Here is a 69736-nt window from a genome sequence, read left to right as displayed (position 1 = left end):
AGCTGCCAGCAAACAGCTGCCACTGCTTCTCCCTCCGACCGCTGCAGCAAGGGCAGCTTCCCTGCAATTCCACACTCAGTATCTCTTCCAAGCTCAACAGGCCACCAAAAGGCACTCCAAGATTTACTTCTGACTTTTTTTAGTGCTGCTTTTGCCACGATCCTTTGGGCACAAGGAACCTTCCAGATTGTCCCACACGTTCGCATCCCACTGGCTCGTTTTGGCACAGCTGGAAAAGTTCACTGTCCCTTCCAAAAGGATCTGAAGCCAGAACATCCCCAGCTTTGCTTTCCCCTTAAATGTTCTGTTCCCTGCACAGCCAAGGCCCTTCCAGTGCTTGGCAAGTGCCAGCCGAAGAATCCAAGCCCAGAGCCTGCCTGGGAGGGAGGGACGTGTGTGCCCCAGGAAGAGCATCCCAAACCTGTCACTGCCAGCCCTCCCTTCTCACCAGGGCTCCAATGGCACCACAACTATCCCTGCAGGCAGAAATCCCCCTTGGGAACAGCATGAGCTGTCTCCACTGTACCACTGGGCTGGGAGAACAGACCAGCAGCTCCCAGGGACACCGGGACACTGCTGAGCCAACAGCAGCTCTGAGAAAGGCACGGAGGCAGCACCTCACCAAAACTACATTAAAACAAATGCCAACACCTCCGGAGTCACTCCAGAGTTGAAATCCTAAAGCAAAACCAAAAGGATTTTTATTTTTAGATGCTTGGGGGAAGTCCATCCCATTATAACCCATTTCTGCGGCTTGTTTCCAGCCCGCTGATGTTCATTTCCCAGCTCTCACCCGGCTGCCAGCGCTGTGGCTGGCTCCACAGAGCCACACGAGGCTGCTGCCAGCTGTCATTTCAGCAGCTCCCGGGGACATGAACACCCCCCACACCTGCCAGCTCCCCAGCCCGAGTCCGCCCAGCATTCCCAGGGAGCAGCTGGCAGCGGGAATTCTCCCTGCTGGCCCTTCCTGGCAATCCCTTCCTGGCAATCCCTGCCTGGCAATCCCTGCCTCCAGCTCCGGCCGCCGCCTCGCACCTGCTGCGAGAGAGGAGCTGCGTCCTGCTGCCTGCTCCCGGCGCCGCTGGGCCACGGCCCGTGTCCCCTCAGCCCGTGTCCCCTCGGCCCGTGTCCCCACAGAGCCCGTGTCCCACAGCCCGTGTTCCCACAGAGCCCGTGTCCCACAGCCCGTGTCCCCGCAGCCCGTGTCCCCACAGAGCCCGTGTCCCCTCAGCGCCCGTGTCCCCACAGAGCCCGTGTCCCCACAGCCCGTGTCCCCGCAGCCCGTGTCCCCACAGAGCCCGTGTCCCCTCAGCGCCCGTGTCCCCACAGAGCCCGTGTCCCCACAGCCCGTGTCCCCGCAGCCCGTGTCCCCACAGAGCCCGTGTCCCCTCAGCGCCCGTGTCCCCACAGAGCCCGTGTCCCACAGCCCGTGTCCCCGCAGCCCGTGTTCCCACAGAGCCCGTGTCCCTGCACGCCGCTGGCCCCGCAGCCCGTGTCCCCGCAGCCCGTATCCCCACCGCCCGTGTCCCCACAGAGCCCGTGTCCCTGCAGTCCGTGTCCCCGCATGCCGCTGGCCCACAGCCCGTGTTCTCACACCGGGAAACGCCGTGGAAAATCGCGCTGGAAGCGCGGGGTGGAGTTCAGGCAATCGAACATACATTTTTGAGAGGCGCGCGCTACTTCTAGGACGCGATCTCCTCCCCTACCCAAAGCGCATGCGCAACACACCGCCATCTTTGGAAGGTCAAATAAGCCTAGTGCCGACAGTCATCTTCTGTGTGACGTCACGTGACTTCCTGTGCAGTCCGCTACCTTGGGCGCCGGCAGAAGTCACTTCCTGTTAAGACCCCCTCTTTGGTGTGGTATCACGTGACTTCCTGCTCGTGCCACCACATTGGATACTGGCAGAAGTCGCTTCCGGATGAGGCACCATCTTTAGTGCGGCATCACGTGATCACCGGTTGTTCCGCCATCTTTGGCACTGGCGGAAGTAACTGCTAAGTGAGACGCCATCTTTGGTGTGGCATCACGTGCCCGCTTCCCTTCGTCGCCATCTTGGGTGCTGGCAGAAGCCGCATCCGGCTGGGCCGCCATCTTTGGTGTGGTACCACTAAGGCCCTCGCTCCTTACAAAGGAGGCTGCTCGGCTGCCTGATGCCGACCGCTATGCCGACCCGGCCCCAGTGTCCATCCTGGCCCTGCCCCTTCCTGCCGTCTCGCCTCCCGAAGTGACGCACACCCCGTCACTTTGGAAAGGATTGCACAGCCCGGCAATGGCTTCAGAAAGAACCATTAAATTCAAGGGAAAGGCCATTTCCAAGAGAGGTGCTGGAGGGGCGAAGGCAGCGTGTGCGGTTCTGGGCTGAGCTGCTCACGCCAAGCCCCTGCCTGGCTCTGACGTGCAGCTGCCCAGCGCCCACCGAGGCTCCCCGCGGATCTGTGGTGGCTGCTCGCAGCTCGCCTCGTCTGCCCTGAGCCAGCAGGGAGGTGAGGGGGCTCTGCCAGTCTCCGTGTTTGTTCTGCAGGGCAGGCGCACCTTCAGTGCTCCTCTGTGTGTGGTCTCTGTGCTGTCCGAGTCGTTGGTAAAGATGTGGCTTGTGGTCAGTGTAAGAGGCTGCGGAAGGGATTTCTGAGCTGAAATTTAGGTACTACACTTGTTTGTGACTGTCCCCTAAATTACCACTTGCAAAGCCCTTTGCAAACACATTCATCCCGTTCCTTTGCCTCCTCACAGAGCCAGCGGCTGGCTGGCATCCAGTCTCTTTAGAATGGTAAATAAACAAAGGTCCGGGAGCAAGCCAGTGTGATTCTCACCACGCAATTCAGCGCTCAGGAGAGCTAATTGTCCTCATCATGTCCTTCCAACTATAGCTCGCAGTCTGCTAGAACAACCTCCTGTGCACTTGCCTTATGCCACCTTAACCCCTCAGATGACACCAGCGGCCTTGGCAGGAGCAGGGGCACAGAGCAGCAGGCAGGGAACAGGATCGTCGTCCTCATCATCATCATCATCATCATCATCATCATCTTTCTTTTCCAATTTCATATTTCAGCTCTGGCCTGGAATCAGGTTTTTCATATATCACAGCCAGCCAGCTACTCAGCATTAATTTACTCAGTGGCTTTTCCTGTGTTTTGCACAAATCCTTGTGGCAGTCCTTTAAATTCTTCCATCTGGAAGGATCCAAAATTGTTTATGAACAATAATTCTTGGGTACCTCAAGTTTGAAACACATCCTCTGTGTCTAGAGTGAATTCAATCCAACAATTCCCAGGTCAATGCCACACTCTGGGTTATTTTGGGATGAATTGTTCTTCATTTCCCACAATGGAGCAGATGTATGTAGACCACCATATACACCCACTTAACACATCCAAATGGATCCTTTGAAAAATTTTGAAGTATTTTGTTAATTTATTTCACTTCAAATGCTCGAGTAGTGTGATCTCATTTCACAAACTTCTCTCACAAATTGTCCACTGGAAGTTTTATTTCCCAGGCTCGCCTTGGTATTTCTCAGAGAGGGCTGGGAGGTGCTTGCAGAACACCACAGAAATCTGTCAGCTCCTCTGCCAGTAACTTTGTTACCTTGTCCCACATCACCTCCCACGGCTTTCATGGGAAATGGTTTTTATCCTTTACCTACGCCTTATGTCTTACTCTGAAGCATTCAGCTTGGTGGAGCAGCATTTTGCATTTGACTGCTGGACCCTGCAGATACTTAATCTAGAAACCATTTTGATTCTTTTTAGATTAAAGAATTCACAATAATTCCCAATAAAGTCAGCGTCAGGTTTGGGGTTTTCCCCCTTCATGAAAGTCTTCAAAAAAACCCCAACCTTTAAACAGTTCAGTAGATTTTGTAAAACTGCCTCCATTCCAATATTTAAGATGTTCTTTGAGAAGCAGCTCTTGACAATATAAAATTAATATGTATTATACACTAGACTGTAAAGAAAAAGAATTCAGCATTTGAAAAAAAATCGGTACATGAAATTATTTGGAAATGCTGTGCTAAATGTCAGTTTTTGCAATTGTTGAAACAGAACCTTTCTTCTTTATTGGAAGGGTTTTTTTTTTTAGTTAGTTTGTTTCCCCGAAGAAATACAATTACAGAAATTTATTTGTATCTGCAAAATGTTTATGTTTTGATCAGCATTACATTTTGTAATTGTAGAATCTGGTAGTTCAATCTGTCTTTCCATTGCCTTATGGGATCAGTGTGTCCTGCTCCAGACCTGCAGGCACCTTGCATATTCCCTACCATGTAAAACCTTCATAATCCTGTTTTGCTCCTCAGATTTCTCAGCTGAGCCTGAGGCTCCTGAAGAGACACCTTATAAATAGAAAAAAGTTATTCGTATCCATAAATCACCAAATAAACTGTACCTACAGGATCCAGAAATCTTATGGGATGCTTTTGCCAGTTCTCAGCACTCCAAATTCACTGGGGTTGGTTTAATCCCCACAGGATTCTGGAGAAAGAAGGGAATGAATAATTGTGCATCCAGTCCGAGGGCTGCATGATGTGTTGAATAATTACACACCAAGTGAGGAGGCAAACCAGCTCATTGTGATCATCTAATTAAGAAATATGTAATTATCCCTACACTTGAGGGGTCTGAGCTTCCAGTTTACTTAGGAAGGAAGTCAGCCTCACCTAGATCCATGGGGAGCAACTAATCCTGGATTTCCAGACACATGAAGGACAAACCAATCTTGACCAATCTGTGATTCTGTACTGCTCTAAGTTCTATGAAACAGTAATTTACAACAAGTTGATGGGAAATACTCAGAGAATGTAGAGAGGCAGAAATTACTTAGCCCATGCAAAAGTTTTTGTTACCTAAATTGGTGGATTGATTGCTTCCAATATAATTCTTGAAACGACTTTGAATACTGAAGCAGAGGAAATGTATTATAAATTGGAAGCTAGAAAAGGAAAAATAAGATTACCCTATTTTTTTTCCATATTAAAATAACAAACCCAGGGGAAAACATTGCCAATTTTCTGTCACAGTATATTTCACAGCTTGTATACTGTAGGTTTTTTTTGTTGAATGGGTTTTTCATTAAACTCTAAAATTAACTTGAGGAAGAAAAAATCAACTAACAACTTCACTGAAAATAAATTTGATGTATCAAGTGCACATCAGTGTCTTGATTACACATTTTCCATAACATAATTAAACTATCCTCTTGAAATTGATTCCTATGAGCACCTTCTTAGAAATTTTCATCCTGAAAAATGAAAAAGGAAATAGAGTGACATATTCTTCAAGTAATGTAATGATCACAGCATTGGGATAAAAAATGTTTTTTGTCTCTTATGCGTACAGAGGGATGCAGTGAGAAGTGTAATAGCAGCTGGCTTTGCTGTCTCAGGCATGTTCAGCAAAGGATGCTCTCCAAAGATCTTCTCTTTAGCTGCAAGAACTGTGAAGGAATTATTAAGAAGTGGAGATCAGGAGGGCAGATAAAGGAAAAAACAAACAGGACCGTGCCCTTGAGTGTTCAGGTATACAGAGAAGTAAGGAAAAGCTTTGTGTACAGAAACACGTTATTTCCTTGCCTGTGGAGTAAATGGAGAAGGCCATGTCCCCGATGCTCCAGTTCAGGCATCCATCTGGGGAAAAATGATGGACTAAATGGGGAGAATGTGGAATAAAGTTGGGGTGCTGGTGAGTGCAAACTGCAAAAGAGAGAAGAAACATCGCCAAAGCTACACTCGTGGAGGCTGTACAAACAGTGGGAGAAGGACAGGGAAAAGGAAGAAGACACAGGCAACAAACCGAGAGAGAGATACGGGCAGTGGCAGCGAAATGAGGCAGCGGCGGGACAGCAGCGGTGAAAACGAAACGCCCTGGGAGGGTGGGACTGGAGGACACCCGCGGGAATGAAAGTGCCGACGGGAGAAAAGTGGGAAGAAACAGGGGTGACCGCGCCAATGCACAAACCCCGCAGCCCCCAGCGACACCCCGCGGCCCTCAGCGAGCCCCGCAGCTGCTCAGCGACACCCCGCAGCCCCCAGCGACACCCCGCAGCCCCTCAGCGACACCCCGCAGCTGCTCAGCGACACCCCGCAGCCCCTCAGCGACACCCCGCAGCCCCTCAGCGACACCCCGCAGCCCCTCAGCGAGCCCCGCAGCCCCTCAGCGACACGCCGCAGCCCCTCAGCGACACGCCGCAGCCCCTCAGCGACACGCCGCAGCCCCTCAGCGACACGCCGCAGCCCCTCAGCGACACCCCGCAGCCCCTCAGCGAGCCCCGCAGCCCCTCAGCGACACGCCGCAGCCCCTCAGCGAGCCCCGCAGCCCCTCAGCAGCGCGCTCCTACCTCGCACAGAGCGCCCGCGCCCCAAACCCGCGCTATCTCCCTCCAGCGCCGCGCCCGCGCAGCGCCCCCAGCGGGGCGGCCTCAGGGACCGCGCACACGGACACACGGACACACAGACACACACACACCTGTGTGCGCGTGTGGCCACGGACAGGCACGGACAAGCGGCCGGAGAGCGCCCACCCACGCCGTGCAATGCCATGTCCCCGAATCACGGAATACGCCCTGCGCTGGAAGCGACCCACAAGGATCACCGAGTCCAGCTCCCGGCGCTGCTCGAGACCGCTCCCAAAAGTCCCACCCTGTGCATCCCTGAGAGCGCTGTCCAAACGCTCCTGGAGCTGTGGCAGCCTTGGCGCCGTGACCATCCCTGGGGAGCCTGTTCAGTGCCCCAGCACGCTCTGGGGAAGAACCTTTCCCTGATATCCACCCTGACCCTCCCCTGACACAGCTCCAGCCGTTCCTGGGTCCTGTCCCTGGTCACCAGAGAGCGGAGATCACAGCCTGCCCCTCCACTTCCCCTCACGAAGAAGTTGTAGATTGCAGGCGATGAGTTGTATATTGTAGATTCTCTCCTCGTGCCGTGCCGTGCCGTGCCGTGCCGTGCCGTGCCGTGCCGTGCCGTGCCGTGCCGTGCCGTGCCGTGCCGTGCCGCCACAGGATGCGCACCCGACGCCGCCCGCTGGCTGCCGGCGCGGCCCCTTTAAATGCTAATGAGGCAGCGCGCGTGCCGCTCCGGCCCCCGCTGACTGTGTTAAAACTTCGGCGGGGCCATTTTGGGGGCAGTAAGACCGAGCGCGGCCGAGCACCCAACACCTCCGCCCGGCACCATGAGCGAGGCGCCGGAGACCAGCGCCGCCAGCCCCGCGCCCGCCGCGCCGCCCGTCCCGGCCGCGGCTGCCGCGCCGCCCGCGCCCGCCGTCCCGGACGCGGCTCCCAAGAGCCCCGCCAGCGCCGCCGCGCCGAGTGCGGCTGTTGCTGAGGCGGCCCCCGGCGCCGCCGCCGCAGCCACAACCACAACCGCGGCGGCCGCGTCGGCGAAGAAAGTGCTGGGTGAGTACCGGGCCCTGCTCGCAACTTGGCGGCGCACCTGCAGCGGGGCGCGGGGGCCGCCGGCGGCCGCCGCCCGCAGCCCGGCCCGGCGCGCTCCCCCCCGGCCCACGCCGTGAGTCAGGCCGGGCCGCCTCCTCCTCGCGGGCCGGGGGAGCCGCGCGGCGCCGGCCGTGACGCGCTCGGGAGCTGGGCGGGAGCCCGGGTGTGCCTCATCGGCCCGGAGCGTGCGGGACAGCGAGCGCGGCACGGCCGGCTCAGCCCGTCCCGGCACCTGCCGGCGGCGGCCCCCCGGGGAAGGGCTGCTCGAAACCCTGTGTGCCTCTCCTTAATGTTAAAGTCCTGGAACAACTTTTCTATCCATAAAGAATCTTGCTTTAGTAATGCTTCCAGGTTTAGTGGGGTTTGTTTGTTTTGAGGATTCTTTTGGAGGGGCGGGGTTTGGTTTCTACTTTACTATCAGTAAGAAGGCAAACGAAGTGTCATGTTGCCATCTCTCTGCTCAAGCCCAGTGCGTAGCAAGTGTGGCTCGTTTTCATTGCGATTAAATAGGATCAACCTGTTGAAAAGGACAGGACTTCAAATCTGCAGGCTGCTGCCGATAGGGGTGTACTGTTTGTAACTGTGTAACTTCTGAGGGTTTGGTAAAGGCAAAGTTGAAGCTGACTTACAGTGTAGGGTCTCAGATTTCCTTAAGGATACACAGGACCTTCTCTTCTGAAGGGGAGAACTGAGGTTTTGCTGCAAGAAAGAGAGTCCAGGTAAAGGATTTCTCTGGAGAGGAGTTAGAAAGAATTCTAGCAAAGCAGAGCTTGGAGGCACAGCTTGTGTGAGTCATTTTTGTTTTTCTCTGTTACCTCATTTGTCAGTAATTAGTACACAGGAATCAGCACATCCATATCTGCTGGTATATCTGGCTGCTTCTTGCCTTAATGTGGCTTATTTCATTCCTGGTAATGCTTTTACCTTGTTCACCTATTCCCATTGCTTGGAGAGAAGGGGTCGGGGGAAGTGAAGGTAGAAGTACCTTTCCTGAACGAGCAGGAAAATGAAAACCACCGTGGTGATGGTTTTGGAAAATGCCCTTATTGCTAGGCAAGCTTTTTATTAGGAATGATGAGGAAAAGGATCACTGTAAATGCTAATTGAAAATTGACTTAAAGTCCACCTCATATGTCCCTGTTAATGGTCACCTGTGTAGTTATGTTCCCTTAAGCCTTCTTTTACAAAGCTCCCATTAGAAGCAAAATCTTATGCTTGCTTGAGGCATCCAGATGTCTGGCTTCTAGGAATATGGGTAAAGGTTACTCAACTTTCTCTTTTTGCCTGGTCACAGGAAGCTTTGGCTCTCCTTGTTAAAAGGCTATTTTGTCATGGGTAGGAGTGGCTGGTGATTGTTTCCTCTGATAGTGTCAGAGGACAGCATCTTGTACAAGTATGTGGGCTTCCACTTGCTGGTGGGATGTATGTCAGCACACCAACTGCCTTCTATGACTCATCAGTTCAGCTGGTTACTGTGCTCTCCTCTGGGCTTGTCCTCCTCCTTGCCAGACTTCCCTGCTCAGGCTTACCAGTGACTGTGCCATGGATGTTCAGTGTCATGCTTTTGTCTGAAGTTTTTTTTGGCCCACAATTATACTTAGGGGAGACTGTAGATGTCTAATTTTGCAAGCACGCTGCTTTAGGGGGAATATATTGGAGTCTCCCCCATGGAACAATGTTGTTTTTAAACTGTGTGCATACTCCTCCACTTAGCAGCAGCTAGCTGGCCACAGAGTGAGTTTTGACAGCCTCTCCTTCCCCAGCCTCTTGACCCCTCTGAGGGTTTTTGTCCTGCTTCCTAGGCTTCTTCCTAATCTGGTTCAAGTAGGCTGACAGATTCCAGAGCTGTTTTGCAGAGGAGGGAAGGGATGATATTGAGGGAAGCAGTGGTACTGACATTGTTTCTCAAAGCAGGCTGAAACCTGCAGGTACTGTTGGCACTATTTCTGTGTTCCCCTGTCCCCTCCTGTTGATTTGTGTGAGTGCAGGGAGCTCTTGTAGCCAATGCCATTGTGGTAGCAGGAGGTGTCTGTATGTGGTGATGTCCCTATGAAACTAAACCTAAAAGCACAGCTATAAATACTGGTGCTGAACACTGTTTACTGAACAAGTTTGGCACTGAAGGAATGTTTTTCTGTTCCAGTAAACAAGAATTCTTAGGAATGCATGTTGCACTAGGCAGACTCTTTTTTGCTAGGTGGTATCTCAGTCATGTTAAGACTTCACTGCTTCTGAATAAGAACATTTTCTACTAAAAAGCATATTAAAGAAGACCAAAAACTTCACTTCTCAAAGGGCAATGGGAAAGGGCCTGTTATTGGCAGTAATAACAGCAGCAGTGCTACAATGCACTGCTGTTGTCAGACACTCTTACTTGAGGGGCCGTGAGCCCAGAGGTCTGGCTGGCTCCGTCATCTCTTTGTGAATATTTGGAAAGAATACAGGTGTAGAGTAGATGGAGGTAACAATTTACAGTGTGTTCTTGCCTCTAGCAGAGTGATGTGGACTTCTAAACTGGAGATTCTCTTTTCTGTTTTCCTTTACTGCCTCTTGAGTTCCTGGCACTCCCAAAACATGTATGTGAGGTTTTTAGCAAGCAGTTGTCTGTAGGTGACTGGACCCTTTTCAAGTAAGTACACGGGTTGCCTAAGTAGCTGTAATTGAGCTGTGTTAACAAGTAACAGCTCGTCAATTATAGAGGCTAGAGCTCTCCTTTAACCAGGAGTTTGAAAAGTACAAGTTGGTGGTGTCCATCCATTTGCTGTGAGGTAAGGAGAGGTTGAACTGCCTCCATCACTGTCGAGTTCCTCCTACACATGCCTACAAGTTGGAGAAACAGGTTTTGCCAGCTCCTGTAAGACACTGTAGTGTGGCTTCTAAGTAAATGCTGTTTTACTGCAGAGACAGGAGCTTGTCTTGATACTGAAAGTCACAGAACATGAAGTTGGTCACTTTGTAACTAAACTACACAGTTGATGCCTAGAGAGGCAACCTGGAGCAGAGGCTAAACAGTTTTAAAGGAATAAAGCAGGTATTTATTAAAAGGGATGCACCTTGGGCAGTACAGGAACCCTGTGTGGCTCTGCCCAAGGTGTATGACCAGTCATGAGTTTTCACACTTTAATAAGTTTTGGTCTATTTACATATTGGGATTAAATGTCCAATTTCAGCTTCAGGTTATGAAGTCCCATCCTCTCACATTGCTCTCATCAGTTTGCTCTTGTTTGTACTTTTGGGCCTGAAGCTGTAGCCTGAAGCTTGGTTCTCAGGCTGGAAAAGGATTGTTTTGTCTAATTCAGCTGTGAAGAGAGCTTGCTAACACTTCATATGAAGTTCAGAGTTACTAAGACCGTATGGAGTCTGAAAAATATGAAAGCTCAAACTTAAGGCATCACAATCACTGGTCATCTTATCAGTAGGAGTACTAAAAAAAGAAAAAAAAAACCCAAAAGCAAGTCTTGTGGGGTCTTATTTGGTTAGTATGATGCTGACAATGCAAGAAGGAGCTTTCCAGAATAAGGATGTGCTGCCTTTCCACTAGAGAGGGTTGCACAGTACTTGATACTGCTTCTTTGGGCAGTTTTGGTTTTCAAGGAAGAAAGAAAGGTAACTGTAATTAAAAGAGAGGAATTGTAGACAGTTTCCTTCAGGTTGTATTTCATGTCTAGCTACTAACCTGAAGGGAACTGATGAACCGCAAGTGGGATTTTCAGCTTTGCTGCCCATTTCTGGGATAGAGAATAATAGAATTCGGCATCTATTCTGAAAATAGGGCTAGGTTTTGTGGTGTGTGGTAAACCCTTGACGGAAGAATAGTGTGGTAAAGTACTGTCTTGTTACTGCATTAGAATGAGCTGAACTGGGAGATGAAGGCACACTTTGAGTGTTAAGGGAACAGAATAAGCTGTTGCAACTTCATATGCAGTTATAGAAGTATTTATGTAATGTTATTTACTTCCTTATATTTTAGATTAACTTCTTTAATTTTCTTTCCAGCCACCAAAGTTCTTGGCACAGTCAAGTGGTTCAATGTCAGAAATGGATATGGCTTTATCAACAGGTATGTTTAAATTCTGATAGTTGTATTTATGCTGTACTAAGACTCGTAGTACACAAGATAGGCCACGTGTTACTGATTGCAACAGAGACCTCAGGACCTGACTACAAGCTCATGCAGTTGATAGTCAGCTTTGGCCAGGCACTCAGTAAACTTTCTTAAGCACCTCAGCCTCCAATAAAAGGTTATGTGCATGGGGAGAAAACAGAAAGGGTCAAACTCTACAAATTTGGTCTGTTACCTGTTTCTCATGTTTACTTCTGCTACACTCTTAATGAGCTACATACTCTTTAGTGACTGCCTGACTTTTTTCAAAGGCCTGGGAAAGGTAGGAGGATGAGGGGAAATACTTTTGGGTAAACTTAAAGTGTTAACTGCTTGGTCAGAATAGCTTCAGTGGGTACTCATTGAGATTCCCTGATAGTATCTCACTGAAAGTATGCCAGGCCCGAGTTTCATAGAAATTTTCTCTTTGTATCTTTTGGTTTTTCCCTCTTCTCTGGGCACAAACAAATCTCTGAATACCATTGAGAATCCAAACAGCTGTAGGTGAGATTGGTCATCTCTAGATGGACATCTGTAACCTCTAGGTGCAGAGGACCCATGCTTTCAGTTTACTGGAGGGAACTCTGGCTTTTAAGGCTGAAATATCTTTGTGGTTGAGAGGCTTAAATGTTTTGTGTGCTTTTTTGAGGAATGAAACTGCTGCATGCTGAACACTTGTCTTCCAAAAAACATACCTGACAAGTTATTTCACTTGAGTTGTTACACATCAGGCAGATTTGGGTGAGTTGGACAGTGCAGAAAAGGGTAGAAGACCCCATGTTTGTGGATCTGAAGCCAGTTGTGGTATGGTATTAATCTCAGTCTCTGGAGGTTATTATCCAGTGTTACATAAGCTCAGAAGAAGAGTTTTAATTAGGAAGTCCTCTTAAAATCTGTAATAGCAGTTGATCTAAGAGCCTTCACCTGGTTGTGGTGTATTAACTTGTTAACTTTTTCCTAATGTGAAATCTACTATTGCTTCAATTCAGGACAACAAATTTGGGATTACGCATTATCTTCACAAACTCTTTGACCCACCTGTTGTGTTTGTTGAGAAGGAATTGAGTGAACAGATGGCAGGGCTTAGGCTCTTTTTTGTTGTATGGGAACACAGATTCAAGGTCTCAGACTTATCTCTCTGTGTTTTGTATGTGGAAGCCTGAAGTGTCTGGCCTAATCCAGAAAACCTCACGTTCATATCTGGGTCCTCCTCCTGTGGACTCTCCTGACACCTCTTGTGCCTCTTTGCTTTGAATTTCACTGAAAGGAGATCTCTGTTAACAGCTGTGGCCAGTCCTGTTGATAGTCTTGTTTGACCTCTGGGGTAACAGCTCAGGTTGCAGTCCCTCTGAAAGTGTTTTTGGGGAGTTAGAGTAGTGAAAAACAAGCAGTCCAGTCATCAGCTCTCCCCTGCATAAAAGAAAACACAGAATATTTACCAGAAGATTACAGAGAACCTCCCCCATCTTCTCACCCTTTTGAAGGCCTGGGAACCTTTTCTGTTCTCAAGCAAATGACCATAGAAGTTCAGAGCAGGGTTTTGTAGCATAGGCTTAGACAGAATGTATGGAATTCAGGGCATGTGCTACAGGCTAGGAGAAGGAGGGTTTCACTTGAAAAGCCAGGAATTTCTATTAAAGTCTCTTAAGTCTAAACTCTTATGACTTCTCACTTTCTTTTCACAGAAACGATACCAAAGAAGATGTGTTTGTTCATCAGGTAAGACAGCAGGAGCTGTGCTTAGACATGTGTGCTGTGGTAGCTTTCTAATGCAGCTTCCTGCAACAGCTCCACAACCTTGTCCTGGCTTCTCCTTAGAATATTTTCTGCAGATAACTTGAGTGGATATGTATGTTGAAGTTTTCAGGGAGAAATGTTAGGTTGTTTTCCTTCTCTATGAAGGGCTAGGTATTTTAACCCTTCTTAACCCTTTTTGTCTGCTCTAATTTGAACACTAAAGGTGTTTTTTGGTGTGGTTTTTGTTTGGTTGTCTCTTCTTGGTGAGATGATTCCTCTGTGAATACCTTGCTGCTGTTGTCTGTCCTTCCCCTGTTTCCTCATGCTCCTTGTGCCTTTTGTTTCTTCCTACTCTCTTCACTTGCAGGTCTGTTCTGTCTGCCCTCCCTGGTATTGGAGAGAAAGTGATCTAGTCTGGCTCTTGACCAGCCTGGGTTGCCATCAGCTGTTTCTGCACAAGGCAGCTGCTCTTAGGCAGAAGAGGAGGAAGGCTGTGTGCCAAATATGCCCAAGCAGAGAGAGCTTGCCCAGTGGCTTGTTATTGGTTGACTTTCCTTAAGCTGTCAGGAGGCTGTTCTAAGTTTATACTGTGACTCTCAGGTTGCAGGCATATAATGGCAAGACAGAGGATGCTGTCTCCATGCTGATGTCAAATGATTAGTTGGCTTAGATCTGGTTTTGCATCATTCACCAGAAAGTGCAGTCTTGCCCCTAGAGTTTGTCCCATATAAAATGTCTGCAGGCTCATGTGATCTTTGAGAGCATGAGCTTTCTCTGTGGTGTGACAGCATTTCTATCAAATGTAACCAGGAAGTTTCTTCCCAGAGCTGGTCGCTGAGAATGAGGATATGTGCATATATCCTTAGTGGTGAGTCAACACTGAGAGTTAGTTTAGTTCTTGTGTCTTGATGACTAAATAGTGGTAACTGTGGTAACAGTGGTAACTGTTTCTCTGGGTCATAGGGTGTACACCCATTATCTGAACCTGGCTGGAGCTGGAAGGGGATAAATCTAGTGCCTGTTATGAGAGAAAATGATGTTGGGAAGTGTCCACAGTACATGTTCTTGGTTCAGCTGGTGGGCTTGAGAGCAAGAGCTGTCTGTGCATACACAGATTTTTGATGGTCATTTTCCTTCCTTAGCAGCCTGTGCTGTGGGCATGCTGACACATCTGTGGTCTCGTGGGATTGTGTCCAGAGGAGGGTGGGAACAGTTCTGGAAGAGAAATGTGTTCTGGATAGGCAGTGCTCCCTTAAAGACAAATGAGGTTTCCTTGATACTTGTGAGACAATATCCTGGGAAATGGCTGTTGTGCTGATGACAGATAATGTGGATCAGTGTTACTCTGCTTGGGAGGGCTGCCAGCTGAGACCCAAACAGAAAGGTAGTGTTATCTGTGCTGTTTTGTCTCCTTCACCTGTAGAGGAGATTGTTCCCCTAAATGTAAGCTGGTGAGTGTGTGTGGAGAGGGGTGGGCACTTCCCCTCTCCTGCCCTCTCCTGTGGCTGAAGTCCTTTTGGTGTGAGCAAAACTGGCTTTGTTTCAGAAATACCACATCATGTGCAGGCCTGCATCAGATTAACCCTCTTGGCAGGCTGTGCATGGCAGAGTAGAGGCTTCTGGTGCTGCTCTGGCTTGGCAGCACTCAGATGTTCCTCATCCTGCACCTGGATGTGCTCGCTCCCAGAGCCTGGGACAGCCAGAGCTCCTGGTGAGGCTGTCTGAGGAGGGAGGCCAATCCATGTGTGAGCAAACATCCTGCTTCAAGCTCCCTCTGTGCTGACAGTGCCCTCGTGCCTGGGAGGGGCTGGATTACACTCCTAATCCCTTCAGAATAAGGCTGACCTAGTTGAATAGATACAGCTTCTCCCTGCCTCCCCTGCATGGAACTGCCGACCTCATGATTGGAATGGGGGTTAGTGCTTGGTGTCTGGCTATTGGATGCTATTTATAACTAGTACAGATTAAAATGCTTTTCTTTTTAGGGCATGCATGGCTTGCTTTGAGTTAACCCTTTGTGTTGCAGGGGCCCCAGGCAGTGTTTTTGGGAAGGACAGCTCTTTGCTTTGCATCCCTGTCTGGTTGGTTGGTGCAAGGTGCTGCCCAGGGCACTGTGTCAGTCAGCTACAGGTGCTGTGAGCAGAAGGGATCCATCTGCCTCATGGGCTGCAGTGTGTCTCACAATTTAACAACAGGAAACATGTCAGCAACCAGAGCAGTTACATTTAATGAGGTAGAGTTGAAATCAATGAGCTGTGAGGAGGAGTTAATCTTTCTCTTCACTTTGCTGGATTATGTTGATCATGCACAGCCTGAAGTACCTGCACCAGGAATCAGTGTAACAAATTTTGGCTGTTACTGGGACAAGGCTGGATGTGCTGATGATGTGGTGGTATGAGCATATGGAAAGAACTCTTTCAAACAAGAACCTGAACTAGCTCTGGAGGCTCTTCTGGTTGCCTGGTCATCAGTGTTCCCCCTGGGAAAGGAAAGGCTTTGTTGTTGAGTGTTGTCTGTTAATATGAAACATCTGTCTTCTGAATCAGAGAAGCTGGAGCCTGCAGCATGCTGGTAAACAGTAACAGGGAGAATAGTGCTCTCTTCCCTCTGGATACACAGAGTAAAAGTCTTTTCATCAAGCTTAGAGCCTAGGCTTGTTAGAGGCTTATTTCAGTGATGTTTATCTGCAGCTGAAGTAGTAAAGCTTTAGAGTTTCTGCTTGGATTTCTAGGATTTACTTAAAGTTGTCCTGATTGCCTTTATAGAACAAGCTCCAGCCTACTGCAGCCTCTACCTTCTGCTGGCAGTGGCAGATCTGGATTCTTGAAGTTTCTGCCCATAAAGCTGGGAACAGAACATGTGGAATACTGTTGCTTTTATCTTTCATTATGCTTTTTAAGGGTATTTGAGGAGCTTCATCTGTCTCTGCTGAAAATAAATTTTTTAGTCCTTCTTCTGCACTTACAGGGAAGGGGAAGGAGTTTGAAATACAGCTTATTGACTTCTCTGTGACATGCAAAGCACAAGTTTAGAAGTTTTAGTCAAATAGTACTTGTTTCAGTACAAATAGTACTAAATCAATAACTTTGTTGCAGATTAAGGTTTTTAGTACTAGTATATAAAATTTATGGCAAAGCAAACACTTTGATCTGATTTTTAGAAGTGGGACAGTTATACTAAAGAAAATGTTTGCAGAAAGCAAACAAAGTTGTTTGAGGTACTTGTGGAGTCTCTGCTTGCTAAAGTAATTCCCAAAGGAATTGATTTGAACAGGTCATTCTGTTTCTGTATTAAAAAACCCCAAACCTCTTGGAATACTTTTGCTTTGACAATTATAGTATATACACTCTTGCACCCTTCCTTAGGCTATTCAGGCATGCTTCAGGATATAGGGAAAGGTATGGCTAGAAGGACATGCTGGTCTGTGGCCTGAAACACAAAGGAGACTGTATTGAGCAGCAAGGAAAGCAGGTTTCCTAGAGTAGTCAAGATGAGCTTTAAACTGAATAAATTTTTCCTTCAGTTGGAAATATTTTGGGGCTGTTGACTAAATATTGTTGCTATGCAGAGGTAACAGCTCCACTGATGGTCATTCTGCAGACAGACAGGACAACTGGCTCTCCTATTTCTGCCCCACATCCAATTTTTAAAGCCAGGTTTATGCCCTGTGTTTCCATGTGTGTTTCTCTTTGCTGGCTCTGCATCTCCCTCCTTCATGCTAACTAAAGGTTCCCACATCAGGAATGTGAATTGGTCTTTAATAATCTAGTGCAAGATAATAATCTTTCAGTGAGAAAATAGCGACTGGATTAGCTTGTGCAATGCATGTCTTGGTCTTTTCTCCCTGGCATCTTCCAGTTTGCAAAGCCTTGCCTAATGAACAGACCATAGGCTTGTCTTGATAAAAGCCTTTTGTGGAGTCCTAGAAGTACTCCACAGAGTACAAGTAAGGTATTTGTAGACTGAAAATTGCTCCAGGAGTTTGGAGTGTTTCCTGTGAGTCTGAGGAGGTGTATAACTGGCTTTGATCCCAACCCATGTTGTTATTTTTATGTAACAATAAGAGTATTATCATTAATAGCTATTATTGTACTACTTTGGGGTTTCTTTGCAGAGATGGCTAAGATTCCATCTGTCTGTTCTGGTACTATTCTATGTTATTACACACTCACCTAATATTTGTGGTCTCATTTACAGTGCTTAGATTAAATGCTAATTTGTTGCACCAGAGTTATAGTAATTCTTTTCTAGTTGCTATGACTTGCCGTGATACCATATAGTTAATGCTTCTACAGTAATGCTCTGGGTCTTGAGTTCTCTTTAGATGGTCTACTGCTCTCCTAATGACTGAAGGCAGGGATCACACTTGCTGCTAGTGCTGCCTTGGCACTGAGTATGAACTCTGTTCATGCAGAGATTTGCAGTAATTTCCATATCCAGTGTGCTGGACAGAGCAGATCCTGGAGCAGCAGGGGATTTATGAACTTAGTGAGAGAAGAGGAGACCTTGAACTGAGTATTGGTGGGCCTGTGAAATAAGAGACATCAGTCTATTTGAAATACCTTAGTGCAGTGACTGCTCTGGTGTGTAGAGTTGGAATCGTAGCAGAGAAGTGCTGCCCTTCCCTCATCTGTGGGGCTAAGAATGTGTAAGATAAGTAACATAAAATAATATATTTTTATGCATTTTCCTTTCAAGACGGCGATAAAGAAAAACAATCCACGGAAGTACCTGCGCAGCGTTGGTGATGGAGAGACTGTAGAATTTGATGTGGTTGAGGGAGAGAAGGTGAGAGATCATGGAGCCGCAGGGTGTGGTCCTACAGAGATAATATCACACAACTTTAGCTGTGTCTTTGATGTCTCTGTCTGATGTGTTAACCACTGGGTTGGTGGCATTCATATAGCTTTTCTGGGGGAAATCTGTTCTTTAAAGGTGTCATTAAGGCATATTTCTAGATATGTATCCAAACTACTAGGAAACTGCATCCTAGTGCTTCTGGAATCTGCAGTTGTTCCTGGAGAGAACATGGGAAGCCTACAGCCTGCCCAGTAATTATGAACTGAGGCCTACATTGCCCTGAATGATTTGTCTTCGAGTCTGATAGCTTAATAACTGTAAGAACTTTCAATTTCCTTATGCTTCTACTTTCCTGAACATTTTTTGAGGTTTATTTTTGACTGTCAGTTCCTTCTTGCTTCCTCCTCTGAACTCAGGCTGTTGGATAGGATTTCAGTCTCTTAACTCATGATAACTCTCTTGTTTAAGGGGTTGGGAATAACAAACCTCCTTTTGCCTTGTGCAGGAGAAAGTTCCAAGTTACAGTGATTCCTTATGCAAATAAGCCTCTTTCCTGTTTCATCTGCTCCCTGTAGCTGGTTGTTCTTTTCTCACACCACCCTGGCTGCCTTTCCTTTGCCCTTACAGGGTGCAGAGGCAGCCAATGTCACTGGTCCAGATGGAGTCCCTGTGGAAGGCAGCCGCTACGCTGCAGACCGGCGCCGCTACCGACGGGGCTACTTTGGCCGGCGCCGGGGCCCACCTCGGAGTGTGAGTCCACTTTCCCTGCATTGCTGCTGCCACACACAGTACTGGCAGGGCTGTTTCTCACTTGACTGTCTGAGGCACTTCTGATCATGCAACATAGGTCTAATAAACTTTCAAGTTATGGTGTACAAGGCATCTCAACAAAACCAGAACAGTTTGGTATTGCAAAGTGGATAAGCAGTATAAAGCTGTTGTAAACTGAGAAGTGTTATTTTTTTGAGTTCTGAGTCTCTCAATTATACCTCAACTGCTGTCAGATACTAACTGTTCCTACTATCTATCCTAATTCCTTTGGATATTTAGTTATGCTGATCATTTTTATACATGAGAGAACATCACAGATGATTGCAGAGTTTTTAATTGTGTATGGTCATGGTGGTTGTGCAGAATGGGAAGGATACCTGTGAAACTTAAGGTAGACTACTAAGGGCTGTTAGGATGCCACAGCTTTTGCTTCCTGCTGGATCAGATGCAGAAGATGCACTTCTGTTTCTAGGTATCTTGTTAAATTCCTTCTTTTGAGGGAAAGAATAATACATGAGAAACTCTAACTCATGTAACATTTTCTAAAACAGACATTACTGATGGCTGGCATTTAAAACACAAATCACAAACAAAAATCAAACCAGAAAAAAATACCCAAACCAACGTGCAGCTTTATCAATTAGCAACTAAAGGGGAAAGATAACCACTGTATCTCTGAAAGATTGAAAGGACTGTGTAGAAAGATAAACTGTATTACATCACATCAAACACTCTATCTTAAAACCTCTTGGTATTGTTGTGGGGGGTTCCCTGTGGAATGGGGCTTTGTGTAGAATGTGAAGTGGTCTGTGGCAAATTTCTGTGTTATGTCTTCGTTAGGTTTTCAAATAAAGAATTGTCCTGATCAGTAGCTGCCTTGCCATAACATGTACCCCTTACAGTGCATTTCATGTCGTGAAATGCAGTTAATATGTTCAGACAGAATGTTTATAAGAACAGCTTCTTAGTCTGAGGAGCAGGAGCAGTATTGGTGGCTCTTGTTTTGTCCTCATCTTAAGTTTGCCTGAATTTAAGCCTTTTGAGAATCTGCTGCTTCTTTTTACCCAATATGCTGGGATTTCTGTACTGATATATTTGTTTTGAGCTTGCATTCAGTGTTATGGTTACTATACTGCCTGTCAAATACAACACTTGTTTTCTTTGGGTAGCAGGGTGCTGAGGGAGAAATCAAGGATGGGGTCACAGAAGGAGGACAACTTCAGCAAGTGCACAGGAATCCTACCTACCGTCCCCGCTATCGCAGGTGTGTACAGTTCCTCTGCTCAGTCACTTTTGTGCTCTGTACAGGCTTCCAAGTGGGGGAGCACTTATGCAAATGGTAGGCACAGTGAGAAGCATTTTAATTACTTGGAGAAATATGTTTCATGTGCTTGTATGTTCAGAATCATAATGGCCTAGAAAGGGCAAAGAATTCTTAGCATCCCATTACTTCTCACAACTGAGCAGCATATTGAAGTCAGCTGCAGTGTCCATGTCCTCCCAGATGAACACTCATACTTTTCTGGATAAGTAATAACTTATACTTTATCTGGGACCCTGCTGGGGGTGCTGGTGGGTGAAAACTTGTGTGTGTAAGCTGGTAAATGTGGAGTTGCAGCCCAGAAAGCCACCCATATCCTGGGGTGCAGCAGGAGCAGCATGGCCAGCAGGCTGAGGGAGCTGACTGCCCAGTACTTGAATGGGGCTTATAAGAAAGATGGAGATTAACTTCTTAAGAGGGCCTGTTGTGTTTGTTAGCATGAAGGGTAATGGTTTTAAACTAAGAGATTTAGTATAAATGGAAGGAAGACTTTTTTACTACGAGTGTGGTAGAACTGTGAAATAGTGCTCTACTGAAAATGTTGCCCAGAGAGGTGGTAGAAGCCCCTTACCAAGGTCAGGTTGGAGAGTGCTCTGAGCCACCTGATCTAGTTGAAGGGGTTTGGACAAATTGCCTTTAAAGGTCCTCAAGGGGCTGCTTTGTCTGCCATTCACTCAGTTGCCCCTCATCATATTGTCCTTGTTTATCAAGTAGCTTATGAAGTCAAATTCCAATACAGAATTTAGAGATGAACTGTAAAAATGATGTAATCCCCATTTTTTCATGTGCATGTTTGTTCAAAAACAAAAAGTAGGAGGTGAATAACAGTGCAAGAGCAGCAACAAGCTGAATTTGATAGGGATAACAAGATTGTTCTTAATTGTAATGACTTGCCTGTTCAATGCACAATGGATTCATCCTTTTGGAATCTGGGTCTAAAGCCACAAGCCTTCCACCTCTAGTTTGGGCTTTTCTGTTGATGCATATTCATGTTCAATTTGGCTCTTTTATCTAGGACTGTGGGAAATGGGATACTACTGATGCTTGCTGCTTGTTGGCATCCAAGCTGAATAAATATAATTCCTGCAAGTCTTCATTAGTTTTGGGCAGTCAGAGATAGTGCCATAGCAAGTCCAGTGAGGCTTTTGCACGTCATGGGGTTGAATCACAGGCTGAGTAACTTGTCCATGACTAATGGAAACTTGTTATTTTCTGATGCAATTTTCCTATGAGAGGAATGATACAGCCTATCAGTGCACAACGCTTCTGTTTGAGTTCACAGATATTGCTTTTGTTTACAGGCACTCGATCCAGTGACACTGGCACTTTTGTTGTGTTCCTTTGGAAAAGCTAAATTGGCTTTTGGGACTTGGTGGCTGTGGATTAGCTAATGGGAACTGGATTTTGACTGTGTTTTGACAGTTTTTAAACATTGTTTACACTAGAAATCAGGTGAAATGCTCTTGTATACATCAAGAACATGAACTTGCTAGCTTAGTGCTAATCAGGTCCAGCTCACCTGTGATAGGTACTTTTCCTAATTGGTTAAGAGGGGCAACATGAGGCAAAGAGCCAAGATCCAGGAGTGGTTTTCAGGTAGAAGTGAGGAGGATTGCAAGGACTCCACCATTAATTAGGAATAGGACTAGGCTAGTATTTAGCCATGCCAAAGCTAACTCAGCGCAGTCAGCCTGTGTGGCCACTACTGGCTTGTTTCTTCTGCTAGCTAGCAATTCAAAGGGGCTAGCTGCATCTTCATTGCAGGATAGACAGCAGAATGTGGTGATGTAGCTTCAGCAGTGAAGAGACACCCACTTTCCTTGTCTTTCCTTTCCAACCATATGTCAGCCAAACCCTGAAGGGATGGTTTGCTAGAACTCAAAACCATTGAGGATGATCCTTGGTTTTGGGAGGTTTTGCTGGGCTAAAATTACTGTAGTTGAACCTTTCTTGATTTTGTTCTTACCACCTCTTTCTGCCCCTCTCAGAGGGCCCCCTCGCCCACGCCCTGCCCCGGCGACTGGAGAGGCTGAAAACAAGGAGAACCATCACGAGGCCAGTGCCATGAGCCAGCAGCCGCTGCGCCGCGGCTACCGGCGCCCCTACAACTACCGGCGCCGGCCGCGCCCAGCCAGCGCCCCGCCACAGGAGGGCAAGGAGGTACGGACAGGCAGCTGCTCAGGGCACAAGCACCTCCCTGCCAGGGAGCCCTGGGGGAGTTGGGCTGCCTCAGCCTTTGGGGGAACCTCATTGTGGCCTTGCGGGGCCTGAAGGGAAAGATGAGGCAAGACAGTTGCAAGGGCCTGGAGTGACAGGACAAGGGGGAATGAGTTCAAACTGAAAGGGAGTAGGTCTAGATTGGATATGAGGAAAAAAAATTTTCCCTTATGAGGATGGTGGGGCACTGACACAGATTGCCCAGGTAAGCTGTGGCTGCCCAATCCCTGGAAGAGTTCAAGGCCAGGTTGGATGGAACTCTGAGCAGCCTGGGATAGTGGAAGGTGTCCCTGTGTCACAGACATCTTTTCATTAAAATCCTTTCGTTAGGATTTTTCCTGCTGAAGCTGAGAAGTTTCAGCAACAAAGTGTAAACAATGGTTATCTGCTGCTGTGGAATGCAACGGGTGGATCTGTGATTGGTCTCCTGTGGATGTTTGGATTTACTGACCACTCATGGCAGAGCTGGATCTTGCTCTCTGCCAGGACACAGATCTTTGTTATTCATTCTTTTCTATTCTTAGCTTAGCTAGCCTTCTGAGAACTTTTCCTCCTATTCTTTTTAGTATAGTTATAATGTAGTATATATATTCATAAAATAATAAATCAAGCCTTCTGAACATGAAGTCAACATTCTCACCTCTCTCTTCACCTCAAAACCCTTGTGACCACCGTCACATCCCTGTCCATGGCAGAGGGTTGGAATGAGGTGATCTTCAGGGTCCCCTTCCAACCCAAACGATTTAATGATTGTATGTAGCAGAGGTTTTAATGGGGTGAATGTCCAAGACCTTCTGCCCTGTGTGAATTTTTAATAAATGTATTCATGTGCTGGATAATTCTGATGACCAAATCTGACATGCTGATTTCCTTGCCTGCTTCTTCTGATGCTCTTTGAGAATAAGCACCTGATCTCAAAAGGAACTTAAAAGGCAGTAGGATAGGCAGTGCTTCTGGATAGTTCTTAATTGGGGTCAGACTGTAACAATTATTTTTGAAGGGCAAACAGTTGTGTTTTCCTGCTTCCATAAACCTTAACTCTGTATGTAGCATGAGAGGTGGATTTGAAAGATCTAGATCCATTTCCTGAACTGTTTGAACCAGATAATTTCAGGAAACTGTTTGCAAACACAGATTCTACTTTAATGAGGAAAGATTTTTCGCATTCAGTGTCTACTTCAGGTGCTCCCTTGACAGAATCTGCTGTGTAATACTCAATTACAAGAAATACACTAAAATTAAATATTTTCTGGAGATGCATTTTTCTTGATTGTTTTAAAACTTGCATTATGCTGGCTGTACTGCTGAAGAGAGGAAGGGTGTGGAGGTCAGCCTTTGCCTATAATAAGAGTTTGTTGTGTCTCAGGCAAAGACAACTGAAACACCTGCTGAAAATCCTGCTCCAGTGACAGAGCAGAGTGGCGCTGAGTAATGTCCGGCTCCCCAGGCACCTTTACCATCACTCAGGTAAGGAATATGGACAGTTCTGTTTCCCAGTGAAAGCAGAGTCTGTATGCTTCTAGGATTCTGGCCACATCCCCTTCTGTGGGGCTTGATATTTGTGATAAGTTCTGAGAGTGCTGTAGAGGCAAACCAAGATACTGCTTTTCTCTTCTTTCTTCCCTCTGCCTCTGGATTTGTCACAAAGTAAGTTTTACTTTATAATTGATTTCTTTTTTTCCAGGAAGCTCTCTGGTCTGTATAGTAACAATATCTGCTGATGAGTTATTTTATTTTAGGAAGATCTTGATTGTGGACAGGATAAGCCAGTTGTGCTTATCCTGCCTGTTATAATTCTTTTCATTTGACGTCTTGTCTATTTATTGAGACAGTGAAACTTAAACTGCATTTTTTTAACATGTGGCTCTTCAACAGGTGTCCTAAAGTATCACTCAAAAGTAACACCAAAGAAACACACAAGCAATAAATTGTCAACAGTGATGATGAAAGCAAAGATTTGAAATACCAAAATGTAAAAGAAAATTTACCAGCAGCTGAGATCCAGGGAACGCCTACAAGACAGATGCATGAAGAGAGAAAGAGAGCGCGATTCAGAAAGAACCACCTCCCTAGTTTTAACAGCAACTGTTGAGCTATTTGATTTTGGGGTTTTTTTCCCTAGAATTTCACTGTTTTGCTAGTATTGATTTTTTTCAATTTTTCTTTTGGTATCAAACTGAAAAGGGAAAAAACAAACAACCAAAGAACTAAAATTGAAATAAAATGCTTTTTGTATTGGATGCTGGTGCTAAACCTCCCAAGTGTGAGTTTTTTTTCTGTGCCAGTCCTGTTCACTGCAGGACACGGGGAGGACAAACTTCCGCTTTCCTTGTTAAGATCTATTTGAAACTGTGCAGCATGGGTGACGTTCCTCACAAATAAAAGTGATTTCAACTACCAAAAAAAATCTGGTGTAGAGTATTTTTTTATGTTTGCTTTTAAAATACTTCATTATTTTAATCTTGTTCCTTCAGTGCTTATATGTGAAAGAGAGCTGCCTCTTTGGTGTCTTGCTGAATGATACCTGAGCATGGTTATGTGGATAAACTTCTGTGATTTCTTTGCAGAAGTTTTGGACTAAACAGCTATAGTTTACAGTGTTCCCTTCTGTTCCTTTCACACTAATGGTTTAATTGTTGGGTTTTCCTGTTACTGTCTTGTGGCAGGAGTTTAGGGGATGTGGAGTGAGTTCCTGGAATGTTTTTTTGTTTTTTCCCTCATCTGTTTTGCTAGGCTTTTGTGTTGTGTAAACAGTAGAATCCAAGTTTTGAGACTCTGCTCAAGGACACTTGTGTAGTAACTACCACTTCATCTAAGCTTCTGTTTTGAATAATGTTTGACTGGCTTCTCCACTCCATTTCAAACCAGTGAAATCTCTGTACCTGTGCCATCTTATGTTAATGGGCAAAGTACTCAGCTATTTTATAATATCGGGGGTGTTTTAATGTTACTCCTTAAAATTTTACTGTATTCCAGGTGTTATCAGTCTGCTTCCAGCTGTTGAATCTGGGTGCATATCTTGTGTCCTTCATTGTCTAGTCCAGCATTTCTCACTGTCTTGCAGTTGCTGTTACCCAAATCCTAGATAAGCATATTTGTTTCTCAAACAAATAATCCTGTTATTATTCAGGAATTGAGCAGAGAGTGCAGGGCATAAAAAATTGCACTCAAAAGCTCTTTGCCTCCAGCTTCTGGGAAGGTGAGGAAGGACCCTGGCACCCTATTGCCTTTGCCTTGGGGACAAGGAGGGTGGGAAGAGGCTGAGTGGTGCCTGAGCTGCAAAGCTTACAGCTGCCTGAATGGCAAGGGATTAGGAGCCTTTTAATGGTTGTGAAGTGAAAGCCATAGGCTTGGTTGAGGAAGAAATCTTCACTTGGAAGATGAAGAAATATGTCTGTTTTGACAAAAAATGCAATAAGATGAGGAAAATATAAGTAATGGTGCCTTAAAAAAAATTCTTAAGCAGGATAAATTTTTTAAGGCTTAAATTTTGCTCCAAACTAAATGTGCAGACATACTGGGGAGAGATTGATAATTTCACCATAATAAGGAGATGCAAGATATTCATAAATACTGAAATATTAATGCAGAACTTGTCATAAAAACTATTTTAACTGCCCTCAATAGGTGTTTTTCCTTGAGAGATTTGACAGGCTAAAGAGAATTTTCTTAATCTCTGCAAAAATGTAGGTCAGATTGAATCAGGTTAACATAAGTACCTAACTGGCTTTTTTCTTTGTTTAGTGAATGGAGAAAGTGAGGGAGAGATGCAAGTAATGTCCTAGCATTGAGTTCTATTTGTTATTTCTGTCCTGCCTTTACTAAGAATGTTTGCATAAAACAGATGCCAGTCACTGACATAACCTCCTTCATCCCTCTCAGTTCCCTGGTTATGAAAATGTAAGCTTAACTCTAGCAAAGTTTAAAGAACTCACTGAAATTACATCTTAGATGTCTTGGGCTGTACATAAGTTGTTCCTTTACTAGGCCTCTTATGCACTTGTTAGCTGAATTTGCCAGAAGAAAAATATAAACCTGGTGCTCAATAATGAGGGTCATATCTCTTGGCAGCTGGTGCTTGTGCTGGAAATAAGGCTATGGGTTATTTGCCTCAAGCAGAATTTCAGATGAGAGCTTATTTGTGTTGTGTTGGTTAGATTTTTTTTTTTTTTTTAAAGATTCTGAGTTTGCAGAGTAGCTAATGTGCTGCAAAAACATTCCCTGTGGCTTGTGAACTTTTGAGGAGGATAAAGAAAGGAAGAAGACAGTTCTGTAGGCCTTCCTTTGTGCGTGGTTTCATTTGAACATAATTGCAATACAAGGCATTCACAGCCTGGTGACAGAGATAGGTGTACTGCAAGCTTCTGTCTCAGACAGTGCTGCTGCCGTGGGAGAACGACACAGGTGCAACAAGTGCCTTGGAAGTGAAACACTTTCTGTTGGAAGAAGCGCTGGAAATAAAGCCTGTGCTGCATAGTTTGCTATGAAATCAGCTGTGGATGTCTGACTCTGTTACTTGTGGATTTTTTACAGAGTCTCTTTGCATATTCTGAGTTCAAAGCCATGGCCTTAGACATCATTCTGCTTTCTGCTGGTTTGGCTTTTTGGAGAACCAGTGAGCCTTCAGTGCTGCTGTGGTTCTGTAGAGAGAAAGTCCATGCTCTGAAGTCCTCAGAGCTGCAGGGAAAATCATTCTGCTGGAGCCAAGTGGCAGTGGGATCCTTCCACAGGTGTAAATGGGATGAGAAGATTTTGGAGGCCGTGTCAAATAAGTGGTAGCTTAAATATTGTTTTGTTCTGTTTGCAATAATGGAGCAAGGTGCTATGACTGAATTTTGAGTCCTAGAGCAGGACAACCATGCACTGAGCAGAAAATAGATCTTGATGACTTAGTACCACCAGCTGATGAGATGAGTAATTAATATCTTAAGGCTTTAAAATGTGATAGAAAAGACTCAGAGCTTCATATTTTCTGACTAGTGTCAAAATACATTATTCTTCAGTGTTTGGCTGTAAGTTTTGACTTGTAAATGGTGACTTGAGTAGGACCACAAAGGTCCTTAGAATTAATAAATTATACACTGCCATTTTCATGCCAGTAGTGCCTATGTGATACGGTTTTTGTTAAGAAAAAAAGATCATTATTTTAGTAGTATGTGTAAATAGATATATTTAGATATAATTATGTATATATTTAATATATATTATATATATATAATCTGTTACAGATTCAATTTCAGGAAAAATTGCTGCAAGAATGTGGACTGAAATTTTGAAAATATGCTATAAGGTAAAACAGCTCATATGGTTTCTTGAGCCTTTCTGAGGTAATTTGGGCTATAATAAAGGACTGGAGGGCAGTAATAGTAAAAGAAATAAATATTCTGAACAGAGCTCTAGGACATGTTCTGATAAGGTTGAGATGCCTGAGTGTGAAATGTTCTCATTTCAGCACTCTCAGTTGTTTTACACTGGAAAGAAGGGCACAGTTTGAACCAGAAGAATTTCCATCAGAATTATACAGGAGGCTTTGTATAAGTCTCATGTGTTTCTTGGTAAGAAACTGCTAATGGAAACAATACTCTAAAATATTCTCAATGTTCTAAAGCAGAGTATTGAGAATATTTATGGCTCCACTTGAACAGGTTACTCTTGGACATCAGCCTCTTGATCTGCCAACAGGTGCAGTGCATAACTAAGATCAGTAAATTTTGCTGTGTCATGAGTGGTAAAAGCATTGCAGCGTTACACCCCACACAACTGCTGACACTTCTCATCACAGGAAATTAAGAGATGTCAGCAATCCAGTTTACTGGTACAGTTATGTGAGCACTAGATGGGGCTGTTACTCCACTTAATTTTTTCTGGAAATTCATGGACACGTCCCAGTGACAAGAAATAAAGGTGTTGCAATGTGGGCTATCTGGGCTCTGCTGCAGGCTCGAGGGGGGCTGAAATAGGGTAGATGGTGAGTAATAACCCAGTAAATAAATAAAGGATAAAAATAGCAAAGTAAAAATATAAATATTTTGCTGTATAGTTTTTCTAGGAATAAGCACTGCTGCCCATCCCTAACTTTCCTCTTGTAATCATCACATAACTGCGAAGAAAATCTTGGGGAGAAGTGAAGACCTACCCATGGGAAAGTCAAGTGTAGAGTTCAAAGTTTGTTCTTACCATTTGTATCTCTAGAAATACTTGGTATCAAAAAAAACCCAAACACCCAAAGTTAAATTGTCTGTGTATTTTTTACTTCAGTGGATAAACATTTTGTCTTAATTAGATCAACCACTCTCAAAGAAATACACAGCCTAAACATTGGCAAACTTTCAGGGATTATTTAGATGTGATTTAAATCATTACCTCTTCAGAGGAGATGGAGGTGCTCTCACTTGCTGCATGGTGGTTACTTTCTAGTTAAAAGAGACTGATTTTAATAAAAGGGAAGATCCTTATTGCAGTGAATTCCATCTCTGATAAATTACTCATTTATGTAAAACCACAAACCATGAGGTGCTGCTCTTAATCTACATCCTGACTAAAGAAGAAATTTTTTAGTCCTTTTCTAATATTTTACAGTAAGAATGTATGGAGAAAAGCATGTTTTATAACATGGGTAGTATTTTCTGCAGCAATGCCACCACACTCACTGCAGTCTATAATGGTAAAAAAAAATTTATTTCATGCCACCTTCAGAGGGTTTGAGAGGAACAATCTTTCTGGGGAAATCAGTTCAAAGAAATGGTTAAAAATCTAATGGAAGAAGATGAAACAACTATAGATGATCTATCTAAATAATAAAACTATGTAATTGAACACCTAGATGACAATACTAAATAAAACCATCTAAATCTATCTGCAGATCTAGAATGTAACCTGTGTTTCATTTGGGAAAGTAAGCAATTCTTCAGTTTTCTTTGAAAGGCATGGGCTAGTGCAATGTCATTAGGCTGGTCCTCTCCATCAGCCCTGCTCCCCATCTCCCCAGTTTGTTCAGGTTTCTAAGAATTCCAGTTATGCTGACCATGGAGTATGATCTTCCAGGGAAAAGGTCAGAGGGTGTGTCAGTTGTGTGTGCAAACTCTACCAGGATTACTGATGGGCATTATGCAAATACACACATTGCTGCCTTTTACCCTCAACTATATGAAGCTATATGCGTAATCTCATTAAAATAATTCCACAGCCATTCACAAATAAGTAGTTCTTAGCAAGAGGAAAGCCCATTTCCCACAGTGCCTGTGAAACCTCCAAAGCTGAGAGAAAAAAGGACTTAAGTGATTTTCCAAGGAATGTCATTCTGGCAGCATGACCAAGTTCAATTTATTCCTTTTTTTCCCCTTCACCTCTAGATTCCAGTAGCACCTCTTGCCATTTCTTCTCCATCTGCTCTTTGCACATCAGGAAAGCATCTTCTGAGTGCTGCATGGCGTTGGACAGGTCTGCGTTGCTCTGGATGGCCGTGTAGCTGTAAGCCATCCAGGCTGCACGCACTGCAAACACAACTCCTTTTACTGTTTTCTGGCCAGGAAGCAGCAAGGACTGATTCAATAAATAAATTCAATACACAAATTCAATTAATAAAATGAATTATTATCACTTTGGATCTCAGAGAAGGCTGGAAAATAAAACAGAAACTGCCTACAGTAATACTAGATTAAATGGAGTGTTCAGTATTACTTCTTATAAATGTCTCAAAGTAGTTCATAATGAAAGTACACTGATGTAAATTATGAAACAAGGGTGGGCACTTCAACTAAAAATGACCACAAAACAGGTAATCAAATGGAAAGGGTCAAGAGAGTGTTTTAAAATATATGAAAATTATATAAGGAGTCCTGCCTCCAGACCGGTTACAGCTTGTGTTAGGCGAGGAAGAATAAGATGAAGGAGATTGCAACAGAAATGAAATATTTTTAGGACAACTTAAGTAATGAAATTGATCTTGAAATTATCAGTACCTTAAATAATGGAATTGATTTTGAAACAATGAGTATCTGATAAAGCTGAGTAAATAGTTTTAGCACTAATGTACACTTACTTACTTCCCCTTTTATTTTACCAAGAATTCACTATAGTACACTGATCTGAGAGGTGATATGTATCCATTTTTTAGAATTAAGTCTCATTTTATAGACTATATTTTAACAATTATACATTAAAGACCTTAGTAATATTTCATTTTTTAACCAACACTCTGAAGCATGCATCATCACCTATTGATTTTTAATTCTGAGCCATCTGAACCACCTAAATTATCTGCATGCTTTTTCACAATTAAGAACACGAGGGCATTAGTTGATGGTGATTGTTTTAATTACATTTCTATCCCACAGAAGTTTACAGAATAAATATAAAAATAAATCTTCAGTGTCTTTAGTTCAAAAATCCATATCATTCCTAATAAAGACCTGTACCTGTTAGTTTTTCCATTTCCTCCAGAAGTTCCTCCATGTCTGTTTTAATGTTCTCCACCATCTTTCCCCTGTTATAATCGTCTCCTTCCTGAGATTCTGATTCAGCCATCTATAAGGAAACCAGGAATTTCCTACTTTATTTTACTCTAAAGTGAGTTGATTTTCATAGTTGAGACCAAGTAACATAGCAATAAAAAAATAAAAGCATATACTTTTAAGATCTACATGTGAATTCAGTAAGAATCTGACTTTAAGGTTACTGGTCATCTGTATGCTGCATATTACTTGTGACTCATTTTGAAATTAGTAGAAAGAATAAGCTAAAATATGCTGTGCTTGTGCAAAATAAAGATTTTTGGTATCAGTAATAAAAGATCATTGTGTCAAACTCTTCACTAGCAAACTTCATTACCCTGTTACAGTTGTCTTGCAGCTTCTCTCCCAAATACTCTGACCCAGGGCAACTCCTTATTTTCAAAGTTAGCCGTAAAATCCCCATTTGTAACCACTATTTATTTCACAATTGCAGGCTCCAGACAGGTTAAGTACAAACACGAAGTTCTGTCACCATAGAGGCAGATAAGTGATTAGAATTCCCTAAGCTCTGCTTAGTTGTAGGGAATGAAATTCTAGGATGTAAAAGTGCTTGGGGCAAAACCAGAGTTTTAGAACCATAGTGTTCACCGAAAACGTAACACAAAGTATTGCCTTTAATTTCCTTTTCTGAAAACCATCAATGGATGGGACGGAACTGTGCAGAAAGAGACGGAAGTGCTTCAATGTAGTGACTTTATACATCACACTGCAGAGTTTTTATCCCATGATTTCTCAGACTCAGTGGGTATCTGTTTTCCGGGGTTTATTGCAGGTACGTGCGGAAGGAACGCGACCGGTGGTTTGTAATGGCCTTACAGCATTGTAAAGCGGCGGCAAACCTCGGACGCTAAGTGTTCCAAGTCTCTTCGTACAACGAGGTAAAACTGAGGTTAACCGGCCATCCCCCTTAGAGCCCAGGCCGGGGCGCTGTCCCACACCACGGGCTCCTTTCGGCCGCCGCCACGGCCGCGTCCCCCGGGGCGCTGGGGCCGCCCCGCCGGCCGCCCTCACGGACGGGGCGGGCGGTAACGCGACACCAAACGCCGCCCGGCCGCCGTGCCCGCCCCTCCCGCCCGCTCATTGCCCGGGTTCACGAGCTCGGTTGATTCTGTGTTTCACGAACACAATCTCTTGGGAGAGCTCGGCGGCCGGGAGGGCGGCGCGGTTGGCGCTCCGCGGCGCCGAGCTGTGGCTGTGGCTGTGCCCTGGCACCGTGTCCCGGCTCTGGGTCCCGGCTCCGGGTCCCGGCTCCGTGTCCCGCCTGCCCATCCCTTCCAGCGCCGCCGCGGCCGGCTCTGTGCGGCATCACAGACAGAATCACAGAATCACTAGGCAGGAAGAGACCTTCAAGATCATCGAGTGCAACCCATACCCTAACGCCTCAAGTAAACCATGGCACCCACATCCAGTCTTTTTTTAAACACATCCAGGAATGGTGATTCCACCACCTCCCCAGGCAGACAATTCCAGTACTTTATCACTCTTTCCATAAAAAACTTTTCCCCAATATCGAACCTATATTTCCCTTGATGCAGCTTGAGACTGTGTCCTCTCGTTCTGTCAGTTGCTGCCTGGAGAAAGAGACCAACCCCACCTGACTGCAGCCACCTTTCAGGTAGCTGTAGAGAGTGATAAGGTCACCATTGAGTCTCCTTTTCTCCAGGATAAACACCCCCAGCTCCCTCAGTCGTTCCTAACAGGGCTTGTGTTCCAAGCCCCTCACCAGCCCCGTTGCCTTCTCTGGGTGTGCTCAAGCCTCTCAACGTCCTTCCTAAACTGAGGGGCCAGAACAGGACACAGCACTCAAGGTGTGGCCTCACCAGTACAGTGGAAGAATGACCTCCCTGCTCCTGCTGGCCACACTATTCCTGACACAGGCCAGGATGCCACTGGCCTTCTTGCCCAGGGCACACTGGTCTCTTTCTGCCTGGACACTGTCTATCCACACTGTCCCCAGCCTATGGCGTTGCAGGGGGTTACTGTGGCTAAAATGCAGGACTCGGCACTTGGACTTATTAAATATCATCTTATTGGGCTCTGCCCATCCATCCAGCCGAGCCGTGTGTGTGGTCTGGGTGGTTTCTACGTGTGCTACAGCTGTCCTGCAGATAGAGGATGGTTATGTTAATAAAACTGCCAGTCTGCTGCCTTTCAGCGTGCGCAACCATAACGAAAAAGCAGAGAATGACAGAGGATGTCAAACGGAACCGGGCTGGGCGTGCTGGGCAGCGCGGCCTCCATCCGCACCGCTCCCGGAGCGGTGCTATCCCCGGGCCCGGGGTAGGGGAGGTGCCGCCCTCCGTGCCCACAGCCCCGGCGCGGTGCTATCCCCGGGCCCGGGGTAGGGGAGGTGCCGCCCTCCGTGCCCACAGCCCCGGCGCGGTGCTATCCCCGGGCCCGGGGTAGGGGAGGTGCCGCCCTCCGTGCCCACAGCCCCGGCGCGGTGCTATCCCCGGGCCCGGGGTAGGGGAGGTGCCGCCCACCGTGCCCACAGCCCCGGCGCGGTGCCATCCCCGGGCCCGGGATAGGAGAGGTGCGGCCCTCCGTGCCCACAGCCCCGGCACAGCAGCAGGGCCGCCCTCCGCCGCCAGCCCGGGCCCGCACGGCTCCCGGGCGCGCCGGGCCGCAGGAGCTGCCGTGCCCGATGGGCTGAGGTGGTTTCAGGGGCTCTCCTGACAGTAACGCAAAAGTTCTTCTTAACCCCTGAGTTTAAAGCTGCGTGGAGCTTCTGCTGCTTTCCTCAGGGAGTCTCTCCCTGCCTGCGGGATGGAGGGAGACGTCAGACCAGGGCCGGCAATGGCAGCTCAACGAGCAGCAGCTTCACGGCTAAGGAGAGTAGGTTTATATTGGATATAAGGAAAAAATACTTGCCATTGAGGGTGGTGAGAAGTTGGAACAGGCTGTCCTGAGAAAGTTGTGGATGCCCATCCCTGGAAGTGTTCAGGGTCAGGCTGTATGGACTAGAGGAAAGTGTCTCTGCCCACGGCAGGGGATTGGAACTGCATGGTCTATAAAGGTCCTTTCTAAACTGTTCTGTGATTCTATGTCCTTTGCGTCATTGAAACAAAAAAAGCTGGAGAAGGTGTTTGCAGTACTAGGCAAAATCAGGTTAGATTTTTTTCTGGAGACAAGACTCAAGATTTGTCAAGAGTTAATAGATACGAATTATCTGGTTTATAGCAGAGTCCCATTTCTGAATTGTCCATGGTCCAAGTCATGTCCCATTCCAGATCAATATCCAGACCTGGGATGGTTTGGGCTGTCTCTTGTTATCCTTTTTCATCCTCACAAACACAAACTTAGTCCTGTTTTTAATTATTTGGTGTATTAGTATTCTCATTATGCAGCAGACTTGCTCATCTCTTGCAATCACCACTCATTTCACTGCCAACTGAGTAGCTGGTTTGAAGCTGAGACTCTGTCTTCAAAATAAAATCAAGTATTTATTCACCTAAGTTGCATGAATGCAACTTTATCAGACAGAGCATTGTGTTGCTAAAGTTTTGCAGGGATTCTAAAGCAGTTGAGTAAAATCCCTGAATAAAGGAAGTGCTAGCAAATTACTGGATCTTCAGCTAGCTGATGAAGATTGATGCCTAATCATTAGGTCATTTCAGTTTTCTACTTTATTTATTTTCATATGGTGGAACCTTTGGAAATTTCAAATAAGAAATACTTCAGGGCTGAACTGAAAATCACAACAGAGTTGCCATAAAAAAAATAGGCTTGTAATTTTTCTTAAGAAAACCTTCTACTTTGAGAGGCAAAGCTTATGAGGCAGAGCATCATAAGATGCTTAGGATAATGATGGGAGGTTTTGTTTCGCTTTAAGATCATCCCTCTGCTGTGCCATGTTGTGCTTATCTACAGAAACTACAACAAGGGTGTGTGTCCCAGAAAAGTGCTGTCCTTCCTCTGCATGCTCCTTCCCCAGCCACATCTTGTTCTTTCTCACAGTATGTTGTTACCAACGATCCTTGCTTGGCTCTGCAGCTGCCTGGCTGTTGTTGTTTGAGACTTACACATTAGCCCCTTAGCTTCTGAGTTTCTACACCTCTGTGGGCTTATGTTGACCAAAAGATCAGTCACAGTCTATCAGCTATAAGCCACAGTTTTAAGTCTTATATTAGAAGGTGAAAATAATTAGTTCACTACTTAGTCCCAGAACCCGTCTTGAGGCTATGGTGCAGCAGCTGTGTATGGTTAGGATGGTTTCTATGTGTGCTGTGGCAGTCTTGGAGATAAAGAGGGTGGTTATGTTAATAAAACTGCCAGTCTGCTGTGCTTAATCATAAGGAAAAAACAGAGAAGGATAGAGGATGTTAAACAGGCAATGTTTTCTTTGTGGATGCACATACAATACAAGACATAGCAGGAAAAGTCTGTTTTTCACAGGACAATAAATTACTTCTGTCACTTCACTAAGCAGGAGGAAAGGCCTCCTCATTGATGAATGAGGAGGATTATATAGGCTGAAGCCTGAACTCTGAACCATTAAGATGTCTTATCCAACCAGTCAGACTGGGAGCTGGTGGGGGAAATTAAAAGCTGCAGCCATTGCTGCTTTTGCATATGCTTACCCTGAACATTTAACCCTTTGCCTTTCACACTCTCTTCCATGGTAGGGAGGTGTAGAAACTGAAAGGAGGAAGATTTTCAGTTGTCATTTTTTTAAAAAGGAATCTGAATAGGTTTTCCTCCAGGTGCCCTTGAGGAAGGTGCCTGTGGAATGTAACTCATTTCAGTAAGGAACTCATTTAAATGAGGAGCTGTTATTTGCATTTTACTGCTTTTAATGGAGAATGAGGTATAAGGCAGATCCCCTGCTCCTTCATGGAGAAAACACTACAGAGAGTCAATGCAAATTAGTACCAGAATGAGAGAAAAGCTGAAATCAGAGTCTAGGCCTACATTCTGCAGCTGTAGTGATCTTTCTATTTCAAGAAAATTTTCAGTCTAGAAAATGTCTCTCCTGGTTTCTCAGGGAATAAAAATCCATATCACAGGACTATTTTGCTGATACTACTTTGCCCACTCCTGCCAGTGTCTGTAGAGAGATCAAGCAATAAAAAAATCACTCCTGCTTTTCACCATTTTGCACACATGGGTTAATGACAGCTGGAAGAATAACGCTAATGAGAAGTGTCTCTTAAATTAACTATTGTTTTTGATACCTAAAGGTATTGATTGTGCCACAACTAAAATTTTCCCCACAACAACATAATTATATGCAGTGACACAGTGTTAATAGGAGTAGATGAGTTTGGCCAAAACAGTTGGCAGAGATCACATCATCTGCTGCATCTTCCCCAATCCACCTGCATCAAGTTGCTGAGTGTGAGATGAAGTTTGTCTCTCAACAAGAACTGTTGTTTACTCTTGAAATGCAACTGCCTCTCACTCCTGTGAAGTAGGTAAGCAAATAATCTTGTGTAGACTCATATAAGCAAATAATCTTGTGTATACTCACATAAGCAGGACTCATGAATCTGAAACTCTTAACACAAGATTTATCAGTGATAGGGGAGGGCAGACCAACAGCTGGGGCTTGCATACATGCATTGGTTGGGAAGAAAGTCCCCAGAACTAAGATGCAGAGGTGTGATGAAGATTAGACCCCACGGCTGCTGAGGACACCAGTTGAGCACAATGGAGACCCCCAGGGCATCATGGCAGGAAAAGGTCACAGGGAAGTTTAGGAATATTGTTTGTCCATGCGTTCTGCCAGAACTTTCCAAAGTTCTGGCAGAATGCATGGACAGCCTGAGAAGGAGGGACACAAAGGGGCAAGGCAGAATGTGAAAAGCCCTGTGTTTCTGCTATCTTCTGTAGCATGTTTTGATATCATTAGTCTTTTATCTCTTTCTTCATTTGCAGACTGTGTTCCTGTCTGGAATGCTTTTTCATTCAATGCTTTTTCTGAATGCTTTTCCAGCCTCTGGAATCCTGGGGGTTTTGTACAGATTTTGTGTTCCAAGAGCCCATTCTTTTAAACATGAACCTGTACCCAGAAGTGTATGAATTCTGTTCATTACATAACCCGTCCCTCTTGATCTGTGTTGGTGTGCCTTTCAAACCCACTGCAGGTGCCTGCCTGGGGGCTCTTTGCTGTGGCTGTAGTCAGCCCATGAGCAGCAGGTGTGTGGAAGCCAGACAGACCTGTTCTGCAAGTGTGTGCCTTCCTGTCAGCTGTGTGTTGGACATCCCTGGGGAGACAGCTGGGGAGACCTAGAGCAGCAAGGAGCCGAAGGTGGGCGGGACTGGAGCAGAAAAATCAGTGAGGAGGAACTTAATCATAAGAATTACAACCCTACCAAAGGTAATCATCAGAGTTACTGGGAGTGGCCTCACAAACTGGGAACCGGCAGCAGGAGAGCTTCAGGAAAAGACAACCGCAGGGCAAGGGACGTGGTGTCACTCAGGTAAGTGAGAGAAAGCACTTCTGGAAGATCAGCCCATGAATATTTATTTCTTAAAATATTTTTATTAACATAAATGTGACCTGAATTAGACCTGAAGGTGGCTGTACTGTAAAGTCTATATGTCTGTGTGTGTGCATGTACATATGTGCTTGTGCTTACTGCTGGTAGTGAAGCTACTTACAGCCATTTCTGTGATCATAATGGTGTTGGGGTTTGAGGAAAAAATAAAAGAGGGATGTCCTCTACACGCTGTCTGTTTTGAATGAAATGGCTCACAGGCCTTTTTTAAAGAGGAAGAAATTAACCAAGTAATTAAGTTTTGTATAAAATTAGTCTCAGTTCACTGAAACAGGGTGATGCTATGCATGTGTGTATAAATATGTCCAGTCTTTAGTTAAGTAATACATGCCTCGGGCTGAATTCAGAACTAATTACTATTTTACTCCCATCACTGTTGCTTGATTGTAATGCAGTGATCTCTAACCCAAAGTGGTGCAGATATCTGGATTTTTATGTGTTTACCTGTGTGTGCATGAGCTACTGATTAAATTACAAACAAAATCTGTGTTAGATCCACCAAGAAACATCCAGAACTTGGAAAACTAAAACTAAAATTATCTACACAGCTTCAGGTGGCCGTGAATTTATGAAACCAGATTTATGTTGGATTTCTGAAACCTTTAAGCAGTAATGTGATATCATAGAGTGTTTTTATCACATAGTTGGTTTTTCACAACAAGAGCTATATGTATGCACAGTCCTTTGAAACAAAAATCCTTCATTCTTCTCATGTCATAGCTTTTGCTGTCAGAGTTTTTCAGAATTTCTGTATTTGTGCTGGGGTTTGATACAGGCTTAATACAGGCAGCTACCAGCAAAATCAGAGCTCAGTCAGCAGGGAGACATTTTCAAAAGTAGTATATGATTTTGCTTTCATAAAAGGAAGCCATAGATAATAGTGTACTGTTGAAAGTTTGGCCTCTAGACTTTTTATGGCCTGCTCATTAAGGGCTTCAGCATAACGTACTCCTTGGGTTTTTTTTTTTTATTATTTTAACTCATTCTTCAGATTACCTGTGAGGAATTACTTTGGGTGGCCTTAGTTCATTGGGAATGTTGAAGATATATGTTAATTTTCCAGAAATTTTAGTAGTCCATGTCTGCATTAGAAAAAATATCTTTGTCTTAATCCTTATTCGGGTTCTGAACCATTTCACACTTCTGTACTTAGATTTCCTTATGCAGCACAAATAAATTAATTTTTGTAGATGATCTAAGCAAAACCTAGCACCGTAAGAACTTGCATATCTCCACTGAAATGGTGCCAGTTAGAACTAACATTTTTAGCATAAAGCACAGCAGCAGTGAGTTCTCCTGACTCATTTTTAAGAGCAGTAGTGACTGTTAACTTTGCCTGTTTTTCCTGCTCTATTGAAAGGAAGCCAAGTTTCCTCCAAGTAACCACCTGCTCAAATAGCAGCATGGGCCTCATTATTTGCTGTTTTCTCTGTGGTCTAGCTCTTCAAAAGTGGTCAGCCTAATTTTCTTCCACTCCCTTAATATGCTTCTGTAGCAGCTAGCCTAAGTTTGATATTCCAGTATTGCTTTTAATTTTGGACCAAGAGAAAATATTGTGTTTCTGTATCTGATTTTTGAAACACTGTTTTCTTACAGGGTGTTACAGCTACCAGCTGTTTCAAAAGTGAGTTATAATACTAAATCTTTACAGCTGAGACATTGCTACAGCAAGCCACAGGATATTATTTTTAGTCCTTGTTCTCAGGAGCAGAAGGGACTCTGGTGTGGCTGATCAGAATTTCCCATTCAGCACAGGTGAAGATGCTGCTTGGTGACCCACAGGTGCCTTGCAGTGAGAGATGAGGCGGCTCCGTGGCCCAGGGAAACCTTGCAAAAGTGACATGGTCTGTTGGAAATAGTCTCTATAAGGTCTTCTACTGGCAGAAGAGACAGAATATGCAGTCTAACAAATGGATGGCTGAAACCTGTCGGGCTCATTTTTTATTTGTTTTGGATGCTGCTTTTAGTAAACGGTGGACATGGCAGGGGAAAAAAAAAATCTCTTTTTCAGTGTTTGCTTTACAATGGTGCTTTATTCCTCCCTCTTCTCTGACATTCAATGTCCACAACTGCCCACACCTGTGGTTTCCTGCTGCTTTGGTTCCTGCAGTTCCCTGGTAGCTGCTCTCCCTTCCTGCTGCACAGCCAGCACAGTGCGCTTGTGCAGAGCAGTTGCCAAAGCCTTGACTGTTGATCGTGTTTAAAGGTCAGATAAAAGAGGAGGGAAATAATAAAAGCAGCAGTGAAGTAGTAATGGTCAAAGCTGGAGAGCAAGGTTTTGCCACTGCAGGGAATTGAGTAGAAGACATAAGGTTTAAGGATTTGTCTTTTTCAGTCAGGCAGTGTGCTGGACTGAAGTTACTGAATTACTCAGCTGTTCTTTATGTGCCTGTAGTCACATTACGGCTCGTCCTCCCAATTGGTGCATGGAAAACAAGTGTAAGAATATTTTTATAATAAAGTGGTATGCAGTTAACATGGGACAGGATGTCTGGAGAAATAACTGCATTAAGTCCATGTCAGCTCATAGCATTTTTTATAGGGCCTAATGAAGATCTAGATGAATCTTAGCCTTTGTTTTTGTCGTATTTAATTAATCAGCTGTTTCTTTAGACCTTTGGCTAATCATTACACAAGGATTTGCATGTTTGCACTGATGATAGGAACTGCTCATAGCTTACAAATTAGACATATTCAGGGGCAAAACTATATATTTGCTGTGAATATGGACAACTTAACTCTCCTGAACATGGCAGGAGCAAGCAGCAGGCAGCTTCTGTGTGGGCAGTATTCAAGCTGTCTGTTCCCATATATTCCATGGGCGTCTTAAGTCTTGATATTTCTTTTCAGTCTTCACCACAAAGTTTGTCACTCAGGCTTCTTAAGTCTTCGTCCTGGCACTTTAAATAACATAATGAGAACTTCAGGCCATAAAATGTCAGAGAGGATTGATGATTTTAGGGCTTTACAATTGTGTGAATGCTTCTGCTATTGCTAAGGGGACAGTATCCATCTGAGAATGAATGACAGGGGACTGGAAAAATCATGTTAAGGCTTCTGCTGGCACACAGTGCTTGTGGATCTGTGCTGACACAGGGAGTGGTTTCACACTGCAGCTTTAGATGAATTAGCCATTCACCCCTGACTAATACCAGCCACTAAAATGGCAGGAAATCACCATGGCAAAAGAGCAGTGGATTTTTCCTGCTTGGTTAGTGGTTTGAATCAACTTACCATGTGATCAATTGCACAACTGAGGGCAAAACAAGCAATAAGAAGACAGCAAAGACAGGAGATAATCCCTTCTTTTGGCATTGGTGAACACTTAATTCAGCTCAGCTACATTCACATTCACTATTTGGGTTTCCTGAACTGGTTTAAGCAGCTCCCACAGCTGCCACCTTCTAGCTGCTTATTCCTGTCCCTGTGTTGCCCTCTGTGCTTTGTCTAAATTGCCAGGGCAGCAAAACAGCTTGGCAAGCAAACACAGCTGGAAACAAAATGCTGCCTTTTCCCCAAGTGTTCATCCTGTTGGCAAATGTGTGCAGAGAGGCAGTGTTGGTGTAGGATGGGGGCTAATTAACCTGGCACTGCTGCCAGGCTGTGGAACTGCTGTGCCACGTGTAGTGCACCAAGCAGCCTGCTAGGAGCAGTTTGCAGGTGACTGTAGTTCAACTTCTGCTAAGGTTTTGCCTTGTATTTCCCATTGTCTAAGAGCAGCTGCTTCTGCTATTTTTAGGTACTGTGGTCTTCATTGTATATTTAGCTTTGACATCAGGATTTGGGTTCAGAAGGGTCAGAAGGCTCTGCAGAGGGATCTGGACAGGCTGGATCCATGGGCCCAGGCCAGTGCTCTGAGATTCCACAAGGCCAAGGGCCCAGCCCTGCCTTGGGTCACACCAACCCCCTGCAGCTCCAGGCTGGGGCAGAGGGGCTGGAAAGATGGGAAAGGCCCTGGGGGTGCTGGGGACAGCGGCTGGACAGGAGCCAGGCGTGCCCAGGGGGGCAGGAGGCCAATGGCACCTGGGCTGTGCCAGCCATGGTGTGGCAGCAGGGCCAGGACAGTGACTGTCCCCTGGGCTGGCACTGCTGGGGCCACACCTCAGATCCTGGGGCACTTCTGGGAACCTCAGGACAAGACATGGACATGGAGGGGCTGGAGCGTGTCCAGAGAAGGGAACGGAGCTGGGGAAGGGGCTGGAGCAGCAGGAGGGGCTGAGGGAGCTGGGGGGGCTCAGCCTGGAGAAAAGGAAGCTCAGGGGGGCCCTTCTGGCTCTGCACAACTCCCTGACAGGAGGGGACAGCTGGGGGGGGATCAGGCTCTGCTCCCAGGGAACAAGGGACAGGATGAGAGGAAATTGTCTCAAGCTGTGCCAGGGGATGTTTATATTAGATCAGGAAAAATTTCTTTGCTGAGATTCATTAAACGTTGGGATAGGCTACCCAGTGAAGTTGGTAGAGTCACCATGCCTGGAAATGTACAAAAAACCCGTGGATGTGGCACATGAGGACATGGTTTAGTGGTGAACATGGTGCTGGGCTGACTGTTTGATTTGATGATTTTAATGATCTTTTCCAATCTCTACAATTCTATGAATTCCAGTGAGTGGATTCAGTCTGTGTAAAAGAATATTAAAAAATCCAGTGGAATAAAGAATCTGACATTTAGTTAAAATTGCACAAATTCTCTCATGCAAATTCTAAATTGAAGTAACACAGTGTATATGTTCATATGATCTGGACAGCACTGATCTTGGTACAGTGTTAACCCCCAGGCAAGGAAAATCAGAATGCCAGTGAGGTACAGATTTTGAACCTTTTAAGATATTTTTGTTTCCTTTATCCTGTCTTGGTACTGGAAAAATGTCTTCATCTACTAAAATAAGTAGTTGAGCACTGTCAGTAGTCGTGCTCTGTGTTGAGTATGCACATAAACACGTTAGTTCCACATAGCTTTTGTGTATCTCCCTTTGCAAAAAATATTAAATGTATAATGTGAGTTCTGTGGGATTTCTGAGTTACCATTCTCCTTGTGAGGATAGGAATGTAAGAACTGCAGTGATGTTACTGTTAGACAAGTAAGCTGCAGAAACAGCCTAGTACAGGAATTTATTTAGTCTTGGCCTGAAAAGTAGCACTGAAAGGCACTTCAGAATTACCACAGTGAGCAAAACTTCTTTTTCTGCTTGCTGAGTATTGTGAGAGGATAGAGAGAAAGAGTGTAAGTGGGCTTCTGTAATCAATCTTTCCCAGTGCTTACACCTCCATAAGAAACTGCAGCACATGGGAGTGCCAGAGCAAATAAAGTGCCAGTGACTGCCAGTGTTTTCATTCCTGGATCCCATGGTTCTGCCCTGAGTGTGGTTGGAAAACATGAGTGCCACCCACTGGCATCACTGCTGGGAGGTGCATGAAGAGTAGGGAGGAGCCTTTTATACAAAGAGGGATTAGTGTGGACATGCCTGGTGTGTCAGAGCTTTTTCCATGGATCTTTGCTGCACTCTCTGTAAGCACAAATGGGAGTGTATGTGCTTTTGTGTGCCTGTGCATGCATGGTGTGTGAATGTCAGTGTGCATTTCTAGTAAGCACCTGTACAAAGACATTGGCAAGTTTTAAGATGGAGCTTGGACTGTTCATGACTTAGACAATATGACTGCTGGCTAATGGTCCTGAAGTCTGTGTGTACCTGAGAATGAAGGAAGCCAGGACTGGTCCTGTGTATTTGTGTGTGTATTTGTTTGTGTGTGTGTGTGGGTGTGTGTGTTAGAGCTGAGGTGGGTTGTTTCAGTGTGCTTGCTTTCAGAGTGTACCTGAAAACTTGGTATTATTGCTGTGTTATTACTCTTTGACTGGATTCCTGGTGTAGCCAATCTTGGAACCAGGTAAATCTGCTAGCACATTAAGAATGAAATTAAATAAAAAAAGGAAACTGACTTTTTGTGATACCTTAAAACACAGGTATATTCCATTTGCCTCTCTCCACTGTCTCTGATGTGCAACTGGTAAAGAATATTTTCACTTATTAATTTTAAGCATGAGAACAAACTGTTAAACATTTCATCACCAAATTCCATAAAATCAATGCCCTATATTTGCCATTGAAATTAATTGCCTGAAACTCATAGCTGAAAGCACAGTAGGTGCTTACAGGATAGAAGTCACAGTTCCAATAAAATGTTCTAGATAATTCTGTTTGCAAAGGTGTTAAGTCTTACATTTTGGCAATGTTTATAAGAAGCAGTGACTAAACAAGGTGCATGCTTGTACAGGCTGTGGATTTTCAGCTACAAATGCAGATGAATTGCAGATGTTGTATTCAGAATACCTACACACTTGGCAGTGCTCAGGAGTTGGTACCAGAGAGCCCTAATGATAACTCTTTTTTCTCTTTGTCTTTGTACAGCAACAGTAGGAGTTGTGGCAAGGACTGTAGTCAGGAATGGCATTTTCTCTGCATGCTGCTGATCTGTTCACTTGTAATAGACCAGAAGATAAAATGCTGAGCCATTCTGGCATCTTAGAAATGTGTTAGCTAGGAGGGTATTAGATGTTCTTTAAATATAATTAGGTTCCTATCTATGGATTTTTGTGCATATGCTAGCCTTTAGGACTAGGGGTCCTCATTTGCTTGTGGAGCACTGTAGAACAAGCTTAACCCTAAATTCTCTCTGGTCATGCAGGGCATAATCCATAGGATGTGATAGTGGATGTCCTGTGTCGTTCTGCAAGCCTTCAAATCCCAGTGCTGCTCCCTGCAGCCACTGATTCTAAGGGGTAGAAAGCTCCCTATTCACGTCACTTCTTCATTCATCATCGTCCTTTCTCCCAATAAACTTTGTTATTATTCTTTATGTTTGTGCAGAAAGTGGGGGCTGGAGGCCTGCTTGCTTGTAACTGAATATGGCAGGGGATGAGAAAAGATTCTCACGGATGCTGCTGGAGTGCAATAGCAATGACAAGCTATGTGGTAAGATTCACACATTCCTTTAATAAGATTTCCCATGCTTGCAGGAAGGCCAGGTTCACTAAAAAGTGTGCCAAGCCCTTTCTTCTCCTCCACTACATCCCAGCCCACACAGAAAGATTTGATGGAGCTTTCCCTGCGTTGTTTCAGGGAAGAAATGTTTATGGGGATGAAGCCTCTGTGGCTGGATTAATCTCATATAATTTCAGCCATTTTAGAGAATTACTACTTCGAATGTGGTGTACAGCAGTCATTAAAGATTCCCTGCAGCTTCCCAAAGGACCAGTTTTGTGGGATTTTGATTTCATGACTTTCTGCCATCTTTGGGAACAGAAAAAATGGTCTTAACCACCTCCAAATCTGGGGATATGAGAAAGATAGATAGTTACCCTCACAAGCCTTGATAATTGCAATGTCTTCCAGTCAAATTCCAAAGGTGACCACACCTAGTTTCCTTTAAAGTGCTCTTTGTAATTTTACTGGAAGGAGCTGGAGCTGCAATTGCACATGATGACACAGCAATATCCAGCCCGTCCCATCTCCCTGCTGTCCTGCTGCCGGTGCTGTTTCTGTTTCTCTGGTGGATGTGACTTCAAATGGCTACAATTCCTGGCCTGCATATTAAAGCATCTAAATAAGTGACGTTGGGTGTGGGAGTCTTAGTGACTTCATAGTAAACATACAGTTTAGGTACTCAGCACCTTTGAAAGATAAGGTGGCAGCACTAACAGTGTTCAGTTATTCCAGAGGATGGAGCACACACTTATGGGGCTGAAAGTTACTGAAATGGATTGTTGCTACATGGTTACACAGAACCAGTGTGCTGCTTACTCCTTGGTTTTCCATTTTGTTTCTCTGCTGGCAGTTGTGCGTGAACATCAAACGGAAGTGATTGTTGTCCCAGTTCTCCTGGTGGGACTTTTTGTCATTGTGCTCAGTGTGATCCTCTGGCTCCACTGCCGTGGCCTGCGAGCAAAGCAGGAGCAATCAGCACCAGCCAGAACCCAAGGTAAAAAAATGCTTTTCAGCCAGAGGAAAGAGTATTGGTTTCGGCCAATACAATATGGCAAATACAGCCAGAAGCCAATTCCATTTCGCCATCACTTGAGCTGTTAGACAAAACCATTTATAAGGATCCTGAGTGGTATTCAGCAATCCAGTAAACATTAGAAAAATTGTGAACACTGATTTACTTCATTTTGCAGCAGCAGTGGTGGAAGCTGTAGTGTAGATGGACCTGAGAAAATCTAAAGCATCATGCCATGTGGGCTGTTGTATGTGATGTGGTAGCATCACAAGAGCTGCAAAGTGTATTTGTGTAACAGCTCCTGGAGGCTGCTGCAAGGAGAGTTTTACTGGGGTAATTATGAATGCTAGTAATTTTGGTGTAGATTACACCTAGTCAATCTGTTTTCTGTACTGCCATTTAAGAAATTTAGTTTCAAGCTGCTGTCACCCTCTTCCTATGGAGATAACATGAAGTAGAACAGGGTGAGGGGGGTAGTAGGTAGTAGAACAGGGTGAAGTAGAACTGGTGATGGGGTAGGGGAAGGTTTGTTGGCACACATGTGGCTGTGTGGAAATGAAAATACAGTTCTGAACTAATTTTGTATATGTAGAGGGAAACAGATCTTGGGCCTATATTACGATAAATAATTGAGAACTGGTAATAAAAGAAAATGTTCATTGCTTGAGCACATGGAATGAAGTACAAATGTGTCTTATCTATAAAGGTTATGTAGTTAAATATGGGAGAAATTTCTAGACTGCTTCTGTGTTTTCATCAAATAGAGTGGGAGATAAATTCTTTGTTGTCTTCAAGGGCCAGGATAAGTAGGATAAAATAACAGTTCCTTATTTTGCCCTGATTTCTGAAACACTGTGGAGCAAAAATTAAAGAGCATGGAAGGATGAACATTGCCATCTATTACATGAGTTTATCTGTCTGCTTTTATGCATCATATGTGTTTGCTTTTGTCAGTGACAAGAAAGAATCAGCAGGAACCCTGCTCAACAGAGAACCGCTACATCCAGCTAAATGAGAGCTCTGTGGAGAGCCTGCTAAATTCTGCATCCTTGACTCTGAAAGAATTAGAGATACCACGAGAGAAACTCTTACCAGACAGCTTGCAGCTGATAAAACTTGGTGCCTATGGGAGCATCTACAGAGCACAGTTGGAAACTGGGAGCTCTGGGAAGACTAAGACTGTGGTGTTGAAAGCCTTGCAAGGTAGGCCGTGGTCAGGATCCACTTTGGTACAGTCTCTGTATCCCAGACATGGTGCTGGGCAGAGCATTGCCATCAGTTCTGGGCAAGAACAAGCTGTGTTCAGTACAGTAAGTCCGAGATGTTCTTGTAGGAATGTCTTGGTAGGATTACAGATTGCTGACCATGTTGATTTTAGTTCTCAACCTGTTCTTTGCTACTTCCATTTGTTGTTGTTTTGTTTTCAATTTGTTTTCTTTTGTTCTCTCAGATCCAGCTAGTCCCCAGAAAGTGAAGGATTTCTTGGGAAGGATTAAATTCCATCAACACCTTGGCCATCATGAGAACCTGGTTGAATTGGTTGGATGTTGTGTAGACCAGCTCCCACTGTATATGATCATGGAAGATGTGTCTCTTGGTGACCTGCTGACATTTCTGTGGACATGTCGGAAGGTGAGTCAAAAGAAGTGATGACAGAATATCTTCTTAAATTCCTTAGGTACATATCTATCCATAAGTCAATTTTTTTTTTTCATCTCTCCCTGCATCCCTCTATATCAATCAAAACTATTTGTGTGCTCCAAAGAAGTTCTACACATGTCCTACTTGGCAGACCATTGAAGGGCATTGCAGGCATTGGAATGAGAATGAATTCATAAATCCACCTGAATTCCTAAAGTTTTAAATCATGTCTCACTCCAAATGCTTTTAAGAAAGCAGAGCAGTTACAACACAGGGGAAGGTCATGGGATGATAGCTAATTGGTAAAGACAGGAAATAGAATATAAGAATGAAAGGTTGGCACTTGCACTGAAGGGAGGTCAGCTATCTAGGACATAGTGCTGTTCATTCCATGTATTAATAACCTAAAAATGGGATGACAATGACGTGAGAATATTTGCTGATGATTCCAGTCAGTAAAGCCAAGGGCAGACCCAAAGGAATTGCAGAAGGATCGTCCAAGATTGAGAGAGTTGCCAATAAAAAGAACAGATAAAATTCAGCATAGTTAAAAATGAAATAATGCACAGGAAGAAGTTTCTTATGTATGAACGATGGCTTCATGTCTGCCCGTTGCTGATGAGGGGTAAAATCTGGTGGGATGAGATCTGATAGTATGAAAATATGCAGTCCAGTGAAAATGTTAACTCAAGCTAAAAAAGAGCCTAAATATCAGGGGAGGTTTAGATTGGATAGCAGGAGGATATTCTTCCCACAGAGCGTGCTGGGGCACTGAACAGGTGCTCCAGGGAATGGTCACAGCTCCAAGGCTGTCTGAGCTCCAGGAGTGTTTGGACAACACTGTCAGGGACAGGATGGGGTTGTTGGGATGCCCTGTGCAGGGTCAGGAGTTGGACTCAGTGGTCCTTGTGGGTCGCTTCCACTTCAGCATATTCTGATTCTATGGCTCATTGTTAAAAAAGGCACAGAAACAAAACTCTGCTGTTACTGTCTAAATCCATCGCTCCTGCATCTGAAACTCTAAATAGAGAAGGATTGCTTCCTGTCCTGTTCAGCAGAAGGTCCAGGTGGTAGGAGATAAAGCTAGTAGATGTCATGTTCAAAACAAACAAATGGAGGTGATTCTTCATGATCTGAGGATTTGACTAATGGAATGTCTTGCCACTGACTGGTGTGGCACCATATACTGACAGTTCATATTAGGTTAGTTATGGACGGTAACCTTCCAAAGGTTACTGAACATGTTGAAACCATAACCATCTAAGGAAGTTTTTAAGTAGAATGTATCTGTGGGCTGTAAAATGGCACAGGAAGAACATTGTGTGTTTACCTTATTCTCTCTCTCATCTCTCACTGTAACAGGCAGGGCGGTCGGAGAGATGGACTGTTAGTCTTGTACCAGGTGCCCAATTCATGTGTTAAAAATGTGGTTTTCTACTCATCATTCTAATTTATAATATAACTTTCATTCATCTGTGTGGATTGTCATTCTTCACTGTCATTCTGACAATTTCTGTCAAACATTAATTTTTTCCTCACGTGTCAATTTGCCCACTAGTATCTCTAATATATTTGTCTTAATATACCCTCAGCATCACCCATCCACGTCCTCCTACATTTCAGTCAATTTATGAGCAATTGTGAGAAAGAGGGGCATAAGATTAGATAGATTAGAAGGAAACATTCCCCACAATACTACTGCTGTGGCATTTGTTTGAACCAAGGTCTCTTATTTTGTGTCTAGGATGTAATGGCAATGGATGGTGTCCCCTATGACCTCACTGAGAGGCAGGTATATGAGGTTGGACAGCAGGTTGCAGCAGCTCTGGTAAGTCTGCTCAGGTTGGTTGCATTTTTTCCTTCTTACTTGATTGCAACACAAATTTGTGTGGTGGCTTAAGTCTTCTTGGCCTAAGCACTGAGAATAAAGGCTTTGTGAAAATATGCTTCCTTTATGTTCCTGAGCAGATGTAACTCCACAGTGTTGAAGACAAGCATAAACTCAGTGAAAATTTGTATCAATTAAATTTCCTGTTTTCTTTCTTTTCCAATTTCCTAGGCTTATCTTGAAGAAAAGAACTTGTTCCATGGTGACATTGCTGCCAGGAATGTCCTTCTCCATCACAACTTCACTGCCAAGCTCTGTGGTTTGGGCCTGGCCTACGAAACTCACACACACGGTGCCAGCTCAGTCACACGGAAAGTGCCCGTCAAGTGGCAGGCACCAGAGAGGCTCCTGAGCAAACCCCCTACCATCAAGGCAGACATGTATGGCTTCATGTTGGGACTAGAAGTTCACCTGTCTCTTTCTCTCCTTTATGTATCATTTCATGTCCTGAAATTCACAGGCAGATCTAGTTTCAGCATAACGCTACACTTTTACAGCTCATTCTTTCTCCTGTCTGCAGGCCATGCCTAGTTTTAATCACCTAGCAAAAAACATCACCTTGTTTTCTTTTCTTGCAGATGGTCTTTTGGAATTCTACTGTATGAAATGATTACATTAGGTAAGAAGATTTAATGCTAAAAAAAAATACGTGAGGAAGCAGCAAATTAACAAGACCCAAAATCTCTAACTTTTGGAATGTAAAGTTGGGCCATTTAAATATGCGCCTTCTTTTTTTCCAACTTGCAAAGTCTCATCAATTCCTTTTAGACCTTCTGTTATTGGGAATTGTGGTAAAAAAACCCCAGATTTTGATAGGGAAGGAAGGCAGTCTTGCACAGAAGCTGCTCTTTCCAACCACTGCCATGAAGTTTTCTACTGTTGCTCCTTTTGCCCTTCCAGGTGCTCCACCATATCCTGAGGTGCCACCTTCTGACATCTTATCCTACCTGCAGAAACAGAACATTATGAAGCAGCCCTCGAGCTGCCAGCAAGCCATGTAAGCCACTCTCTTTATGGACAATTGAACGTGAGGTTGGCAGAGCTAAATGAAAATTGGACATAGAAAATGAAATTTTACACAAGATTTCTAAGTCTAGACTATACTGAGAGTAATCTGTTAGCTGAGGAGATTTGTGTCTGTCACATCTCCTTACTGAGTTCTGCTGCAAAAAACCTCTGTGGCCAAAAGCTTTCTGTCCTTGTGCTGAAAATGACACTTGTTTCCATTCCCTTCTGTTGAAAATGACACTTGTTTCTGTTTGCTTAAGTGCCCTTGCAATTTGCTGCTCCAGTGCTTCCTTGCAAGGTACAGCACTGCTGGGGAATGATTTTTCTCTTCAAAGTGATAGGATATTCTCTGAAGAGAACAAAGTATCCAAAGGGAAGATCTCAGGTACATTTCTTTGCATGAAGGCATAATTTCATCATTTCATGATTTACAGGTACTGCATCATGAGGTCCTGCTGGCAGTGGAGTGCAGCTGACCGGCCTTCCCCAGCACAGCTCTTGTGCTCCCTGGAAACAGCCATGAAGACCAGCAATGGGCACACAGTGCTGCAGGTGCCTGAGCCAGTGGTGCCTGAACTCTATGCTGATGCTGCTGGTGTTGATGTGCACAGCCTGGTGAGGGAATACACAATCCTCTGAAGGGTCCTTTCGTATTTTGGTAAAGGAGAAAGAAGTCTCAGAGTTTTCCCTTCCTAAATATTTTGCAAGCTCAGAACGAGGTGTGTATGTTAGAAGGGATCTCTTTGTTCTTCAGACATCTATAAAATCTCCATGCCAGATGCAAGAAACTGTTATCATTATTGTTAAATCAACCTGTTGGTGTCATTCTGCCAGTGGTCATTTGGGAGTAAAGTGTGTTTAGGAAGCTGTAGAAAATGAAATGAGAAACTTGAATTAAAGGAGTGTTAGGTTTGTGTGGCAAGGTTTTGGTGATGGGGTGGACTGCAGAGGTGACTTCTGTGAGAAGATGCCAGAAGCCTCCCCCAGCTCCACGATGGACCTGCTGCTGGTCAAGGCTGAGCCCTTCAGCAACACTGGTAGCACCTCTGTGATTAGATATTTAAGAAAGTGTAAAAGATACTGCAATAACAGCAGGTGAAAGAGAGGAGTGTGAATGTGAGAGGAGCAGCTCTGCAAACATCCAGGGCAGGGCAGAAGGAGGGGCAGGAGCTGCTCCAGAGCTGGGGTTTCCCTGAGATTCCGTGGCTGAGCCCCTGCAGCCCCTGGAGGGCAGGGAGGGTGCAGAGATCCACCTGCAGCCCCTGAAGGAGCCCACGCCAGAGCAGGGGGATGTCTGGAGGCTGTGACTCCAAGGGAAGCCTGTGCTGGAGCAGAATCTGTCCTGGCAGAATCTGTGGAGAGAGGAGCCCTCATTGGAGAAGGACCACATCTCATGGATAGGGATTCATGCTGGAGCGCTTAATGAAGAACAACCCTTGCAAAGAACTTATGTTGGAGAAATTCTGAAGGACCTACTTTCATTTGGAGGGACCCCACAATGGAGCAGGGAAAGCATGTGAGGAGTCCTCCCCCTGAGGAGGAAGGAGCAGCAGAGACAATGTGAGATGAACTCACCACAACCCCCATTCTCCCTGCTGGATGAGAAGAGGTAGAGAAATTAGGAGTGAAGCTGAGCCTTGGAAGAAGGGAAGGGTGGAGGAAGGTGCTGCAGGACTTGGTTTTATTTCTCATTACACTTCATAATTTGATTTGCAATAAACTAATTTTTCTCAAGTTGAGTCTCTTTTGCCCATAGCAGTAATTGGTGAACAATCTCTCACTGTCCTTATCTTGACCTGAGGGCCTTTTGTTATATTTTCTCTCCCCTCTCCGGTTAAGAAGAGGAAATTATAGAGTGGCTGGATGGGTGTCTACCATTCAGCCAGAGTCAACCCACCATGAGGTTTCTGGAAATTTTTTCCCATCTTTTCTCTCCCAGGAAAATGCATCAGTTAGGTATTTGAAAGAGGAGATGTCCTGGGGCACATGCTGGGATGGTATTCAATAATTCTCTGTGATTTCTTCAGTGCTTTATACTCTAGCTTCCCTTGGGAGCATGGGCACTGTATTCAAACACACAAACCCACAAAAAACCAATCCCCACACCTCCCTGCCCAACAGCAAAACCCTTCATGTCTGTGGATGCAGAAGCTGTTACACAAATGTCATACATCTTCATGGAGAGTGTGCTTTCTGTGCAGGTCAGGTGAGTACTCCAAAGCTTATATGAAATTTTTTGATCATTGATTTTAATGGACATACAGACATCATAAAAAATTATACTTTTCTTACTTCTATTTCTAAAGTTGACAGTATCTTAGGGATTTTTTTTCTCTTACTATTTTGGCACTTTGAGCATTAAAGGTCCTTGTGAAAAAAGACTAAATACACATTAAAGGAATAATTTTACCATTCTGTGTGAAGAGTGGAATCAGTGTTCACTCAGCATCCCCCCACTTAGCATGACTCTTTCCATTCTGGTTTCCATCAAAAGTTGTTGGTCTTCTTCCAAAGACAATGGTAAGAAGTTTTCTATTTTTAATGCAAAATGACATGAATGAAATAGTTGTTCTTTCTATGTCACTGAGGCTTTGTGGGAAATGATGTTTGCTTCCCTAAATAAATGTAATGTGAGTTCATACAGTACATGTGTCACCACTATACACTGGGACATTTCAAAGTCCATTCAAGAGGAAGCAGTCAGCTTTCTGACTTTTCCCATGGTGTTGGCTAATTGCCACCTGGATCTTCATAAACCAGTTGGTGTAAATCTGACCTGGAGAATTGAGACACCTTCTTTTCCAAATGGTAAAATAGTAACATCCTTTTCTCTCTCCCTCACTTGAGAACAAGTTCAAAGCTGCCTGGTAAATTAGGTCGAATTCACAGTTATCTTCGGTGAATAAACTATTCATTGAAAAAAGCATTTGATTGGTTCAAACCTCCCACTGAAGTGTGGGTATTCAGAAAGGTCTTGCCTGTGAAAGGTGGGTGTGTGGCAGGTAATACAATCCCAGAGCTGTGAAAGCATCCCCAGTGCTGCTGCAGACCTGACAAATAATGCACAGGGAGCCTTGTTAAACAGAGAGCTGAAGGTAACAAATGCAGCACTGTTCTTAGAGCACAGAAAGCAATGCTCTGCTTTACACAAATGCTCATATTTTATTTCTGTTGGGAAAGCTCTGATCAAGGCAATCCATGGGAATTCAGATGCTGAGCACCTCACAGCCTCCAACAAAAGATCTACTTTGGTTTCCCCTGCAAGCAAATCTGTGCCAAGACCCTGCTTATGAATTTGCCCACAGAAAGGCCTTTTCCTGCTGTTTGATAAGATGTGATTTCATTTCTTTTCAATAAAGTGGCCCTAGTCATTCTAAGAATGTAAGCATTCTTACTCTGATTTGTCTTCCCCTGGTTAATTTATGTTGGTTTGGAAGTAACTGAATCTAAATGATAGTAAATTTTATACTGGCATCATGCAATTGTACATGTGGAGTTACCCTAATTTAACTGCTCTCCCTGCTTTTTAAAGTAACCTATACAGAAATCTTTTCCGCATAGCAGTCTCCATTTTAGGATCAATGTAGACTCGTGCATCAATTTCTCTTTAGTGAACCCACTGAGGACTTGGTGAAAATTTTTTAGTTGTTTTGTGGAGATTCATGGCTTTTCAGTTTTTAGTGATAGACTTTGTTTTAGTTGTTTAATTTGAATATTTTGTTCTCATCAAAAATGTTGCCTTTTTATTATTACATTTAATTTTCTCAAAGATGACAGAGCCATCTGCATAATTTAATTAGTTTCTGGTGGATTGTTTCTCTGTTCTTCTTAAATCTAGATCACCTTTCATTGCACATAAAGCCTTGTCTCCTACCTATCTTCTTCAGGCATCTGATCACCTTTTCAGTGAGAGACTGAATCAGATCCAATGGATCTCCTAAAGATGAGGAAATCCTGTCCAGAGCAGGCAGAGTGAAAAAAGTGGTCCAAAAGGTGACAACAGACAGGAGGCACAGATATTAAATTTTCCTGGTATGATTTGGCTTCACCATGCTTGGAATTTTTTAAACCACATATGAGCTTTGAAAGTCTTTGAACTGCAAAATCTTCTTTGTGCTACAGTGGGCATGTTGCAAAGGACTCTTGTTCAGCCACATGGAAGAGAAGCACTGCAGTACTCTTGCTTTTCTGAATTCACAGAATTGTATTTTTGGTGAGGGCTTTGGTTTAGTCATGAGAATGTGAGAGTGCACTGGTTTATGTGCTACCTCCTACAGCTTGTGGTTTTATTTATAGCAGGTGCTGCACCATCAAGAAATAGCAATAATCCACACACATCCCCCCCAACTGTCCAAGACATATAAAAAGGCTACTTTTTTCACATAAGTTTCATGTTACTCTCATATTTTTGGATGGTTTAACAGGTCTTTCTATCTATGATAAAAGGAGGAGGTGAGCTAGTGTTTTCCCCTTGCCTTGTTTTTAAACAGCTCCTCCTTCTGCAAGGGGCATTTTCCTTCATAGAATCACGGAGTCATAGAATGCCCTGAGTTAGAAGGGATCCATGAGGATCACAGAGAGGAATTGTTCATGCTGATTTAAACCCAAGGTAAATAATGAGGGGATGAAAGACAAATTGCCTGTCTTGATTTTTCATTTTGCTAATCTTTTCATGTACAACAGTTTCAGAAATAAAACAGTGCAGAATTTTACATCCATCTGCTGATATTATGTGGAAAATGCTCCCTCTGTTATTTTATGTGCACCAGGTTTCTGTCTCTGTAGCTTATTATGCTCTTATGCATTTAAATGGACCTTGATTGGGTGACTGTAATGAAGTGGATGTGCTCAACTCCCATATGGCCTTGCAGGAATATTTTTTCATTTGATCAGCTTCCTATGATTAGTTCTTCAAAATTCAGTGCATGGAGGTGAAGGATGATGCTTGGGTAGGTAAGAAGAGAATATTTTGATGTGGAAAGGCTATAGCAGAGCTGTTGCCACTGGAGAAATCTTTCTTAACTTTCCACCTGAATCACTGCAAGAAGAATGAGAGCAGTTAGATATTTATGCCTGAGCCTGGTCATGGTCGATCGTTGCTTTTTTCTTTACACCAATAGCATGTCCACAGCTGAGCTGCAGCTCTCAACTCTTGACCTCAGCCTGTCTTCAAGACAAGCTGATGTTTCCTGCCAGATTTAAATTAATGTCTTCAGAAAAAGCATTTCCTGTGAGCTCGTGTTATCTTTTCAAAGTGTGGATTTACTGTGGTTTACGATTTGTGAGAAAAAAAAAGATGAGCTAGATACAGGTTGAGTTGTCTGTGATCAAAGGTTTTTTTTTGAATGTGTATTTTTGAAACAAATGTACTTCAGCTCCAAGCTGGAGAAGAGCATTTAGTTTGATGAGTTAGGTTTAATAGATGTAGTTACTTAATCTCTTCCTCATGTCAGGCTGACCGTCCTCTAGTTCCCTGTCTTCTTGAAAACATTTGCTGCCACCTTTGTTTTGTATCCTGCTTTTTTGGGACAGACCATTGTTGAGTTCAGTGGAGCAGCTCCTTGAGAACCAGTCCCATCCTGAGCCTCTCTTCTCTGCAGGAATCTCTGCCATGGTGGGATTTCTCCCATGAACACTGACTCCTGAGCAGAGCAAAGTTTTTTCTCATAGAGTCCGGCTTGATTGTGATTTTGTTTTTGTATTTTTCTCTTCTTTTCAGGAACTTCAGCATCTCATGATTACTGCTCTGACCAGTGCTTCTCTGTGTTCTTAAAAACAAATGGAGTATAAGTAGAAAAAGAAGGGAAAGGAAATTAAGAAAAAGTGTAGAAAGTATTTATATGTTTGAAAATTGGGTATGTATATTCCTGGTAGCCTATAAAATAAAATTAATCACACAAATTTTAATAGAATTATATTTTCAAATTTTAATAATTCTCAGAATTAACATAATTAATGATTTGTGAAGTCTCCTGTTCTGAAGATACTATAGTTTCTGTTTTCTGTCTGAAGTCCTGACCTAGCTTTAAGCAAACCTGAACACAAATCAAGGAGTTGAGTGGAAAGGCTGATACTGTTGGACCGGTCAGTGAAATTGCTGTTGTAGGAAAGGGCTGGCAGTACAAGCATATGATTTTAGTAATGGATTCCACAGATTGAACTTTTTCAACATATTCTCTTGCTCCATGAATGTGACATTAGAAATAGCTCAGAGTTTGGTGCAACCATGGCAGGAACAGGTTGCCATGGTTGTCACTACAAATCTGAAACGGTAGAGCTTTGTTCTGGAGTGGAAGAATTCAAGTTTCCCATGTGGGTCACCACAATAATTATTTCTCATCTTGCAGTTGCCCTGTTTCACTCAGAATGGTTGCTTTGCCACCCCGCAGAGTCACATATGGAGAAAAGGACACAGGCACCACCTGTTCTACTGTTACATTTCAGCTTCCTCCTGTGGAGTTAAGGTAACCCCCCTCAATTTTCTTGTCTCAGTTCTCAAACTCTTGTGTCTTGCTGTGTTGTTAATATAAATAAATAAATGGATATAATTAAGGATGTTGATACAGATCAAACACAGCTGCATTGCTTTCATTGATGGTGCTTGCAGTGAAAGAGAAATGCAATCTGTAAATTATCCCACTAGAATTACCTGTTTGCTAAGTCAGGAAATTTAATTTCTCACCTTTTTCATCTTGGTCAAGCCTAAATTGCTTATTTATGGGATGTGAAGAATGCTAGATTACTTCACTCCCCGGTCAAAGCAAGTTTCCCTCAGTGATTTATGGAGCATCCATCAGAGCAGAAGTTTGATCACTAAACATCAACCTCTTTGTGAACTATTGCCATTGCTTAAACCATTTTGTATTCCAAAAAGCTGATGTATGGCATCATTCCTTATGTATGTTACTTTTCTGTTAATAATATGCTCTGTCATTAGAAATTACTCCAAAGTGCTGTGATGAAAGCTTAGCCAACGCTCAGGGAAATCCAGATCCACGTCCAGGCTTTGTGGCAGATGGGACTTCTAAATTCCAAGTAAAGCAAAGTTTAAAAAGGCAACACTTAAAAGCATGTGACAGGGATAAAAAGGAGCATTTCTCTCTGAATGTGAAACACAGAACTGCCAAGAAACAGCAAATACAAAGAACAGAGGGGAACAGGGACATCAAGAATAAAGGTAAAGTCTATTAATAATGGAAAAGATACATGCATTAGTAAATAAGCAGTCTAGCAGATTTCATATCTGAATTAGAGATGTGCATTAGTATGCTAAGTTTTCCTTTCTATCCTGCTGTTTGAGATTGGCCAGGATGGGCAGTTGAAGGTAGGTTGAAGTTGCAGATTTGCAGCTCCAACAGAGTGATCTAAGAACTTCTGTTGGTGCTGTATCAAAACACTCATGGTATTTGGACTTCCCTTCAGATGGAAAACTGAGTTGTGACTGATCAATAGGCCCCTCTAATGGGGTAAGTCTCAAGGGAGGGACTCTCAAAGGAAAGTGCCATGTACTGATGAAGTATACAGTGACTGAATTTTTTTGATTAACATTTGTATCAGTTGGGTGGATCAGCCGATTATATCAGCTGGCTGTGTGAATTTTTGTTCCTGAGTTAATCAAAAGAGTGTGAATGTTTTTCTAAGTTAACCAGACCAGCATGGGGACAGTGTGTATACATATATATAGCCTGATTAGCCTGATACATGTTTCTTCCTGGTGCTAGTCAGTGTTGCAATGGTGGACATATTATAAATTCTGCCAGTAAGAATCAGATTTGTATTGTGATTCATGTCTTTATTGAAATTGCTACATTTTGTTAGTTTGCTCTTGTATTGTGCTTCCAATACATAGCTGTGGTTGATTCTGCTAAATCAGAATCTCATGAAACATCATGTCTTCAAATAAGCAAACTTGTAATTAAAGGTTAAATTATCAATGTGTGGAATATCAAAAAGAACCCTGTCAGACATTGTTGGACTCTGACATGAGTGCAGGCTTGAGGTAAGCTGACACTGCAGTTTGACATGAATTGTATTTTTAGAGCTGGTCCCATTAAAGAAAACCTCACCTTTCTCAGATTTATGTTCTTTTTCTTCTTGTTAGGTTTTCCTGTTTCATCTACCATGGAGGCCCTGGGAGGCAGCCCCGAAATTAAGGAGACACAAGAATCTCCCCTCAAAAAGCTGTTAAGACACCATTGGCTCCCTGCCCTGTTCCTATGTCCCTGAGCCACTCCCTCCCTATTCCCCTGTTGGCCATGGTCTTTGTCAGCCCGGCCCTCTGGGGACAGAGAGGAACCTGGACTCTTGACAAGTGGCTGCTCTGGGACTCTGAATATCTCACCCTGTGTGGCTGAATTCAACATCTGTGGGTATTATACAAAGGCCCTTTTTGCTTCTTTACCTTGGGCTTTACTAGCAGCAATTCAGGCTGCAACAATCTACTACCTGCTGGATTGTTGCAGTGATTCTAGGGATCCTCTTCATGGCATTGCTGGGAATCACCGGGCATTTTATTACCAAGGGTAAATAAATCTCCTTCACTGAAAATACTTCATTTGTCTGTAGAACTTTGTCAGGGAGCACAGCAGAGCTCCTGAAATCTGCTCATTTGTCCAAGAAGAACATGGACTTCTTCTCTTTAAAAAAAATACATTCTCATGCCTATTTCCATCTGGATAATGAATGCCCTTCACAGATTCCTTCAGAGACTCTGATTGTTGCCAGTCTCAGAAGAGCTCCAGGGATGGCATCATTGTAACTGGGGAGAAAAATTTTCTGAAAGAACACATTTGTGAAATGTGTTTGTAAGGAACTGGGCATGACTCTGAGTGGCAAGAGACATGTATGATTCCTTTTCAGGCTGCCCATGTCCATGCTGCCCTGAGCAGTGGCTGACCTACAGAGGCAGGTGTTACTCCTTCTCCAAGGAGAAGAAGGACTGGAATTCCAGCCTGGAATCCTGCTGGGCACAGGGAGCTCATCTCCTGGTGACCAGCAACACCAGTGAAATGGTGGGTGCCTTTGCAGGGGCAAGGGCAGGACAAAGTAGGAGCAAGTCCCAGGCACAGTTCTGGCAGCTCCTTCCCTCTGGGAGGAAGGGAGAGTGTAAAAGACTCCTGGACCCACCCACCACCTCCTTTGCACTGGCAAAGACAAGGCTTTCCCTTAGACACTTGGCAAGAGAGATTTGTTTCTTTCTGCCTGACTCAGCTGAGTTTTGTTTGTCATGAGTTCAGCCCTCAGAACCCACAGACACAAACAGATGGGAAGCTGCCTGGCACTCTGAAATGCCAAGTCTCACAAAGCAGGTCCCTGTAGGAAGGAAGGGAATAGGTGTGCACACTCAGAAATGGCCTCAAAATTTCATCTCTCACACAGTGCTTCTTTCTTTACTCTTCAAAACCCGTGACTTGACCTGGTTTCTCTGAATCTACTGATCTCTCTACCTTCCCATCCTTCCTAGGACTTCTTCCAGGTACAACACATCAAATCCCACTGGATTGGTTTGCAGAGGGACACCCATGGGGACTGGGCCTGGGAAGACAGCTCAAAACTGAGTGATGAAAAGTGAGTATGGTGTTTCCTTTGTACTTTTAGATAAAACACCTGAATTTTAGATTCTTCCCCCCTCTGCCATGAAAAGTCTCCTGGTATTCAGCAGAAGTCAGCCAGCAATGAACACGGCTGCCAAGGGATGTTCAGAGTGGCCATGGTAAGGGCCATGCAGCTAAGGGCTTCCTCCTGCCCAGCTGCCAGAGCCCAGTGAGGTGCACGTAGGCTTGGGAGTCTCTATCCCAGGCTAATGGACACAGCTGCTACATTCCTGTCTGTAGGTCCACCAGAGACAGCTCACATGCAAGCAAAGGACTGTGACACAGTGATTGTGCCTGCAATCATCAGCTGCTCCCAGAGGCTCAGACCCATCCCTTGCTTCACCTCCTCCCCTCTATTTCCTCCTCGTCCTATAAAAGCTCCTCAACAAGTTTTACAGAGGCCCACCTTGAAGGGGAGGTTTTTGTTCTTCTCACCAACAGGACAGGACTGCTGGGAGATGTTCCTTGAGATTTTATGGCAGAATCAGACTCAATGTGTGGCTCAGACAATGGAAAGGTGGAAACAGCTCACTACAGCCAGCAATGATTGTTCCAGTTGGTTACTGGGATTGTTCTAGCTAGTTCCTGGGATTGTTCTAGCTATTTCCTAGGATTGTTCTAGTTGTTCTACCAGAATTGTTCCAGCTGGTTACTGGGATTGTTCTAGATGGTTACTAGAGTTGTTCTAGCTGGTCACTGGGATTGTTCTAGGTAGTTACTGGAATTGTTCTAGCTAGTTTCTAGGATGTTCTAGCTGTTCTACCAGAATTGTTCTAGCTCAAATCCTCCTGCTCCACTTTCACCCCAACTTTCTTATCTGTCACAAAGCCCGGGGTGCTCCTGTCCAAAGCTGTGCCTGGAGGCTTTTGAAGGCCCAACAATTAGTAGCTGAAGACTTTTGGTCTTTGCAGTTTTGTCTGTTATTTCTTAAATGTTTGTGTCTGTGGATTTCTCTTTCATAATTTTGTCCTCATTATGCTCTTTTGCACTGAACGAGACCTTGATTGGATAACCTTAATGAAGCAGAGGCTTCCACCTTTCACACACCCATACAGATGATTTTAACTGGATGAATTAACTGAGATACTTTATACTTTCTGTACCAAATGACTTTAGTAAAACAGCAAAAAGTCCCTCGTGGAACAGAACATTTATCTCTGTAGTGATAGGAAATGGAGAGCCCAGTGTGAGACTGGTGAGCTGCAAATCTCACATTGAGCTCCAGGCATCACAAGTGTCCCAGGATGGATCCTCCCTGACATCAGCTCATGAAGTCCAACTGCAGCAGGTCTCTTCCCTCCAAAGATGTGAGATGTTTTTCCCCCTGCCAAAGTGGGCATCCCTCTGTGGTGTCGCCCTGCTTGTGTGCTCTGTCTCCCGCAGGGTCGAGTCCACCAGCCCTGTACAGAGCTGTGCTGTTCTGCTGAATGGTGCCCTCCATGCTTCCAAGCTGTCAAGTCCCTGTCCCATGGATCTGTGAGAAATCTGCTCAGTGACCTTTGTGGGCATTGTCTGAGGGAGTATTCTTGGGAGAACTGTGCTAAGGCCTGATTCCTGTGAATTTTCTCTGAGAAGTGCTGTGCTCCTTGCTCCTGTGCCACCTCTGCGCTGCAAGGAATGAATGCAGCTTCCACAGGAGGCCTGAGTGCTGCTCCTGGCTCCATTCAGGATCACTCTGGTGATGTTCACGTTCATAGCCCTACCCTAGTGACAGTCTTCAAGGTGAGGAGAAGGGGGAGGAGAGATTTCTCTGAGTCTCTCAATCATTTTCAGAGGTACTTGAACGCTCTGACTGCTGTTTTGAAGTCCTAGGGAGAGATGAGCTTGTAATCTGTGAGCTCATGCAAGCTCTGAGTTTATTTCCCTCTTTTGTGACATTGGTGACATGCACCAAAGCTGAAAGCTAGCCTGAAGTTTGAAGCTGGCCTATTTTTGCAAGTGATCAGATGATGTCCATAGGACCTTTCTAACCTAAATTCTTCTGTGGTTTATGTTTGTACCTGGAGAAAACTGGAGCATGGCTCCTAGTGTTATGTTGCTGTGCAAATAGCTGCCAGGGAGTGAGCCTGCTACCCTGCTGAGCTGAAAATAAACATGAATTGCTGCTAACAGTTTCTTCAGGAGTCACTTTTTCTGTTTTCCTCCCCAGGATTATTGCTTAGTGCATCTGTTGATTTATAAAAAGGCAAAATGGTGGCAGGAATAGAGTCAGGAGAGCAGGAGGTAAAATACCTTGCAACAACACTGCAGTAGAAGTACAGCCACAGCCACTGAACTGTTTCCTACCCCAAGGGATTAAGGACTGACAAATTTACCTTTTTTCTGTAGCCAAATGAGCGCAGCCCTTCATCTGCCAGTCCCTTTGTCCTAAGGCCCACCTTGGCCGTGGTTCAAGTGCCCTGCACCACCCCTGAGGGGTCTGTTTGTCCCCTGCCCAGTTCCCTCCTGAACAGGTCTCTCCCTAAAGAAGTCCTGCCAGACCCCTCATCCAGCACTTCTTCCCATGGGATTCGGCAGACAGATAAATATAGTTCCAATTTTTGTGACAAGTAGGCCACAATCACAAAATGTCCTGTGCTGTGCAACAGCACTTTGACTACATGTTAGGGTGGCTGTGATGACTTTTTAGGGATAATCTGGTGGTATTTTGTGACAGTATTTCTTAAAATACTGTGAATTATGTTGTTAGGTTCATTGTCCTAAGCAGTCACAAAATAAATTATTAGAATTAGATGGAAAAAGTATGTTTGTTACAGAAATAAAGCTCATTTTTACCAAGAAAATTGGGATGCTAGTGTAACCCCCAGAATGTTTTAGATGACAAAACAGTTGTTGCTGAAAGAATATTTCTGAAAACCTCATCTTTAGTACCCCTTTGGTATTAAATAAATGTAAGGTTAATTAAAGTTATGCAACAGTAGCTTATTACTTTCCTGCATTCTTCATTTAAACATCTTAAAGAATGTTTAATTCTCATAATACCTTAGTTATTTTAGAATTGTTACCCTTTCAGAAACAACTTGAAAAGTTACTTCTTTATGTTCTTTAGTTTTGTATAAGAGCTATTCACTTTGAATTACAAAACCCAACAGAGCATGTGAGAAAAACAGGAGAGGTGCTCCAAATACTTCAATAAATTCTGTTGCTTTCTATATTTCTTCCTAGCAGAATATAAAGCAAACTAGGCAGGATCCTTGGCTTTTAAATTCCTCTCACCTAGGGTGTTGTTTCAGCCTCTGAGGAGCAGTCTCATCTTTCATATGTATGATAGCTCCTCATGAATATACAAGTCTTTTCTCTGCACATGCAATTTTTGTCCCATTCTCCTTATAGAGTCTGAGGCATGAAAGAAATAGGATTGTGTTACTTCTGCAAGTTCATGACTTTTCCATAATCAACTATTAGATTTATCAACTATACTGACAGCACTGGAGATGTGGGAAATTATTTGGGCTATGGAATGAAATCAATGTGTACATACTGTAAAGAAAAAATAAATATTACAGCACAGCTTTCATTTAAAGGCCCTGTACTCTGTTGAGCTTCTCATCAGAAGAAATGAGGGAGAATATGAAATATATCTGCCTTGCTTTTTGTCTTGGTGAGAACCCTGTTGGCTTTCTGTTCTATGCTGCCTTCAGGGTGTTAAACGACTAAGCTTTTTCTTATGGTATTTTATACAATTTGAAAGCAGTTCTGGTGTGTACACAGTGTCAGATAAAAAAAAAAAAAACTGGAGAAAAACCAAGTTTAAATAATCAGCACTTTAAAAAAAATTGTATCTCTAGTTTATTTTGTTTAGTAATATTAATTACAGAGGAATAAGGGAATTTTTCACTGTGATCTGACTTCTTTTGTATTGCCGGCATTTTGGGTATTAGAGGGGTGAAATATCCATTAATTCCACTATTGTGGTTTGGGGGGAACTTTCAGCTGATTTTCAGCTGAGAACTTCTAAGAATAGGTCCTATTTTATGCAGCTAGTTTGGAAAGCAGAAGAAAATATCATGTGTGTAAAAAAACCCTGTCTTATCAACTTCCTACAGGAGCAGATGCTGCCAGATCTGACAGTTCTTAGCACTTTGAACCTTTAAAATATGCTTTGCAACAGTAATTAACTAGCAGCAAGTAATATGTTTGAAATAAACTTCCAATTATACGTAATGTTTCTGCAGATGTGCATTTTAATATTTTCAATTAATTTAAATTCCTTTTAAATTTTTCTTTCCTTGCTTCTGGACCAGAGTCTTGTCAGTTGACATCAAATAAAGCATGTAGGTGAGTCAGACCTGCTAATTAATTTTGTTGCTCTGTTTTTTGTTCATTTTTTTCTTTCAAATTTCCAAGTATTTTGCTGAAATGCATTTGGTTAGTGTTACATTCATCAGGGGAAAAAAACTGCTTGAAGGAAAGCTGATTTTATCAAATTACTTGTTTTGATGCCAGGAAAGGAGAGATTTTAAGCTGGTGTTTATAGACTAGGCAAAATGTTACTGTGCAACTGTACCAATCTCAGTGCCAGGAATGTAGCCTAGAGCAGATTCTTGTCTCAGATTCTAGATGCAGAGCATGCTCTGATAAAACCCAAACTGGAGCTTTTCTGCAATGCCAGTGAAAGCAGAAACAAGCAGCTAATATTTTTCTTCCAGTGTAAATTCTTAAGGCTCCATTGATGCTCTTTCCTAACCTTTAAAGGCTCTTGGTATTTCTTGCTCCAGAGAAGTGTATTAGTTACTTTGTCATTGTTATCCAGCTGGAAGGATATGGTTATTCTCCTTTACACTGTAAATACTTTCACAGAATTGACAGGATTGACAAGCTTTTGTCTAAATTTCATAGCAGTGAATCCTACTTAATGCTGTGGTCTTGGGTCCTGCACTAACATTATTGAATCTGTCCCATCTGATGACTTTTTAATCTCTGTTCCACACTTTGGAGATTCACAGCTCCTACACCCCACCTGGCAGACAAATAAATATCTTACATTAGCAGTGGTTATTTGAGTCCTTTGACTAAGGCATGGGTTCTTAATACAAAAAGCTTTTGATAGTTGTTGAAAGTAGAAAACAGAATAACTGGGGGTTTTCTGTCTCACACTAGGTTAGACTAGTTCAACCCATCTCTTTTTCTGTACTTTTTAAGAGGCAGTACAAAACTCCACAGAAAACACACAATCACCAAATTGTAGCTGCCATATATATATTTTTTTCTCTGCTATTTCCCTATGTAAGTTAGTCTTTCATTTTTACTGCTTTCAAAACTCCCACATTATGCATGGCTTACATCTTTCATTTTTCCAATCAAAACCATGCCATTTGGAAACAGAATATTATTTTCAAACTATGCTCATGAATGAATTACCTTCAGTATTTCTGCAAGTATTGATCCAGTTCCAGCAGACAGTATTCCCCCTCTCCTGCTTCAGAGCCCTGAGGTTTTAATACCTTTTTCTACCCTGTAGCTAGCTGATCTGTGATTGTTTTCTGCAGCTTGAAGAACAGCTGCCTTTCCATAACCGGGACGATCATTTTAGTATCAATCTCTGTAGATTGCTTTGAGATCCTTTGAAATGGAAGTTAGGCTTGTCATGTGATGCAACTTTCCCAGAATTATCACTCAGACAAAATAACACCTGAATCTGGTAAGTCCTAGGGAAAACAAGGAAAGCACAAACAGCTGGGGGGGAAAGCTCAGTCAAGGCTCTGAATGACATCCTTGCTGTTCCAAATAATTCAGGTACAGATAAGAAAGAAGCACAGAGGAAGGAACTGGTAACAACCTTACATCACTGTAACATATTAGTGACACCAGAAATGACCATTAATTAACATGTGGAGAAATCTAAAGCAGCCTTGCCTGAAAATGATGAAATTGGTGACTTTCTGACCGCCTACATTAGGCAGTAAAGCAATTGTTGCTGAGGACAGGAACCCCAGTACACCGAAGGCTAAACTTGAGCAGGAACTGGTACATGAACAAGCTGTGCCAGCAGGCTGCTCTTGGACAGTTTTACCAGGTGGAGTAAGGGAACTTGTCATGGCCAAAGCAGTCTTGACTTGGAAAATTTAATTTAATTTATCACCAACTAGAGCAAATTTTTGATTACTGACTCGGCCTTTGAAAAAAAAAAAAAAAAGAAACACTAAACTATTAAACAAATATTTAGGTAAACACCTTTTTTTTCCTCTTCCTTCCAACTTATTTTCAGTCCAACACCACTCCCAAGAAGGTTGAGAACTTCTTGGTCCCACTTACCTTGTTTTTCCCATGCATTACACTCAATCTCTCCCAGTCCCTTCAGTGTGGTGGGCAGTGCAGGAGGCTGACGCTGGAATGCAGTGGTTTCTCTCTGCCAATCCATGCATTTGGCTCATTTTCCTCCACTCTGATATGGGTTTTCCACAAACCACAGTCCCTCAGGTGTGTCCCTGCTCTGGGTGTTGCTCTTTCTTAAATCTGTTTGAGCAGGGGTGTCACACTCTCTGTTGGGGATCTTCTGACTGGCTTTGACAGGCTGAGGTTTCTGAAGCATCCTGGGCTGTTCACATATTTACCAAAGTTATCTGGAAGGAGCTGTGAGGCAGCTCCTGCACACGGCAGCCTGTAGCCTTGCTACAGAAACACTGCTCAGTACAGACTTGTTGCCCCTGGTACCCCTCACAGACACAAATGGAGTTTTCAGTTAGATTATTTGTGTGTGTTTGTGTTTCACAGCTAGAAATTGCCAGCCAAATCATCTCCCTCAGTAAGCAAAGCTTAGATTTTAAGTCACTGAGTGGTGTTCTTTTCTTGCTGCTACCTCAATCTTACTTGCCCAGCACAGCTTACTTTCCTTTCAGAATTGTTTCTTTATTATCTTGTTCAAGCATAGGCTGCTAGACCAGGTGGCATGCTCAGATTCTCCCTGGGGAGCAGGCTCTGACCCAGAATTCTTTGCAAAGGAGATTTTTGTAATTTTGTAGTTTGGACAACCCAACACCAACTGCAGAAAGCAGAGAAAATGTCCAAGCTATGGGAGCAACTGGCCTACAACTGAGTCAAGAGAAGTGTGAGTGCACCATGTCAAATTACAGCTCTGCTTTCAGGAAAAAGATGAGATTATTACAATAAAAGAAGAGGCTGAAATATGAACCTGTCTCAGAGGATTTGTGATTTTTCAAGAGCTCAGAAATTGCCCCAAATACCCACTTCATTCTGCCTTCTGGAACTGTCAAAATTTGCAAAGTTTATAAAACATGTTCATAGTAAAATAGGGGACCAGATACCAAATACTTTTAAGTTGCCAAAAATCCAACGAAATTTAAATTACAAGAAGAAAATGAGCCTTCTTCCTCCCCCAGGCCTGCACTGTGATTTCCATTTTGTTCCAGAGAAAGAAGGCACAAATAAATGTATCAATGAGCTTTGCAGAGAGCTGTTGCTCAAAGACAATTCAGCAGTGTTTCCTTGGCAGTATGTCAAGAGGAGGAACTACCTTATTGTTGCTGCTTCTGGCAAAGAAATCAGGGCTTTTTCAGTCCACAAATGGCAGAACATCAAAATGTTACAACACTGTTTTCCTAGAGCTAATGAGGGGGTTCTTTCATTAATGAAAGACCTATGAATGTACAGAATCCACATTTCAAATTGTGCTGTGTAAAGAGCAGAAGCTTGTTATGAGAAGTTCTAGAGATCAGGGAGACAAGGCTTTTTTTCTGACTCTGTTTCATTTTGTGGCCTTGAGCAAGCCAGTCCACATGTCTGCACCTTCATTTCCCCCAGCAGCAGGCTGAGACAGAGAGCTGCCCCATGGGGCCACTGAGAGTCTGAATAGATAATTTCTGAAAGAACTGAGATTGGCATATGGAACTTTCTATGTAAGTGTGAAGTAATAGCATGCAAACTAATGAAATGTGATCAGACCTGTCACTGCTCATTTTCTGCTCTATGCTCCTTGGAAAAACTGCACTGAGTGAGTGAGATCTGAAATTTTCCAATGTTACATCTGAACAGCAACTGGAAAGTGGAGCAATACTTATGTCAGATAGTAATTTGTATTACCACCTTCTGCATCATTAATATATACATTTTTACATAGTGAATTGCAGCTTCATGTCTGCCTTTTCTTGGCTACCATTCTAAAAGGCTTGTTTTACCCATTGTTTTCTACTTTTTCGTTCCTAAATATTTTATTAGATTGCCAGCATATCTGCATAAAGATACCACTCCTTCAATCATATGCTCATTTTGCTCTTGGGCTCAGAACATCTCTAAAGAAAAAGAAGGGTCCTCCCTGTGTGAGCTGTTCTCTCCCTTGCCCTGCCATAAGTTTTCTATGTGACAACAGGCAAAAGCATTTAGGATGTCCTGTACCTGCAGCCTGAATGCCTGTTGGAGCAACCACCCACCTAATCTGGAGGAGATTTTTCTGCAATACCTTTGGCATTAGTTTAAGTCCTTTTCACTCCTGCCTTGGAAATCAATATGTTACTTCAGTGCTGGGCTTCCCATGCAATTCTGCCAGGTTCATCTATATCCTGCAGTCTCCTCACTGATCTGTCTTCACTCTCCTCCCACACCTTGTTCCACCATGCTACTACCTCCATCTGCACTCCACAAACTGCATATACACCAGCTTTGCCTCCCTCTTTTCATCCCAACACAATTCAGTCCTAGTCAGAAGGGTCGTGCTTTTTCAGACTCTAATTTTCAACTTCAGTTGCAAAGGGAAAGAGCGGAATTTCATATTTCTTCACCTCTGAAATATGTCTGTGTGTAGTGGGCTTCCTTCTTTCAGGGTTTCCTGTGACATAATGCTTTCTTGGCATCCTTTGCACTCCACAGATGAGAGATTTTAGTGGCTGTAGACTTTTCTGAGAGCTACAGGTTCTTTTCTCCCTCCATTTTCACCTGCAAGTTTTTCTGTAATCACCTGAAGCCCATGACTGTGTATTACTCCATGCATTTTTTCCACTCTGTGCTTCACTGTTCATTCCCACTCTGTGGTGGGAGGTATGGCAGAAAAGATGGATGTGTTTGTGTTCCAGGTGTGTTTGGGATGAGCATGGTGTGGTGTACAGGAAATAAGGTACAGGAAGCAGCCACACTTGTGGTGTGAGGTGGTGTGCTCACAGGTGTGTATCCACACCTGTGGGAATGATGTGGGATCTGAGGCATTTTCAGCCCTGCTCACTGGCTGCAAAATGTCTTTGAACCCCAGGTCATGGAGATAGGGGATGGCTGCTGTGTGAGAGAACATCTCAGCCTTCTGTCATCTCTGTGAGAGAAGGTGGCTGGAGGGTCACCAGAGGGTGGGGGAAGCTTTCTATTCCTGCTAATCTTGCTGGGAAAAGGGCGGGTGCTACTGGAGGAATAGCAGGATACTGGAGGACAAAAGAGGCAAGGAAAAGGGTTTTTGTACAAGTGTATACACCACGAACTCCTGATCTCCCTGACACATTAGGAAACACTTTCAAATTCTGCAGGCAGTTGCCACCCTCTTGTCACCCTCTGTGCTCCATCAGTCCCTTGGGAACAGCATCCATAATCTGCTGAGCACTAGCAGAAGGGATCCTATTTGGGAGAGCAAGGCCAGATTTTCAGCAGCAAGGAAACAGTCTGCAGATTTGGTGGCAGCTGTGACACTTGCCACATGTGCTGGCAACACTGAGTGGGAATGCTTTTCCCCTAGTAAAGAGCAGAGAGTTAAATCCTCTGCAAACAGTAGGGATTTATTAATGTAATAATTTACGTTCGCTAACCTCAAGGTCTGCTGCTACATGGAAAATGGTAAAGGGGTCAAGTAGCAAGTTATCAAACCCAAGGTTTTATCAGCCTGAAAGGGTTATATCCATTGGCTCAAGGGTGGTGAGGCACAAACACTGCTACCTCCTGAAAGCTCTCTAGGTTTCTGAATGGTGTGTAGACACTGCAGGAGGTAGCTCAAGTGATAAAGAGAGGGTTGTGACAAAAAGCCAAAACAGGGTCCTGAGCTCTGACAAAGACTCCTCCCAGATATGGGGGAATAAAGAGTGGTCAGGAAATTAATCAGATCAGTTTTTCCTTCAGCTAATAATTCAGTACATTTAACCTTATTGCAGTTCTAGCAAAGTCCTCACTTGAAAGTTAGGACCTTTATGTTCTCCCCCTGCTTCCATGCAGCACTGTTTTTAGCATTCATTAACAATCTTTTAATTCCCAAAGAACAGTACAACATGCAGATGGCATTGGCTAGAGTGCAAAATCA

At 43.9% G+C, this 69736-nt stretch overlaps 4 protein-coding genes across 8 annotated transcripts; 3 read left to right on the top strand and 1 right to left on the bottom strand.

Annotated features, from left to right (window-relative positions):
• The first annotated feature begins 7151 nt into the window (after positions 1-7151).
• On the top strand, positions 7152-24783 carry YBX3 (Y-box binding protein 3). 2 transcript variants are annotated; one of them, XM_063154246.1, is made up of 9 exons: positions 7152-7389; positions 11425-11488; positions 13216-13249; positions 17966-18055; positions 18695-18817; positions 20011-20102; positions 22148-22319; positions 23743-23843; positions 24252-24783. In XM_063154246.1, exons 1-8 carry the CDS (start codon positions 7167-7169, stop codon positions 23806-23808), a joined length of 864 nt encoding a protein of 287 aa, XP_063010316.1. In that variant the 5' UTR covers positions 7152-7166; the 3' UTR covers positions 23809-23843; positions 24252-24783. The 2 variants fall into 2 exon arrangements, with proteins under 2 accessions (XP_063010316.1, XP_063010315.1); XM_063154245.1 differs by having other exon boundaries at positions 20008-20102.
• Positions 24784-28715: 3932 nt separating this feature from the next.
• SYCE3 (synaptonemal complex central element protein 3) lies at positions 28716-31792 on the bottom strand. The gene is made up of 3 exons (XM_063154244.1): positions 31706-31792; positions 30794-30902; positions 28716-29869 (listed from the first exon to the last, which is right to left on the bottom strand). The coding sequence occupies exons 2-3, from the start codon at positions 30900-30902 to the stop codon at positions 29700-29702; spliced, it is 279 nt and encodes a 92-aa protein (XP_063010314.1). The 5' UTR covers positions 31706-31792; the 3' UTR covers positions 28716-29699.
• Positions 31660-51657, top strand: STYK1 (serine/threonine/tyrosine kinase 1). Of its 4 annotated transcripts, XM_063154242.1 has the most exons (11): positions 31701-31767; positions 37209-37311; positions 44253-44357; positions 45220-45363; positions 46336-46584; positions 46832-47013; positions 48767-48850; positions 49082-49290; positions 49489-49529; positions 49811-49907; positions 50353-51657. In XM_063154242.1, exons 3-11 carry the CDS (start codon positions 44291-44293, stop codon positions 50555-50557), a joined length of 1278 nt encoding a protein of 425 aa, XP_063010312.1. In that variant the 5' UTR covers positions 31701-31767; positions 37209-37311; positions 44253-44290; the 3' UTR covers positions 50558-51657. The 4 variants fall into 4 exon arrangements, with proteins under 4 accessions (XP_063010313.1, XP_063010312.1, XP_063010310.1 ...); XM_063154243.1 differs by lacking the exon at positions 37209-37311 and having other exon boundaries at positions 31660-31767; XM_063154240.1 differs by lacking the exon at positions 31701-31767 and having other exon boundaries at positions 36904-37311.
• On the top strand, positions 50913-62064 carry LOC134417935 (killer cell lectin-like receptor subfamily E member 1). The gene is given in 8 exon segments (XM_063155804.1): positions 50913-50955; positions 56856-57100; positions 58338-58440; positions 58778-58929; positions 59382-59485; positions 60895-60958; positions 60960-61031; positions 61840-62064. Coding segments are annotated over 8 exon segments (1008 nt in total).
• Positions 62065-69736: the final 7672 nt, after the last annotated feature.

Source organism: Melospiza melodia, chromosome 4 (assembly GCF_035770615.1).
Source record: "Melospiza melodia melodia isolate bMelMel2 chromosome 4, bMelMel2.pri, whole genome shotgun sequence".
In the NCBI taxonomy this organism is placed as follows: domain Eukaryota; kingdom Metazoa; phylum Chordata; class Aves; order Passeriformes; family Passerellidae; genus Melospiza; species Melospiza melodia.
Note: the sequence above shows the minus strand (reverse complement) of the source record. Positions and strands in the feature narration are given on the sequence as shown.

Excerpts from the sequence above, each read along its gene's own strand:
- YBX3 (XM_063154245.1), top strand. The coding sequence starts at position 7,167 with ATGAGCGAGGCGCCGGAGACCAGCGCCGCCAGCCCCGCGCCCGCCGCG. Across the intron at positions 7,390-11,424 it reads GTCGGCGAAGAAAGTGCTGG|CCACCAAAGTTCTTGGCACA; the intron begins GTGAGTACCGGG and ends TTTTCTTTCCAG. Across the intron at positions 22,320-23,742 it reads CGCCACAGGAGGGCAAGGAG|GCAAAGACAACTGAAACACC; the intron begins GTACGGACAGGC and ends GTTGTGTCTCAG.
- SYCE3 (XM_063154244.1), bottom strand. The coding sequence starts at position 30,902 with ATGGCTGAATCAGAATCTCAGGAAGGAGACGATTATAACAGGGGAAAG. Across the intron at positions 29,870-30,793 it reads GGAAATGGAAAAACTAACAG|TGCGTGCAGCCTGGATGGCT; the intron begins GTACAGGTCTTT and ends TTGTGTTTGCAG.
- STYK1 (XM_063154243.1), top strand. The coding sequence starts at position 44,291 with ATGGCAGGGGATGAGAAAAGATTCTCACGGATGCTGCTGGAGTGCAAT. Across the intron at positions 49,530-49,810 it reads GTATGAAATGATTACATTAG|GTGCTCCACCATATCCTGAG; the intron begins GTAAGAAGATTT and ends TTGCCCTTCCAG. Across the intron at positions 49,908-50,352 it reads TCGAGCTGCCAGCAAGCCAT|GTACTGCATCATGAGGTCCT; the intron begins GTAAGCCACTCT and ends CATGATTTACAG.